We start from the raw sequence: 60,433 nt of genomic DNA on the forward strand, positions 1-60,433 counted from the left end.
ATGGAGCTCTGTGTGGATCCCTGGCATGGGTGCCCTTTGCAGCGCAGAGGGAGCCAGCACTGGGGGTCAGGGACGGAGCAAGGGTGTCCTAATGTATGTCAGCCCACAGAAATTGCAATGCCATCATGCCGCTTTTTCTTCTCACCTCCGCAGACCCTTTCCAAATGTTCAGGTGGCCTTTTCTGGGAAGAAATCCACAGTTTATTCTTGTTTTTCGTTTTCAAAACCAATGCCTGCAGTTATAAACAAGATGTGGAGGGGCTTGTTGTGACCTGGCAGTGGAAAAGCTGTGCAGCTCACAGCCAGCAAGGAGACTAGTAGGCGCTCAATAGTAGTCTAGGTCTAATTATTAGCCAGTGCGAGAAAATAAAGATTGAAGATGACAGAAAAAAGTCCTCAGCTTTACTAAGAATATTAAAGGATTGGATGTTAGTGTTGGTGGTTTCTGCCAAGGAGGTCAGCGGTACAGCCTGAAAAGTACATTTTTATTTGTGATCTGTGATTTCCACCCTCAAATTCTATGATTATTTTCTTTTTCATAATGCTTTTATGCTCTTGCTACTTTCAGAATCTTTCATGCACTGTCATTCTGCCCCCTGAACACCTTATCTCATCATTGCCGTGAAACTGGTAGCCAAATGACTTTGAATCCCATTGATCCTCCATAACCTGAAGATCAGGCTGAGAGAGTTGGTGTTGTTCAGCCTGGAGAAGAGAACGCTCCGGGGAGACCTTAGAGCGGCCTTCCAGTACCTGAAGGGGGCCTACTGGGGAGGGGCTGTTTGCAAGGGCATGTAGCGATAGGACAAGGGGCAATGGTTTTAAACTAGAGCAGGGTAGGTTTAAATTAGACATTAGGGAGAAGTTCTTTACAATGAGGGTGGTGAGACACTGGAACAGGTTGCCCAGAAAGGTGGTGGAGGCCCCATCCCCGGAGACATTCAAGGCCAGGCTTGACGAGGCTCTGAGCAACCTGATCTAGTTAAAGGCATCCCTGCTTACTGCAGGGGGGTTGGACTAGATGACCTTTGAATGTCCCTTCTAACCCAACACATTCTATGATTCTACGATCCTGGCTCTCTCAGATTCCCAGTGTACCAGGGTTGTACTTTAAGGCAACCACTTCAGCCCCCCTAACTTATTTTTCAAGCTTCATGCATGAATCTCCCAGCATCTCTAAGTTTTGCCCTTACCCCATCACTTAATTTTGCATGTGCCAGCCAACTGTTGTTAGCAGTCTAATTTGTTTTCCTTATTTATTGCAATTGTTCTTTTTATTTCCCTTCTGGTATTTCACAAGGCGTACTGAACCCTAGCTATATCTACTTTTTAGATCACATTGGTCTGAACTGGGTGCTCTTCTCTGCCTCTGCTTCATGTATCTAAGTTCTTCCTCTCTGCATCTCATTTGGGCTCTAAGACTCTGGATTTCTGTGTACCCCATGTGGAACTGACAGCGTTCCAAGGAATGAAAGGTCTTGATCCTCAGCCACCTGCCTAACAGTCAAAACTTGGCCTCTTGCACTTACTTGCATCAATAGTATGAAGATGGACCAAAATAACAAGCTCTGACCCTGTGGCCTCACATCGAGGTGTTGCATGGTGCCTGCTGTCTTTGTGCCCAGCAGCAGGTTGTAATTTAGTTTCACAGGCCCAGTTACCCAGGTCTAATAACAGAATCTTCCAACAGCACCAGCTGCTTCTTCTAGTCTTTTGAACTCTCTGCTGCCTCCAAGGTGCACTGTGATCCCAGCTGTAGGTTGGGTTTTATATAGGAAATTCATTCTGAGGAGGGCATAATTTGCAGAGGACTGCCACAAGAGAAAAATGTTTTGCTTACAGACCAAAGGGATTTGGCCTTGCTTTTTTGGAAGGGCTCAGATCAAAATCATTCTCTTTCCCTGGAAATAAGGTGAGCTAGTGGCATGCTACAGCTTCTCAACCTTGTAAAAAAGAAATTCTGAGGTGCAATACAGCCATGCCACCTGGTTGTAACAAGTTGAGCAAGTTGAGCAAGAAAAGAGAAAGATCTCTCTGTAATGAAGTCTGAATGCATTGTGCTAAATGCACTCTCTACTATGTATTCTGAAGGAGAAGATGCTGCCGTACAAGACAGTGGGGGGAAAGGGAGTCTAGATTCAGCCTCTGTTCAGCCACTGTTTCCCTCTGTGCGCTTGGCCTTATGATAACCACAAGACTTCAACAGAAGATGTTGCTGACTTTCCTTAATGAAGACGAAGCCCCTGAATAATTGTGTGGGTTCAGTTCTTAAATGCTGCATTTTTCTTCCTGCCTGCACAGTGGGTACAACTATGCCTTCTCCAAGTCCTTTATTTTACTCCAGTTAGACTGCAGGTTCTTAAGACTGGGTTCCTTTTTCTTTCTCTATGTGTGTGTGTGTATATATATATATGTGTGTGTATGTGTGTGTGTGTGTGTGTGTGTGTATATATAAAAGTGCAAAGCAATAATCTCTCAACAGAAGTCTTACAGCCCAGCCCCAGGGCAGACAAAAGTGAGGGCACGGTAATTTTGAAACACTGAAAACGACTTCAACATATACACCAGTTCTGAGGAGGAAGGGCAAGGAGCACAAGTGGAGCTTGAAGTCAGGTACGTATAAACCATGAGATCCTGTCTTTGCTCAGAGTGCCTGGTAGAGCACAGTAATCGTTATCTATTGGTCTAGAAAGTATAAAGATGTCCCCAGAGTACCTGGCTACTCAGCCTCAGGACTTTGCTATTATGCTGTGTTGTTTCAAAAATCTAGGTGCTTAAGTCATTTAGTAAGAATTTTTGTCTTGCAGGTCTATCTATGTTTGTAGAAATACTAGTAAATCACTCTTTGTATCCCCTTGCTGTACTGTATTAGTAGAGACTGAAGATTTGGCATTTCTTTCATACCTGAAAAGAAGTTTCCTGAAAAACTAAGGAAAATCCTGGCAGCCTTTTACCAGCCAAATCAGGAGATAAAAAAGATACCAAAAAGAAACCTTCCAAATCAATTTCCCAACAAGATCCTCTCCATGATTTTTGCAGAGCTGTAATTAATCAGCAGTCACTTGCTCTGTCCTAGGGCATTCCTGTAGTGCGAGTGTCCTCAAACAGGTTTTTCACTGCCATCTGCTGTCCTTTCGATGGTGTTTTAGCTTCCATGACTACCGCTCCAGGCTTGCGCTGGACACTGTGAAACAGTTTGGAACCATCATGAGTCATCACCGCCTCTGAGTTGGCCCGAGGTTCCACATCCCCGCAGGTGCCAGGCAAAGCACTGGGAAGTGATTTGCTGCATCTCCCCTGGCCTCTTTGAGCCTTCACTCACACTTCCAGATGGCCCAAGTTAACAGGATAGCCTGAATTTCCTGGGTTTTTTTGTTGTAACGTCAGAACTACTTTTAGTCTAAGCTTATTGGGAATTTAGGCTGTATCAGTGTGCACCATAGGTATCACAAGGATGGAGGGTTATATCATTATCATTACAGCTATTTTAGAATGGTGTATGGTGTTTGCATGGCAAAGTTTTGGTAGCAGGCGGTGGGTTGGGTGAGGGGAGGCTACAGGGGTGGCTTCTGTGAGAAGCTGCTAGAAGCTCCCCCTAAGTCAAATAGAGACAATGCCAGCCAGCTCCAAGGCGGACCCGCCGCTGGCCAAGGCTGAGCTCATCAGTGATGGTGGTGGTAGCACCTCTGTGATAACGTATTTAAGAATGGGTGGGAGGCATGGTAAAACTGCCGCACATCAGTAGCCGGAGAAAGTTGTGAGAACGTGTGAGAGCAACAACTCTGCAGACACCAAGGTGAGTGACGAAGGAAGGGGAGGAGGTGTTTCAAGCATTGGAGCAGAGATTCCCCTGCAGCCTGATGGTGAGACAGGCTGTGCCCCTGCAGCCCATGGAGGTCCATGGTAGAGCAGATATCCACCTGCAGCCTGTGGAAGACCCCATGCAGGAGAAGGTGGATGCATGAAGGAGGCCCCCATAGAGAGCCCACGCTGGAGCTGGCTCAAGGCAGGAACTGTGACTCCATGGAGAGATGAGCTGGTGCTGGAGCGGGTTTGCTGGCACGACTTGTGACCCTATGGGGGAGCCACACTGGAGCAGTCTGTTCCTGAAGGACTGCATGCCATGGGAGGGACCCATGCTGGAGCAGTTCATGAACTGCAGCCCATGGGAAAGACTCAGGTTGGTGAAGTTTGCGGAGGAATGTCTCCTGTGGGAGGGACGCCACACTGGAGGAGGGGAGGAGTGTGAGGAGTCCTCCCATGAGGAGGAAGCAGCAGCAGGAACAACATGTAATGAACTGATCATACCCCCATTCCCTGTCCCCCTGGGCTGCCTGGCGGGAGGTAGGGAAATCGAGAGTAAAGTTAAACCGAGGAAGAAGGGAGGGGTCAGGGGAAGGTGTTTTAAGATTTGGTTTTATTTTTCATTACCCTACTCTGATTTTATTGTCAGTAAATTAAACTAATTTTCCCGAGTCAAGTCTGCTTTCGCCTGGGATGGTAATTGCTAAGTGATCTCCCTGTTCTTATGTCAACCCACGAGCCTTTCATTATATTTTCTCTCCCCTGTCCAGTTGAGGAGGGGAAGGGACAGAGTGGCTTTGGCAGGCACCTGGCTGGGTCAACCCACCAACCCACCGCAAAATGTTTTCTGGGCTTTCTCTATAAACATCCTGAGTCAGTGAGAGTGTCAAGTGACAGTTTGTATCCACCAAGCAAGAATCTCCGTACTACAAGTGCGTGTTTGATTTGTCAGTAAATGGAAATTACAAGAAGAAATACAGTTCCTGCTGCGATTTCAGGCTATTGAAATTCTCACGTTGTAGAGTGAATCCAGATTTCAGCATTTCCGAATACCTTCTAAGGGAAAATGTGGCTCCTGCCACACATGGGCACTGGTTTTCATTATGCAGTAGTAAAAATGTGTGCTAACAATGCGTTTATTAGCACTCACTGCTCTGAATCAGTCCTCCTTACCTACATGAAACATTCATTGCCCGTATGACTTTCACAACTTCAATGCTTCTGTTATTTTTTTTTAATTAATTTGATTCTTTTATCATGCACAGGTGTCAGGATTTATAGCAAGAAATTTCAGTTCTATAGAGATGAACTGAAGGTAGGCAGCAGTGCCTCTGTCTTGGCATTCGTGAATTGTATTGATTTACACCTGCCATTCATCCTATTTCTTTAGTTCTGTATGTTCAATATACTTCTTCCTTCACGTTCTTGTGCAAGTGCATCAGTAAAATCAATGCTTACAGCCAAGTGCTTGGAAGCAATCCTATTTTATAGCAGTCCTGTACACTCACAGGGTCATGACAAAATGTTATGGAAAAGAAACAGATATCCCAGGCCCAACTCTACAGAGTGCTACGGACTTCCAGGAGACCAACAAGCACTTTTCTCTTCTGTTGACTGCAGTGCATTGTAGGACTTTTGGTTGCATACAGGCTCAACTTTCAACTACTGGGATTTTACAGCATAGGTAAAGGGAAGTTTGGGTTTTTTTGATTATTCCTATTTTCAAGTACAGTATTCTGTAGGAAGATGTTTTAACAAAGGAAATTCTAGGAAAATAAAACTTCAATATATTGTTTCAGGCATCTTATCATATTTTCTGTTAGAGCGTATTGTAAATAATAAGTTTATAACAGAAACTAAATTGCAGTATTTTGACTGATATACACATACTTTTACTAAAAACATAATTTCCCACTACTTTTCAAATATCATGATTGCATTTTGAAATGCAAGCTGATTTCTTTTTTATGTGGAATTTGCGAGAGGGTGGAAGTTCCCCTTGCTGTACAACCCCACTTGAGATTTGTAAAAGTGAAGAAATACAGCCCCATTTTCTGCCCTGTGAATTTTCAGGTTTTTTTGGCTTTATTCTGAGAAAAGCAAGAGTAGTGTGGTACTAAGTGAGGCTTTTAATGTCTTATGCGTCTTTGCCTGTAAGCGAAAGGGACATGCAGAATCCGATGGGCAGCTGACCGTCTAATAATGTCAGGACGTGGAGTGTCAGTTCACAGGGTGGTTCATGCAGGAATGGCGCTGAAGCCGTTCTCCTGGAGAAACTGGCTGCTCATGGCTTGGACAGATCTACTCTTTGCTGGGTAAAAAACTGGCTGGATAGGCAGGCACAAATACTTGTGGTGAATGGAGTTAAACCCAGCCTGCAGCCAGTCACAAGTGGTGTTCCTCAGGGCTCAGTATTGGGGATGGTTCTGTTTAATCTCTTTGTCAATGATCTGGACGAGGGGATCAAGTGCACCCTCAGCAAGTTTGTAGATGACACCAAGTTGGGCAGGAGCGTTGATCTGCTTGAAGGTAGAAGGCATAGTCCTCAGTTTGCTGGCACGATGGAGGTAACAATACTAAGAAAGCAATGCTCTGGAAAGCACTAGAACTTTGATCTCTACGTTAGTCAAGAAATATGACTTTTTTTCCATGAACAAATTGCAGATTCCTGCCAACTTGCCCACACCCTGTATTGAGGACTGCTGCCGTAACATGTTCATTAACCTGTTTACTTGGTTAAATACCCCCCAAAATTATTTAAGTTGGCATTTACCGCACTTATCTACATGTTTTTATGGACGCAGCCTATGCCAATTGCCCCATGAGCTGGGGGAGTTTGTAAGAGGGGAGCAAGACAAATAGCATCACTTAATCGAGTTACTTGGTATTTTGAGTAAAAAACCTTCCATATTTGTCATCTTAGGCCAAGACCTCAAAGGTTCTCATTTAGGGCTCTGAATCAAATTTTAATAAAGCAGGGATGCTTAAGAATCTAGTGTAGTAGTTACAGCTGCGTATATAGGAAAGTAACTTACTCTTATGAGAGGTCTTCAAATCATTGTCATCAATAGATGAAACTTCATGGTAAATTCATCAGGAAAAGTGACTAACACCCCTCTTCCCCCAACATTCTCCTTCTAGAGCATCTAATGACACATTAGGACCACTTCTCCCATCTCCAGGGGTCACAATAATCCAGTGGGTGTTATTTGCTTGTGTCACTGGGGAGAAGTAACTGGCCTGGTCTCCAAGCTACCCTCACAATACGGCAACAGAGGTGGTGATCTAAACTCATAGGTAAAGTGAAATTAGCACCACTTTATGTGAGCATGCTGTATGGTAGAAACAGCTTGTCCTGCTGTGGAGTCAACAGTCTTACACTAACGAGGTGTAGCTCATTCATGCTACTGGATTTGCCAGTTCACACACACAACCAATGCAAAAAACAGGTACTGTTACTTAAATGCCTTCACAGGAGATAGAACAGTACTAGAAATCTAAATTCCATTTGAGGTAATTTAGGTTAGTTGCCCGATAGTTACGGCTCGCTACGCACTGAACAGCTGTGTTAGGTCTTGTCAACCTTTTGATATGAACCAACACAGATGAAACACTGCTTCATGACAATAAGCAGAATTCCTGTTTACAAGTTCGAGACTGAAAAAAAGCTTTGACCCTCAAGTCCAGCTGACAAGGATCCTTTTTTCAACTCTGGCATGCCATTGCACTTTTAGAGATATATATGCCAAAGCTGATCCATCTTCCACCACCGCAGTCATCTGAACACCTCTCTTCCTTTGAAAAACCTTCATCTGATACACTTTTGTCCAAAAGCAAGACTTGCTACACTGAACAATATGAAATGTAGCAATTTCTGATGTAATTTAGACTGATTAGTAGTAGACTAATTTCTGATGTAATTTAGACATCTAACTGTGCCATATGTATCAGTCTGAAGGATGCAAAAATCAAACATATTAGAGACTGTGTACGGCAACAGTTGCCCAGACTCCTTGGGCAGCTTCTGTCCCACCTACAGCAGATCTCCAAACCTTTTGTCTCTGGCAGTATAAGTGCTCCGGACCTGGGAGTTTCTTTTCGCCCAAGAAGCCATGACCCACTGAACAAGCAATACTTCTGCAGGCCTTTCAGAGCCACAGTGCAGTGAAAAATGGCTAAGGCTGGAAATCCCTCTTTAACTATTGCCTCCCAGAACAGCATGTAGAGACATTATGAAAGTTACTGTCTTTGAGATAAATTCTGACTCTCCATGCTAGGGCACAATGAAACCCAGAGGCAAGTAGGGCAAGTCCACAATGCCAATATTCCATTGCTCTTCCAGGTGAGTTCTTCTGAATAACACACACAAGCCTCTTTTCAAGTTCAGCACAGAGATAACGGTCCTTTTCAAGGCAGAGGTGCTATCAAATGAAAAGTCAAATAAAGTTTTTAATGAATCGCTTCAATGCACACCATCAAGAAACTGTGTGTGTAGATTTTCAGGAATCCTGCATTTCACTAAGTAAAACATGTATAAAAGGTGACAGATTTTCTGCATAAGACCATTTATTTTAACAAACAGATTAGTCTTTATGATGAACTGGAGGCTGCAACAGCTGCTCTCTTGGGCTTCGGTGTAGTTCCCTCACGGAATCCATTCCTACAAGTAGAAATATGGTTACCACTTTTTGAAAGGATTCCTGCTCCAGGTTATTTTCTGACAAGTAATGTTTCAGATCAAGTGCACCAGCTTTTTTCAGCTTATCTCAGTAACGCACTGAGATCACTACATAGTTCATACGTTCAGACATTTTTAATAAGAAACATCTTACTAACAAGCGTCAGGAATAAGCAGCATGGTTTTCGCTCTCTTCTGCTGAAGTAAGTTTGCCTACTTCAAACAGAAGATTTCAGTAACAGAGTGAACACTGCAAGACTACATCAGATAGAGCACACCTGCTCAAGGCACGCCTTACTTTATGCTCCTACTAAGCAATTCGGCAAAAGATTTCATGTTTGAAGTGCAAGTCAATTTCTTACAGGAATCCTCTATGCCTCCAACCAGAAATTAAGACAGGCGTGACAAGAGAAGTCATCCCACACTTGCTTTTGGATATGACATTTCTACTTCAGCAACACCTAGTGGAAAGCAGGCTACAGCAGCACACTGCAATGCATCTTCTGGCTGCTGTTGGGAAAGACTGCGCTCACCAAAAGAGAGATGAACAGATCCCTCAACTACGCCCAGGCCTGGGACTTAAAAGACTCCTACTTTTCCCTATTAAATCCAAACTATATTTTTACAGTAAGACTCTTGAATTACTTGGTATTTTTCATCCAGCTTTCTTGAGTATTAGGCAAGAAGGTACAGAGCTTAATTTTAGAATATGAAGGTCATACAAAAGAAATTCTTAATGAGTTTAACAGTACAACATCACCACCATTACCTCGTAAGTACAACCCAAAGCTTCGTAATAAATTTTAGAAACCTGTAACTCACAACCTGATGTTATAGCTACTTACTGTTAACTGGGCTCCAAGCAAGAAAGTTACTACTGAAGTTATTCCAGTCTTAAACTTTTTTTAACTGATTCACAAGTAGAGGCAATACTACACAAAACATGTATTTTTAAATGTGGGCATTTATTACAATAACCTGTGTTCTGTATTATCTACACATAATAGAAACATCAGAGCTTGTTATACACCCTATGTATAAACAGTGAATGAGTTTTTTTATCCTCAAAGGAATATGCAGCCAATTATATAAGGCATCATTTATTTCCATTATATAAACATACTACATTAAGTGTACTAAGTGTGTGTGCTAGGATGCATGAAAAGAAGTGTGGCCAGCAGGTCGAGGGAGGCGATTCTCCCCCTCTACTCCACTCTGGTGGGACCCCACCTGGAGTACTGTGTCCCACTCTGGAGCCCCCAACATAACAGGACATGGACCTGTTGGAACGGGTCCAGGGTCCAGAGGAGGACCACCAAGATGATCAGAGGGCTGGAGCACCTCCCCTATGAAGACAGGCTGAAAAGAGTTGGGGTTGTTCAGCCTGGAGAAGAGAAGGCTCCAGGGAGCTGCTTATAGTGGCCTTTCAGTACCTAAAGGGGGCCTACAGGAGAGATGGAGAGGGACTCTTGATCAGGGAGCGTAGTGACAGGAGAGGTAACGTTTTCAGACTGAAAAGAGAGTAGACTTAGAGTAGATATCAGTACAAAACTTTTACTGTGAGGGTGGTGAGGCACTGGAACAGGTTGCCCAGAGAAGCTGTGGATGCCCCATCCCTGGAAGTGTTCAAGGCCAGGCTGGATGGGGCTTTGAACAACCTGGTCTAGTGGGAGGTTTTCCTGCCCAGGGCAGTGAATTTGAACTAGATGTTCTTTAAGGATCCTTACAACCCAAACCATTCTACGAAATAAATAAATACTAACTTTGAATGATAATTTTATAATTAAGTGCTATCTATGCAGGATTTCACACCACACTAGTCTGTAATAAAATGTTATATCTGAATAGTTTGTAATAAAACGTTATACCTGAATCGACGGTAGACCTTTTTCAGGTGCCTCATGCGACCAGTACCAGTGGTGTTGCGTCTTTTAGCCTTTGCACTCCAGTTATCTAAAACATACAAGTTATTATTACTCATCTGCACCAAATAATTAAGTTGCACATTACATTTGTACAGCACAGTTATTCAATCTGACAGAAGAAAAAGATAAATTTCTACATAGTAATACTGCACATTAGCTGTTATCTAAAATATAGTTAAACCAACAATAATCTGAAAAAAGCTCCAAACACTGCAAGGCGACACAGTATTCCTCCTTGGTTGGAGAAAGAGTCATACTACTGAAGACAAAGAAACACAGGTTTCTAAATTTATGTCAGTTAGAAATTTGTTACTTACACTTTCTCTTACGCTTAGCAGGGTAACCACATTTCCCACAGGTAGATTTCTGCAGGTGGTATGCCTTGGACCCACATCGACGACACAAGGTGTGCGTCTTATTTCGCCGCTTACCAAATGACGATGTCCCCTTCGTCTGAAAAGCATTTCAAGACACGGCATGTCAAAATATCACTGGCACTTGGAAGTCACGTAACTAAAAGAACAAGCTCCTCTAAAAAGCATTCACAAGTTCTTAAAGGATTTGCTGTCAGAGGCACACTGAAACACCGACTTTCGCCTACAGGTAGCCTCCATTTCTAGAAATCATTTCCTTACGCCGTTCTTCCTGGTCGCCGTTCCTTACGGAATACGCACACAGCCGCGCTGCGCTGGAATAAAGTGAAGCCAGCGCGCGGCTATTTCCAGCTCCCGCCTCCTGTCCCCCGCACCCATCACCGGCAACAGCGAGACACTCCTTCCTGAAAACGATTTCCTTCACGCAGACCAGCCGCGCACTCACCACAGGAGACTCCGGCGACCGAAACCCCTCTTGCTACCCGATCCGCACGGTCGCCTCGGCCACGGGGGGAACACCGGCCCGGCCCGCCGCAGGCTCTGAGGGGACTCCGGAAAAGACCCCGAAGAAGCCCGGGCGGCAGCACGGCCCCGCACCCCGCCGCGACGACGCCGAAATCCGCCGCGACCGCCCCGCCCGGGCCAAGAAGCCCCGCTCCCCGCCTCAGCCCGGCAGCGGCGCCTACCGCCGCCAGACCCTCAAGGCCTCGGGCCCGCGGCAGCAGCCACGCCGCGCCGTCCCGCCGCCGAGCCCGGCCGCAGCGGAGCGCAGCACCGCCCCATGCCCCAAGCGAGGCCCGCGACCCGGCAGGGCCCGGCATGGTGGCGGATGGCGGCGGATTCCCCGCGCCCGCAACCCGGCCCTCACCATCTTCCCCAGTCGCCAGCACCAAAGAGGCCGGGCCCCGCCCCGCTTCCGCTATGCCCCGGCGAGCACTTCCGGCGGCGCAGCGGACGCTTCCGGCCCCGCCCCGCGCGGCTGAGGCCTGGCCGTGGCCGGTAGTCACGCCGTCAGGTGGCCACTTCCAGCCGGGCCCTGCCGGCTGGGACAGACCGGACCCCTCCGGTGAGACCCTCGACGGCCCAGGCCCTGCCCGAAATCCGGGTTGTCGGCGGCGGCACCGGCCCGGCAGCGGTGTGTGTGGTGTCGCGGTGTGCCCTAGGCCGGGTGCGGCTGCCTGCGCCGGGCAGCAGCGACTTGGGGGCGTCTGTGGGTAAATATGCTTCTGCCTGGTAAAGGCAGCGTTGTTACGCCGAAGCTGCCACGCTGTTTCCAACTCCCGTGCTGCTCCTCTGCAGGAGGGCCTGTGCTACTCTCCGGAGGTGCCCGCAGCTCTGCCTCAGGCTGCGGGGTCAATTCCTGGCCCTACTCACACCTTCACTGGACACGATTTTAGCAACTGAAATTCAGGGGCTGGGTACTCTTGGCTGTAATATGTGCTTTCAAAGTGAGCGGCCTTAAAAAACAGGCAGCCCCTCCTGTGTTTTTTGCTTGTCTGGTGTCCCTTGCCATGTGGCAGTCGGCCTGCAGTCACAAGTATGGCAATGGACATTGTTAACACAAAATCTGTTTTTATTCAGATGCGCCATCCCACCTGCCAGCCTACCATACATCTTCTGTAGACTGGCAATCTATACCCAATTTTATCACAGAAGAGATAATTTAGGGGAAATAACTTGTACAGAGACAGACTGAAGAAATTAATGTTTATCTTTTCACCACTTCAACACCTTGTCATCTCAAACAAAGTCAGAAATTGATGATAAAGCGAGTTTATTTACCCCTGACTGTAGAATTATATAACCTTGTCTAACAGCTCTAGATAAAAGTATGTTTTCCTCTGGCAGGTTAGATATCACTCCTTCTGGTTTACTGACTAAAAATACAGTTACTCCAAAATACCGCCATCTGGGCCTGTCACAAGCCAGCAAACTGTGAGGACCCCCCCCATGATGCATGTGTGGACAGTTAAACCCCTGTAACTTGTCCAGAAAGGGGCTGCTTGTCCAGAAAAAGGCATCATCCTTTGGCACAATCCCCAAAGCAGTGAAGATGTGTCCAACTGCTGCATTTTCACTCCTGGGCAAACCAGCCTTGTTTGGTTGTCTCACTGTTAATTTTTTCTCACTTCTTTCATGAGCATGGCCTCTCACTTAATTCCTTTGGTGCTAATTTATGTGCTGGGAGGCTTTTGACTGCTGCCAAGGTTGCGGGATGGGGCAAAAAGCCCTTTTGACTTTAGCTGCATTGTTTCCAGATGCAAAGGTGTGGCCCAGGCTGTTCACTCAGCTCTTTCATTTTGACTGGTGTGGGAAAGAAATGGAAGATCAGCGAGGAGGATTGTAAATAACGCTCAAGTAACTCGCACTGGGGGTACTGGGAAACACATATATCACACTAATTGTTGTTCAGGCTTGGGTGCTTGCAAGTAAAACACTTGCACTTAGATAACATAAGACTGCGATGGACTCTGGGACACCTTATCTAGCTGCTTGAGAATCTGGCCTGTTGCTGAAGAAGATTAAAGCACAGTGGGAAAACTATGCCTGGTTGAACCCTTTAAGTACCAGTGAGAACAGGGAGTCCATCCATGGTCCTGCTGCAGTTAAAGGAGAGACATAAATCATTCCAAAGGGTAAATGATCCCATCTTAAATTAGGTGGCTAAAGTAGGCTGAAAAAATCATCCTTGAGAGGAACCCCTTTCCTTCCACTAATTCTAACAGGACCTTCGACAGCCCCCTTAGGCTAGGCACATAGATGGCTGAAGTTAGGTAAAATAAATTTTGCCCTGACTGACTTTATGAAAATATTTTTGTAGCAATTCTGTCTTCCTTGCCAAAAATCAAAAGAGAAAACTCAATGTCCTATGGATGAAATGCCATACAGAAAAAAAAATCCCAATTAATTCGAACAGTATGAATACATCTTTCAGGCTGGAATGGAGTCACATTTCTCCCAGAAACCTTGCTGTCTGTCTTGTAACTAGTGCCTTCTTTCCTCTTTCTTTCTCATTAGATTTCAGAAATCTGGAAGATGCTGTGAAGACATTGGACAGATGCCATGGCAACAGCCTCCAAAGGAAGTATGTTGGTTTGGCTGCCTGCAAGGATATGCTGCCAGAGGAATTATTCTTGTCCTTTGCTGGATAAAAATAATCTTGTTCATTTACATGTCTTCAAACCTGTTAGGAAAGAAAGGTTTTTGGTAGCATCAAGCGGTTATCTTTAGTATTCAGGAACATTGGCTACTTCTAGGGTAGAGAATTGGCAGAGCTGTGGCTGACCCACTACCATCCCAGAAGCTCTTAGTCCCTGTGCAAATTGCAGATGAGGACAGAGTACACCAGCCATAGTGAACTCCAGCCTGCTCCAAACCCACAGACTGATGGGCTGGCAGCTGCTGAATGGCAGCAGCCTAAATTCAGCACTGGCTAATTCACCCTTCTTCTTTGATGCATAGGAAGTAGTCCAAAACTTAGAAGGTAATGTGCCTGGATTTCAAGGCTGTCTCTTTGCTGTAGGGAACAGCAGTCTGTCACTGCAGCCGGTGTCCCATTGCAGCTTCCGCACAGCACTTTTGGTCCAGCCTGGTCCAGTGATGGGAGAAACTCTGTCATGCCAGCAAACATCTAGATCTGTGGAGGTGGGTGCCTTTCTGTATCCCCTAGCACCATGTTCTCGGGCCTGTCTGGTATAGTTGAGGTTGAAAACCTGAAGTAAAATGCAACACTGGGTATGGTCATCCATTTTTTCTTCCATCCGTCGGGGGTGTAAGCCCCTCTTCCTCAAGCTGATCCCACGCAAGGCCCATAGGGCCTCCTTCCTGTGCCCTGGCATTTTGCTGGGGAAGAGGAGAATCCAGGCCCTTCCACAGCTGAATCAGGGAAGCCTTACAGATAAGTCCAGCTCAGGGACAGGGAAAACAAAACCAGGGCTGGCTGGGAAGTAGACAGGAAGGTGGGTATGAGCACCAAATAACTTCAGTGGCATTTGTTTTGCGCAGGTTTGGTGTCATGTTACTATGTCATACTGTCACCAGAGTGCAGTACAGCCAAACAGTCCCTGATATGACCATGATAGGATTTGCTCAAAAAGGTAAGAGTAGTTGTACTGCTTCTACAGAACTTGAACACTGCTGGAACGACTTGTGTGTGGCAAATGCAAGACTGATAGCCAAGCGATTCTGCCTAGTGTTATCACTTATTTGTGCACATGTGTAGCACCCTTTGCACAAGTGGGGTGACTTCAAGGGACAGGAATAGTGAAGATTCAAGCTTTATATATACTAGAAGGTAGCTGGTGCTTGGAACCAATTATCTCCAAAGGTGCAGACAAGATGAAGTCTTTCTTTCTAAATGTGATCTCTTAGATCAAAGAAATGCCTTTCAGTATCCTCTTGGATATTGATCACTTTGACCTAGCTAACAATGTCTCAGGAAGGCTGCAGGAGAATTGAGGAATTAAAAGGCAATGTTTTCATGAGGGTTGGTTTGGATGCCTTTGTTTCTGGATATCATCTTGATTTGCAGAGGTAGACAGCTCGGTTGGAATTAGCGGGGAAGAAACTACACTGAATATCTCTACCAAGCAGCCCCAAGAAACATAACTTTATTGTATGGGATCCAGATTCTTCAGTTTGAAAACTTTCATGTGTGAATTTGAACCATAAACATTGGTCACCACAAGATGACAGTATAGTTCAACTAAAATTTTTCTTATATACAACTTGGTAAAAACTCTCTAAAGACTAACAGTAAATTAGGTTAATAAATTGAAAACAATATTTTCTCTATAGTTCTTAAATCTCTATGACAATAACAGAAAATATGAGCAAACAGCAATGCTTATGAAAAAGGCTGTTGCATCCTGCTAAGGAACTAATGATTATAATAAAGAAGGCTTTCTATTCATTTAAAATGAAAATGTGTAGAAGAAAATTAAAAAGCTGTCACTAAGTTACAAAATTTATTGTTAAAATATAGTGGAAATGATCAAAAAATTATAAAAACTCTTTGTATAACAAAGCTTATCCAATGTGTATAAAATACATCTGATACTGTTTCTTCATATAGCCAGTCCTGAGCGGGACGGGAAGAGCCCCTTTATCACAACTACTTACTCTTTCCATGCATTCAGACTCTTCCATAAAAAATAGCACAAAATATGACCTCACATGTAGCACACTGAAATCAATGCCAGAGTTTAATAATAAAAATCAATTCTTCAGACTCACTCTAAAGAAAGTCTCCAGGTGTTTTTCTTAATACTGAATTAGAATTTTTCATAGTCAGTCATCCTTTCTATTTATGATGGCATGATTAGGTTCTGTACAGCAGGGGTAGCTACAGACCTGGGACACACCTGTTACACAATGCAACAGCATAATTCAGAATTTTAACATTTCCTTATTTTTTTTAAATGCTTATACTTAGATACATTACAGGGTTGTAGTGCATTGTTGCACCAAAGCAGTAACCATCAGAGGGGATTTCACTGCCTGGCCTCAAGGTTGCAGAGGTGGTTGCGTGGCAATATGGGCTGAACACCAGAAGGGGTGCACAGGAGAAAGCCACAAGTTCCTTTAAAGGGTGATGGCCATTTTCTTCTCTTCTCAGTTGTATAACAACTAAATATTCTTGTCTTTCTGATATTATTTGGTTAAAAAACAGCCTATATTGATCTTGTTTTGTTTGATATTGCAGTCTTAAACCTTTGTTGCATTATCCATGCACAAACGTATACACACAGAAGCCTAGAAAATTTCCACTGGAGATGCACAAAAAGCATTTGAGCCACCACAGTCTGGAATTGTAGTTTGCATCACATTCCAGGTGGAAAGGTGCAGCTTCTAACCATGTTCCCTTTACATTGCATCAGAAAATATTTTTGTTAGTCATTAGAAATATTTTTGTACCAGTCCACTGCAAAGCACTGGACTTAATTTTTCTTCAGATGATTCTGGAGTTTTTGAGAAGACAGTGGGCAAATATTTCTCTGAAATGGCTTAGATGTAACAATAGGCTGGATGATCTTCTGAGATTCCTCCCAGCCATATTTCCGTGATGCTGTGACTGTATAAGAGGCCTCCAAGTATTAAGACATGACTGTACTTCTCATCTCCCTGGCTGTCATGTTCTCAGATGAACACATTTGACCAATTTTATGCTTTGGTAAAAAGGTCAGAACTTCACGAATTCTGCGTTCAAATGTTATCTGCTTTTTCCGTTATAGTAGTTGGCTAAATAAATGGTATGGTCTACATGTTGCAAACTCGCCTTGGGCTGACAGGCCTGCATTTTAAAAATCTGTCCATCCCCAGGATAATGTAAGACTCTGACTTGCATTTTCGGTATTATTCTGAAACACATTAAACCCAAAAGATTGTTACTCAACAAAACATAAGTGGATGTCAGCCAGTCATATGTGCATATATGTATATATATAAAGTCATAAAATCATAGAATCACAGAATGGCCATCTAGTTCCAATCCCCTTTCCAGGGATGGAGCATTCACAACTCTGGGCAACCTGTTCCAGTGTCTCACCACCCTCGCAGTAAAGAATTTCTTCCTAATGTCTAATCTAAGTCTACCCTCTTTCAGTTCAAAACCTTTACCCCTTGTCCTGTCACTACATTCCCTGATAAAGTCCCTCCCCATCTCTCCTGTAGGCCCCCTTTAGGTACTGGAAGGCAGCTATAAGCAGCTCCCTGGAGCCTTCTCTTCTCCAGGTTGAACAGCCCCAACTCTTTCAGCTTGTCTTCATAGGGGAGGTGCTCCAGCCCTCTGATCATCTTGGTGGCCCTCCTCTGGACCCACTCCAACAGGTCCACGCCCTTCTTATGTTGGGGGCTCCAGAGCTGGACGCAGTACTCCAACTGGGGTCTCACCAGAGTGGAGTAGAGGGGCAGAATCACCTCCCTCGACCTGGTGGCCACGCTTCTTTTGATGCAGCCCAGGATGTGGTTGGCTTTCTGGGCTGCAAGTGCACATTGCCTGCTCATGTTGAGCTTCTCATCCATCAACACCCCCAAGTCCTTCTCAGGGCTGTTCTCAGTCCATTTTCTGCCCAACCTGTATTTGTGCTTGTTTTGCCCCAACCCACGTGCAGGACCTTGCACTTGGCCTTGTTCAACTTCATGAGGTTTGCACGTGCCCACCTCTCAGGCCTGTCCAGGTCCCTCTGGGTGGCAGCCCTTCCCTCCAGCATGTTGACCACAACACATAGCTTGGTGTCATCGGCAGACTTGCTGAGGGTGCACTCAGTCCCACTGTCCATGTTGCCAACAAAGATGTTAAACAGCACTGGTGCCAGTACTGACCCCTGAGGAATGCCACTCATCACTGGTTTCCATATGGACATCAAGTTGTTGACCACAACTCCTTGAGTGCAGCCATCCAGTCAATTCCTTATCCACCGAGTGGTCCATCAGTCAAATTCATGTCTCCTCAAAGTAGTGACAAGGATGTTGTGCAGTACAGTGTCAAATGCTTTACACAAATTCACGTAGATGACATCAGTGATATCTCTGTGCAGGTGCATACACACGGATGGTAAACACTTAGCAGTACTAGCAATGTTTTATTTCCTTTTTTTTACTAAAAAGAATATAAAAAACTTGCCTGATTCATAGCTAGATACAGCCTAGATCTAAGCCCAGACGTTATGGCTGAAATTTGCTAACTTGTAAGCTGAGTGTCTAAACTTAACTAACAAGGTCAATTCTTTTATACCTCAAAGTGTCCTGGCATGAATGATACAGAATCACAGAATCACAGAATCACAGGGGTTGGAAGGGACGTCGGGAGATCATCTAGTCCAACCCCCCTGCCAGAGCAGGTTCACCTGGAGCAGGTTGCACAGGAACATGTACAGGCAGGGCATACTCTTTGGAAAAGAAATATAATTTCAGCTGGTTGGAAAAAAAACACCTTTCCTGCAGAAATATTGAAGTAAAAGTTTTTGCCAGAAGCTTGGGAAAGGAAGCTGTCTTAAATTTAAAGATAGCGTCAAACAGTTGGCTATCGTACTCTCAATTTTCTCACGTTTTACGTGGAATTACATGCATACCTGGGTATATCTCTGCCATCACATTCCCTCCATGTGTTACTCAGCTATGCTTCACGTGCATATGTGAATGATTTTGTCTTTAGTAAATGTATGTGAATGACTTAACTTCTCAGCAACCCTTCCGTAGAACATGACTTGATGTTATTCTCCACCCAGAAGACTTCTGGGTAGCTGGAGAAATGCACAAACATGCCTTAGAGTGCCTTCTGTCTCCAAAGGTAAGCAGGTAATTCAGACCCATCCAGGTTTGGCGCCTGCTAGTGTGAAAAGCACTGGTAGACCATGTACATGGTACAGCACATTTTCAAATTTTTAATGTATGTTGCGATTAGAAGTGTCCAAGTGCACAAAATGTGCATTAGGTAAATATAAGGTGTCTGATTTTGTTTTAGCAATACATATTTACTTCTCACAAATATTTATTGTTCATACCTTCCAAGTTTTACTTTAGATCTAACATTCAGGGGAAAAAATACATGTGTGCAGCAAAGTGGAAGGTCAGAGAAGAAAACATTGGAGAAAACTGCGGCACTCATGTTTAATCTGAAAACAGCAAAATAAGCCTAATACATTATTTTTTATTTATCTACTTTATCTCATATCTCACTTCAGGCATCCTAAAGAATTTACATCTATCTTGCTCCGGGCCTACTGCAAATGAGCGCTTTCCCTGGTCACTCTGTCAATTCTCTAGAAATAAAAATATATGCTCACTTTGAAGTAGAAAAACCCATCACTTGTACATCACTCTTTACCCTGTATGGAATTGTGGGCTTTGCCTTTACGATTCAGATGTGAGACACAGACTGTAAGAAAAAAATGCTTTACAGTGAAATGAAGAGGACAAATGCAAGTTCTATATTTATTGAAGATAAAACCTGTTTCCCCAGGTAAAATAAGTTTGCCTTCCTTCATCAAAATCACTGTTGTATTTTATTATTTTCACCGGTTGAAAACCTTCCCTAAGAACAAATGCTTTGCTAACAAAGGTCAGCTCAACTCTGCAGTAACAAATGTTATCTTTTGTTTATTCTGGAATATGTTTTTCCTGCATCAGGCATTTTCAGTTTTCCATTTACTGGAACTGAGGCATACTGTCTCCATCAGGGAATTCCCCTAACATCCATGCACAATTTCCCTCTGACTAATTCACTTTAATAAAAAGGCAAAGAGGACACAGAAAAGAAATAGACATTTTTTAACTTTTTCTGATCTGATCACAATGTGGAGCTCACGATCCTGTGGCCACAAGACCTAGGTTGGACCAGCACGTGCAGCACAGCCAGTCTTCTGGAGGGGAAGGCTGTGCACCATCTGGCAGGACATAGGGAGATGCTGTTATTGGTCTGCCTGCTGAGGTTTTCCAAAAGGTTTTCCAAAATATCCTGTTAATTAGCTCCCATTATTATGATTGGAGCTACACCTTAGCACCTTTCTGTCTCTGAACGGCTGTCTTTGGATGAAGCAGGGCAGACGCAGCTTTGCTAGCACTTGCGCTCATGGTGGAAAACATGCCAGTCTTATGATTTTAGATTTGGTTTATCATGTTAGTTACTAGTGGTTAACTAATTGCTGTTAATTAGAAATGTTTTTCAGTCATGTTTGAACATATGTTAGAGAGAGATGTAGCCTAAAAAGTGGCTGCTTGAGAAGGGAAGAATGCCTGAGGGAATGTTGCATGTAAAAAGGGCACAAAACTGTGACAAGTCCAAGCCTACTCGTTCTGTCTTTTAACTGTATTTTAACAGCAGAATAAAATGCAGTAACCCTTGAAGCAACAATATTGGTAATTGACTTTTTCTGCTGAGTCTCTCAACTGTTTTACAAGTTTCTTACTGACTTCAGTCAAAACGGAACACCCACCCTTCTCAAGGTACAAAATGATGATGCATTTTGTATGTGGCAGTATTTTCCTGCCCTGGCTTCATTACTGCGTCGGAAGACACAAGGTAGAGTCACCAACGAGTGGGCAGAGATGTGTACCTCTCTTGCCAGGAGCCCACAGAAAGAAGGAAACAGGAGGCTTCCTCGTCTGTTGCTATCACAGGCCTCATATTCTCTTCTTGGAATGGTCAACATTTATCTCTTCTTTTGATCATTTATAAACATTTCAAAGCCATTTGCTAGCTCTGAAAAGTTTGGACATTGCTGTTTGCTGAATACTTTTTCCTAGCTATTAATCGTTCTACAGAACTTCTGTCTGTATTAGAAACACCATTCTTTAACTCACTCTCATGATGGTATGTCATACAAATAAGTACAGAATGGGATGTGTTTACAGGTTAATTAAGAACAAGTGCCATCTCCAGAAATGCAGATTCTTTCAAAGATATTTAGTGATATGGTCTCCACTACCAGATAAAAACATTTCCAATTTAGACATCTCCAAATCAGCTTTTCCCATACTAATCAAAATTGGTACATACCAGTAATTGCATGGTTTGATAGGCAGAAATTCTCAGAGAGTTTTATATCTGGAAATAACAAAGTACATCATTAACATGGGCATAGAGGGAGATATGTATTCATCCACACCAAATATATATATATATATTTTTTTTTTTTTTTTAATATATATAAAGGAAGAACTTTGACCCTGTGCTTCGGTGCTGCTGTTTGAACTGAACTGCAGGTACAGATGGAAGCCAGAATAACTCACAAAACAACATGACGCCAATTTTAAGGGCTTATAAGCTTGTTGTAGAAGTAACAAATGTTGAGCGCACCTAAATTTCTCTGCAGCTCAGGTGAATCTCTGCAGCTGTTTGAGCCCTTTTTTATTACTGGTATGTGTTTTCATTTATCGCAGTCTGATGGTGGTTGTATGTGTAGCCAGCCCAGAATCAGGGAGGGCAAAAGTCAAAGCTGTGTCATTTCTGTTTTCTGCACAATGCTCTGCATCCACATTGCCTCTATGAACGTGTGCAAAAGCATGCTTTATTTGTTGAACTTTGGTTCCAGCTGGAAGATATCTACAAAAGCTCATTCCAGAAAGATTCACAGTAGCAGTTAGGGTTAATTACTGGCTTCTTGAGTAAACTGACAACATTTTAATGAATTTCAGATGGTCCTAAAATTGTTGTAGTTCAAAAATACATCCTAATAAAATCTGTTTCTTTGAAGTCCTGCCTTCATTTTCTTCCCCAACTCTCCTTTATAGGAGAGGAATCTTTGTTACGCTTATTGAAAAACATATTTTAGTTTTCAGTTTCAAGATACTTGGAAATTTTCAGAGGGAAACAGATGGATTTTGATGAAAGTTTTTTGTTCAAAGTTTGTGGCTTGAAGTGTTTTAGCTTTCCAACTACCTTTTAGCTTTTCCAGCCTCCCTTGACCTGCTGGCCATGCTTCTTTTGGTGCAGCCCAGCATGTGGTTGGCTTCCTGGGCTGCAAGTGCGCATTGCCTGCTCATGTTGAGCTTCTTATCCACCAACACCTCGAAGTCCTTCTCCTTGGGGCTGCTCTCAATCCATTCTCCGCCCAGCCTGTGTTTGTGCTTGGGATTGCCTTGACCCAGGTGCAGGACCTTGCACTTGGCCTGGCTGAACTTCATAAGGTTGGCACAGGCCCACCTCTCAAGCTTGTCTAGGTCCCTCTGGATGGCATCCCTTCCCTCCAGTGTGTCAACCACACCACACACCTTGGTGTCATTGGCAAACTTGCTGAGGGTGCACGGCCTTCTGTGATGAAGGCCATTGAAAATCTCACTCACAATTACTATCTGTAATTTGGTTGCAGTCATCTCCAAAGGCAGATGGTCTGAACCTTAACAGTTTTTTCAGCCTCAAAATGAGATGTCTCAGGGAGGCAAGTATGAGTAATGGTAGAAATGAAAAATAAATATTCAACTTCAATGAACACCTAAATCAGGCCTGTCTGGGGAACTGATCACTAGGTAGGATGGTGAATTTGAATGCCACCATCCTGTCCAGGAGAGTCCTGTGAAGTAGTGAGCAGTGAGGTGGTCTATATATGCTAGGGTGACCAGCAACCAGAAAAGTTTGTGCAGGGTGGTGGTTCACTGGCATCTGAGCAGATGCAGCACTGGCTGCAGAAGGTTCTCCTGCTGCCCTCACTCCTTTCACACTTCTCACCTCTTTTCTGCCCTCTCTCTCCTCCATGGCTGTACATTTTTACCCCCTCCCTGGGTCTGTTGCCCACCAGACCTTCTCATTCATTAAAACCGCACAAAACCACCCAGATTGTTTTGCTGGATTTATTTTCTGTCATTGTTATAAATTAAGCTGGCTCACAGAGAGGAATGAAGTGTGCCAAAGCCAGCACCAGATGTGCAGAAGGAACACATGGTGGGGTCTGGAAGTGAAAGCAGGGAAAGATGTGGAAAAAATGGAATAGTAACTTGCCATTTTGGGCAGTTTCAAGCTGCTAACTTTGTTCACTGTGTTTTGTGTCCTAAGTTCAGACTCTAACTCTAAAGAACAGTAATTATTTTTTTGCCCAGTGATGACCTTTGTGTACACATAGGCTGAAATTTTGATGCTCTAGACAAGTCAGATTTATCACCTATATGCTACTAAAACTATCTGAATTTTGAATTATAATATGAGCTCTTGTCTTCCAAACCAGTTGATTCAAACCAGAACTCTCACACCCTTGTTTGTTTGGTGTAGTTTCTGGAGTGTACAGATTCTGGTATCTAAGGCAATATCCTTGTATGGAGTCCCCTGAGAGAGAATCATTTGCATTACAGCTAGCACAGCATTAATGCTATTTGACATATTTCATAAAGACACATCCCAAGTCATTGTCATTAATCCTTGAAATGTGACAAATACATTAAAAGCAAAGCAGGCAATTAAAATGGTTTTAAAAAAAAAAAAAGTGAGACGGCATTAGCAAACAGAAACAAATCCAAAAACTCTCCAGGTCAATTTCACAATTTAAAACCATAATGACAAAATGTTCTTTCTCCACTCAGTTGTCACTGGATCCTCGGCATCTGCAGCAGTCACAGAGCACAGACTGTCTTTAGGGCCGTAATACATAATGAACTTGGACAATGAAGACACAAGACTATTTAAAGCTTGGTAAACTATTGAGTAACCTTAGCATCAATCCTATAAAAGGCTGGAAGTCTACAGGGAAATATCTCTGATATAATTATATTCTGGCTGACCTTAGTGTGAAGTAGAATACAGACGATACCATTTCATGCTGTCTCCAGACCAAGCAGGATATCATTAGCCCAGCAAGTGAAGCATTGCATTAATCATTCTTGTGCTAGAATTATCATTTGATGCAAGACAAGAAATGCCTTGCCTTATGGCTAACCCTTTGTGTGTCTCAAACTACTCTTTTGCTCCCCTAAAACATAATTTTTAAGCCTAAAGACAGTTTATTTCTGAATAGACAGTAGAAATGTCTAGGAAAAACTTAAAGTTGCTATGATAAAACACATTTTTAACCACAAAATCATTAGTAGAGTGTTGCCATTTTCACTAACAGTAAGGGAAAATCAGCCCCATCTTCTCTGTTAGTTACACTCTGTCCCTCATTACTGTGCTGTCAGAGGAAGTAATTGGGGAGCTCCCTCAATCAGGGCTTTTATTATAATTTATGTTATCATAGAAGTGCCTATCAGCCAGACTGGGACTGTGCTAGGTGCTGCATAGTCCCTCGTCACAAAGTTGCGGTGTAAGTAGATTATCATGCAACTGCACATAGCCTTGAGTATCAATAACACACAAAAGTAGAAACTAACTAAATGGTCCAGAGCCTAAATGCTATGTAGAAAAAAGTTACTATAAGTACCCTATGAAATGAAAGAAGAATCAACCATTCACAGTCCCACTGTTGTAGAGGAGACTTAACATCCAGCCACTGCAAACCAGTAAAGGGCCACGGGACCAGTGGACTTGCAGTCCTAGGAAGGACACAAGTCCAATTCTAACCTCCCTCTGTTTTGCACCTTGTTGCTTCAGTCTCTTTGCCTTTGTTACTGCTGAAGCTAGGATCAATAAAAAAGAAGGATCCTGTTTCCAAATGGAAGAAGATAAAGTCTGTAGACTGAGGTACCTGAAAATGTGTGCTAAAAGGACTATTATTCAGCATCTGCCAAAGCAACATTTTTGTCTTGCTGAAATGCTTCTTGCAAGAAGACATTCCATCAATATAAACTCATTTGAATATGATACCCGTTGTTATCAATGATTATTTCATGAGCCATTAATTAAGAGCAGACTTCCACCATGACATATACTTTCTTTACTTGCTGTATTTGTTTTCATTTATGCTTATTTGCATGTTTTGTTTGTGAGCAAATTACAGTATATCTTTATCTTGAGGGTTATTATAGCTAATGATGCTCTTACAGAAAGTGAAATTGTTATCTCAGTCATTAAAACAGCTAACTGCAAGATCAAGACATATGTCTGGAGAGATAAAATATTCTTCAGAGTTCTCGTAGTCTGAGACAGCTATTAAAGGCCTTAACTTTGTTTTAATCGTATCTTTCATAGCCAGATGACCACTGACAATGTTGCACAAATCGGTCATAAAACTTAATAGGAGCATGAGGATTTCAATCAAAAGCAATAAAATATGTACTGAAGTGATGAAAGAGTATGAATTACATTATCAGAGAGCTTCATCTGAAAATAAGCTAAAATCTGAAAGGACTGAATCTGAAAAGTCCCAAGGACAGGCTCTGGCTTAGCTAAATTGGCTCTCAGGTTGCTGACTTCTGAGGAGTGGACACAGGTGTCCCTCACATGGGTGGAATAATGTGACCCAACGTCTAGGCATCTTCTTAAGGAAAGCAGACCATGCCAACAGAGTGCAGGGTTTAAAAGTCACCATATAGTGATGCTGTGACATCATGCATTTGGTTTTCTGAGGACTGTGTTAAACTGTTCAAAATAGAGATCGTATCTGAGATGTAGTATACGAAGAGTTTTCAGGTAGAGGAGCTGCTTTTCCATGAGGGCTTCATCTAGGCTCCACTAGGATAAATTAATGGAAATTTCCCCAGCACTGGCATTTTTGTACTGTTACTGTAATGGACCAGCTCTGGAAAGTGAAAAAAGTAAAAAGAAAAAATAAGAGGGCATGGCAGGGTGCAGAAAGGGAAAGTGAAGTCCTCTTACTTCTGTAAGACCATTCCCACAAAAGGCCAGCTGTTGATGCGCCATTGAAATATTGTGTATGATCTTAGGAAGTCTTTCACAGCCATGACCATGCCAGAATTGGCTAAAACTTGCATTCAGAACCATAAGCTGATTTTCAGCGTGAGAACTGATACACAAAATTCGGCATAACTGCGGAAGTAGAAATTGAAGATTTGTGATCAGAATTAAATCTTGGCAACCTCAGCCTAAGTCTAGATCAGCTTTTCCTATTGAAGATGGGAGTCAGCTCTGGTGTAGTGTATGTGACACCAGGACTGGCCTGGGATCTCTGAAAAGTCTTGTTCAGAGGAAAGAAACTATGAGAGAGAAGATAAGGAAAAGATTATTTTCTTCCAGTAAGCACTCTTCATAACTTAGTGCCAGCTACAGACAGTAAATCCAACCCTTGATTTATATGTCTTAAAAACACTGAGCAGCTCCCAAAGCAGGCTGTGTCCCTGGAGAGGACTAGATGGGTTAAGATTAAAATTCCTCAGCAATATTCAGCCTTTTTAGGGAAAGAAAAGCACAATAGCAAGACAGAATGAGAGGAGACGTACAGTAGCAGTCAGACTGACTGACTCCTTTGGCTGCTGAATTGGGTGGAAGTGCATTTTCCCTGGTAATTGCTGGATATCTGAGTATTTCATCTAACATGAAGGTAAGACAATTGCTTACTTAATTTGTACTGATGAAGTGAATATGGCAAGTGCAATGAAATATTAATTTATATGGAGAAATACTTAGCTGAGAACGTAATATTGCAAGAAAGAAGAAAACTAAAAAACAACAGCTTGCACAACAAAGCTGAGGGATATCAATGTGGTGCTCTCCTATATTTCTTAAGCTGACCTGTGTAAAGATTGCAGAAAGGTAGAACAGCTGCACAAGCTAGCAGAAAGAGCAGAAAAGCAAAGTAAGTTTGCTTTTGCTCCTCTTTTTTCAGGTGCTGGGGATTTTTCTGTTGCTGGAAGTTTCAGGCTTCTTTCCCATTTTTTCCAGGTGAATATTTCTTTAGTAAATTACATGCTGAAGACCAAGCACATGTCAGTTAACAGACAACTTCTGGTGCATGACACAAGGCAGGGCTTAAAGGGGTTGCCAGATATGTTTCCTGTGAGAGGAGACCCTGTTTGGTGTCAGCGCTGCCACTGCCATCAGTGGTGACGAGAGAGGTGTCGTGGTGTCCCTTACCACTGCCCACAGGAGTCAGCCGCCCTTGGGGAAGCAAGCGGTGGTGTGAGCCACAGCAACGCACATCTGCAAAACACAGCGCAGATTGCCCCAACCCAGCCCCGCTCCTGGGGGCAGGTTGCACCCTTAGTGTCCCCCATGTGCAAACTGGCTGTTGGAGAGCCGCCATGGGAAGGTCTGTCTGCTGCACGCTGTGGCACATGCAGCCCCTGGCAGCTCCTGGCCCCTCTTGGGACCTGATCTGACCTCTCTCCGCTTTGCAGTGCGGAGCTGGTCTTTGAAGCTGGCAGACGATTGCACAGTGTCCTTGCCGATATTCAGGCTGGGTGAATGTGCCTAGTTTCTTCTGTTGTTCGGTGGCCAGAAAGCCCAAGCAGGAACTGACATATTCTTGCATATGACAGGCAATTTCCAATGGCTGTAGAGGGAGCCTGATCATGCCCCTGATTTTTATTGAAGGCCTGCTTTGCTGTTTAGGAAAGTTTTGCACTAATGCTTATAGATGGATATCTCTGATGATTTTCTTCTTCTTTTTTTTTTTTTCCAATGCCAAAAAATACTACTGTAGCAGCCCTTCTCCTCCAGTTCATTGCCGCTGGAATTCTTTTGGCCCTTGGTCCGAGTGCGATGGCTGTACTCAAAAACAGGTATAGATAGACACATTTTTTCTGTACCATGACTTCACAAACATATGCTTTTTTTCCCCAGAATTAAGCAGTTGCTATACCGTTAAAACCCCAAATCAGCTGTCAGACAAAAGCCCCAGCAGAACCGGAAGGATGGATGACAAAGAACTCGGAATGCAAATCCTCCAGCCTGTCCCTCTGTGTTCCCTTTCAAAACGATAATATTCATATTGTAAAATAATTTGTGCACTTTTTATGTTGGTGATAGTTCCAAAAAGCTCAACTGAACTGTTCAGTGAACTGAGGCATTCTTCCCCTGATGCTGGTTTGTACCAATTCTGTTCATTTTTCATTAGTGGAGTCACATCTCAAGGAAAGAAAACCTGGTTGCAAAGTATTATCCTCAATGAAAACATGTTGATGGTTTTTACAGTGCAACTCTATTGATGTGCAAAACACTTGCTTTTGATTTTCCTTCTCATTTACTTTGATGTCTCACCAATTAGGGAGGGATTAGTCAAAATTAAAGATGCGCCATGAGACTACTTAGCCTTTTTAGAAGTAAAAAGTAGCCCACTTGATGTTAGATTTTATCATCTTCCTTAATTACATAGTTTACTTTGAAGAACTTCAGCAAATTTGTATCAGGCGTGATTAGTCCTATGAAAAATGTAAACCAAAACTGAAATGTGTCAGCAGCTTTCTCTTGGTTCCAGTTACGCATTAGATTTTTGAACAAACTAGCCAAGCTTATGCATCAGTCTAAAGACCTTATAGATAAAATAGTTGTCATGCTATTAAATTGAGAGTTCATCACCATGTTGTGGTAGTACCAAGTGTGGTTGTTTTCAGAAAAACTAGTGAATGTCTCATTTCCTTATAGCACTAGAGTGGTGGCATTGTCTTAACACTAGTAAACTATTCCTGCTTTGCATCTGTATTTTCTAAGATCTCCCTTGATTTGCATTCAGATTCGGAGGCGGACAGTAGCAGTTTACGGCCAGTATGGGGGAAACCCCTGCTCTGGGGATGCCTTTGAAACAAGACCATGCACCCCAACAAGGGGATGCCCAACAGAGGATGGCTGTGGTGACCGGTTCAGGTGTTTCTCAGGTACCATCCCCATCCAAGATCTTTTCCACGGTTTTCTGGTCATAAAGTTAAGAAGATAACCTTGTTATCTTTGAAATTTAGTGAACGGGCAATGGCTTTACAGACCCTCTGACTACAGATAAATTTGATTTAGCAGGATGTTTCCTTTTTTTCCAGCCTACTATGCATTTTTATAATTTCACCTGGAGCATTGCAAAGCCATGCAGATAATATGCTGTAGCCCTGGTAGCCTCTCTAAGTCATTCTGCTTTACTAATTAGCCCCAGAGCACAGGTTTTTTTTTCGTTTTGAGAAGGTAACTAAGGAGTGCAACCTTACATGTGATTGTTTAAAGCTGTTCTAGGCCGTGTCCAAACATCTTGGAAGTCACTTGGGCCATGGAAGCTAATGCTCCCTAAAACAGTGCTAGTATCCAAGCAGCTTCCATTACCTTCATAAAAAGAAGCACATTACCTCAGCAGGTAGACGTTTATCACAGAGCAATATGATAAACCTTTGTTTTGGTGCTACCAGTGAGATAATCGCAGTTAATCACAAGTGATAGAGTCAAAGGATGAAAGCTCGGGAAATAAATCTAAAAGTCAACTGTTTTATTAATGTATCATAAACCTCGAATGGCTGTGGTTCCCTCAAGTGTACTACATGCTATGTCTTTATGTCTACATTCACTGTTGTTTCACAACCCCTCCTGGGCACAGACTGTTCATTGTGGGAGCGAACAAGCTAATTAATGTAGTAGATAAATGGGGCTTTTGCTTTGAATTTAGGTGATTTATTTTCTAATGAACAAACAATTTGTTCCCTATGCATCTTTGTTCTGATTAGGTCAGTGCATCAGCAGATCTCTTGTGTGCAATGGAGACCAGGATTGTGAGGAAGATGGTGCAGATGAAGATCGATGTGAAGAGAAGACGACTCTATGTGATATTGATAAAACACCTCCGAATTCAGAACTTACAGGAACAGGGTAATATTCTGTGCCAGGCTCAGTAGTACTGGTGCCAAATGCATTTACATTTTGGTTGTGTTTACAAGCTCTGTCTCTGCAGAGAGACTTCCTGGGCCTATGGTAAAACATCCCAGAGGCAAAAGTGTTCAGCACAACTTGCCTTCCATCGGGCCAGTGGCTCAGTGCAGCCAGATTTACAGGCCCTTTGGTCTGAAGCACAGAATAAAGCTCTTTGTCTTTCATTCCTGCTATTTAAAAACATCTTTTAAGATGTGAAAAGAAATGTCAACCAATAACACATAATCACCAAGACAGAAAAAATGAGCCAGCAATGCTCATTCTTTTTGTTCATTGCTGTTGCATTTAGTACTGTGGATCCATATGGATTTCTGTTTATATATCCCATCTGAAACATAGCAAAATCATTATCTTAAGTTTCTTTAGCATAGTTGTATCGCTTGATACGTGATATAATTCATATATAATACAAAAGCATTTTGGAATGGAGGCTCTTTTGTTTCTGTGTTGCATTAATTGCTGGAACAATAAAACTTAAATCATCTATGATAGATATGAATGTCTTAATGTTAAGAGATACATCTTAATTTTTGTTGACAAGTCAAGCAACATTTTGCTTTCCATATTGTAAAATGCTGTGCATATTGCAGTTCTGCAGGTATAGAAGTCTATCAGTCGATATCCCCTTTTCTTGGCTAAATCAGTTCATGATCTTAACCTGCAGATACAGCGTTCAGTTATAATGGCTCTGTAATTTTCACCTCCTGTAAAATAATTTGCTACCTTTCTGTCTTAATGATCTTACATGTTTTTCTTCTCATAGCTTTGATGCCATTACTGGTGAGACTAGGGGAAGAGTCATTCATACAAAAAGCTTTGGAGGACAATGCAGAAAGGTCTTTAGCGGCGATGGGAGAGAATACTACAGGCTGAGTGAAAGTGTTCTTGCTTATACTTTCCAGGTACGTTTTCATTAAGCACAGCTTTATATTTAGAGTCATGATTAAAAGCAGGAGAATGATGCAAAGCTTGTAGGGTCTGTCGGCAGGTAGGTTTCCCTAGACACAGCTGAATGTCACCTGTTCCCTCTGCAGTCACTTATTATTTCGAAATACAAGCTGGTGTAATCTTTAGCAATCTTGCTAAAATGGAAGGGGGAAAAATGTGATTCCTTGGATGTGATTTCTAATTGTCTCACGGTTAGACCGAATGTAAAGCCACCTCCTTAGCATAAGTAGTGGCCTGAATCACCCTAAGAAATCTTACGTGCACAAGGCTTTGGAGTGCTTTGTGGAGATCTTCCAGAGCTATGCTTTGTTTCAAGTCACTGTCTCAAGAGATTTGGTTTGTCTCACATTTATCAAAAGCATGCCAACCAATCCTTAATGTACTTTATAGTGTAAATACTTCATACACAAATATATTAAAAATTACATACATTTAATGCTTTTCGAATCGTGTTCAGTAGTTTTTATGAAACCTTCGATTCAGCCTGAAAAACACATTGGATTTTTTTTTTGCATCAGGACAGACTTGCTCTACTCTGTAAGTTACAATTTTTAATATCCTTCATGAAGCTCTTTATACAGAATTCTATGTTTATCTTCTAGGTTAAAATTCAGAATGATTTCAGTTATGAATTTTTCAACAGCAGCTGGTCTTATATGAAACACACAGAGAGGTATCAAAAATCAAACAGTGGACACAGTAATTCACAGACTAAAATTCTGAAACACAGTCAAAAGGTATGTATAAGTTGTCACTATGGCTTAGTATTTTGCATAAACATTTTCACCATTTTTTTCATGCTTTTATAGTGAGATGCAAATGTTTATTTTATCCAGATATTTTTAGCACAAAGCATATGACAGAAAAAATCCCATAAAACCTTTACAAAGAGATCACTGGTTTGGTTATCGATTAAGAAGCGTTGGCTGCTGTTTTTACTTTCTCCATTTTACCTCTTTATTAGTAGTTTATTTATTTACTAGCTGTTTCCCTCCCTATTTGAGGAAGAAAAACATCTTCTTCTCATAATTAATCTTTTCTAATTTCTTCTAATGATTTACTGCACCTTTTTTTTTTTCTATTACCTCTGCCAGTATCTTGGAGCAAAAAAAATGAAACACTTCTGTGCTTAAAGAGAGTTTATTTTATAATACATATTATACTAGTAGAACTCCTTTAAGAGAGAGATCTGGTGTCTTAAATGGCCAGGAGGTCACAGTGCTTATGCCTTTGTCTTGTTTAAAAAAGAGCGTTAGATAAATAATTTGAGAGTAACTCTCAATTATGAAGTATAGCAAATGAAATCAAGTAACAAATTTATACATTTTGTGGCCCTGAAGCTGACAGAGGACAAGCTCATTTTACTACACTAACAATGACGTATTTTGAGACTTAGCATAACAAAGTTCAAAAGCAACTTTGAGAGGCTGAGGCGACCATTATTGTATAGGCATATAGGATTTCATAATTCATCATCGCCATCAAAATGGCTAGAGCCCCTTACAAAGAAAGGCTCCTCTTGACAAAACAGGGTGTGAAAAAGACCTCTCTAGTGCCTGATTTGCTTTCAGACAAGGTTTGTTAACCTGCTACTGCCAGGCTGCTGGTGTTGGAAACCACCATTAGCTTTGAAGAGTGATATTTTCCTCCTAATTTGTCTTTATGCTAGCTTTCAGGTACACAGGAGGAAAAGAAAGATGATACAGCATTTAAAAATGAAGGTCCGAAAGATATTTCCTAACTTCAGGATATTCTTTTTGTATTCACTGAATTGCTTAGAAACATCTAACAGCTCTGTAAGCCTGTTGATTAGTAGCTAACATAATGTGCATGTCATCTGGCTAGGAGGAACCACACTGATAGTGACATGGAGCATGACCGACAGCTTTTCTTTCCCCCAGAGTAAGCAGCTGATGGTTGTTGAGAACAGTGTGGAAGTTGCTCAGTTTATTAACAACCGCCCAGACTTTCTCACTCTTGCGGAGCCCTTCTGGAAGGAACTGGCCAACCTTCCAGTCACCTATGAGTACAACGTCTACCGAAGACTTATTGAACATTTTGGGACTCATTTCTTACACTCTGGATCTCTAGGAGGACATTACAAAGTTATTTTTTATATGGATACTGACAAAATGAAAGCAGAAGGTAGAGTATGAGAGTATTTGCTACAGAAATAAAGTGAATAAGCAAGAATAAAAATTTATTTGCATGTTCTCACAGCTAATATCTAAAATCAAATAAGAGAATTCTACTAGTCACCACATTCTCTTCACAGGGAAAATAAAAAAGATTTTAAAAGTGCTCAAACCACAACATTTAGTTCTGATCCACATCTGTGATCTGCAGTGCTCAGACTACCAAAGATTTGATAGTTGGTTCAGGACCTCATCAGGCTAAACTTGAATTCTGCTGCCAATCTATTTCTTGAATAATGTTAAATCTTAAGTTACTTGGAGGTGAAGGTTAGGTAAAACTATGTGAGGCAGAATAAATTGCAAACACTAGAGTTACAGGTATAACGCTACTCAGTGGGGATCAGTGCTGTAGGATTAGGGATTGCTGAGAAAAGAGATGAAAGAAACAATAAACTTCTTCCAGATACACCTCCCATCTCTCAGCCTCCATCCATAGGTTTTAGCAATGCATGGGCTTTTCCACAGGACGTGCTAGTTGGTGGCCTTTTAATTTAGGCATAATGCTTCATGGTTATTTTCTTTCTAAAACACATCTCAAGTCAATGGGAAACTTGGAAATTAATCCAACACACTTTCTGTGTACAGTATCGTTAATGGATCGATTATCTGCAGGTATGAGCATAACAGACATGCACGAATGCACCACATCAGGCTGGAATGCATTCATTGTGAAAAAGAAGAAAGTAGAGTGCTCCAAACTGGATGAACTGCTACAGACTTCTTCAGGTAACTGTTCAACAGTGACTCGTACAGTTGACTTGCCTCCAGCTTTCATCTCTTCCTAAAGAGCTGTCAAAATGAGGAGCAAGTGTTGATAGCTTTGTCGAACTCTTAACACACTGAACCCAGACACCAAGTGCCTGGTTTAAAAGGCTCTCCAACACCCATCTATCATTGCTAAAGCTTTCCCAGTAACTAGTACTTTACTCAACAGTCTAAGTCAGGGCTGCCAAGACACCTGCAAAACCAGGTACTTCTCATACATTATCCATGTAGTAATGAACTCTTGATCCAGGCACAGGTGGTTGATCTGCACTGATGAGTCCTTTCACTGCTTGCTAGTATAGTTTTTGCATGTATTGTTTCCATATCCATTTGTAAATATAGCAATGCTGGTATTTTCTGTGTTTCCCATCCTGAATCTACAGGAAGCAGTGGTAATAAGATTAAAGGAGACCCCTACATTGAAGGAGGAAGCCCAGGTGCGGTTGCTGGACTTAGTTATCTAGAGCTGAATAATCCTGCTGGGAACAGTCAGAGATACTCCTTTTGGGCCAGATCAGTGACGGACTATCCCAGAGTAATTAAACAAAAGGTAAGGCTACTTTCCTTAAGAAGACATGAGCAGATGGGATCACCTCCAGGGGAGAAATGATTAAGCTATAGCTCATGATTAATCAGGGTGTAGTCTGCAATCATTTTGTTTTCAGCTCACTTTAAAAAAAGAAAAGAAAAATTCACAGGAAGAAAATTCCATGAAGATAATGTGATCAGCTGCATCACGAATCTAGGTCCTTTGGCTACAATCTTACAAGCCTTTAGTGACTTTATTGATGTTCTGCTTAAGAAGAGAGGGTCACCCTAGTATTGGAGAAAGCCTGGATTTCAGATAGCCCCTTTCCTGAAATGCATTGACAGGTCTGTGGGGCTTCAACTCAGCTTGCCAACTAATGGGTATCCCTTTTATCCCTTCTCCTTTGCTCTGCATCCGTAAGTTTGGCATAACTGGAGATTCTGAAAGCCAGACACTTCTAAATTGGGCATTTCCATATTCACTGTTACCTTGCCTAAGTCCCTTTTGGGAACTGCCCACATACTGAGGAATGGTGTAAACCCAAAAGATTTCTGTCAGGAAGTTTTCAATTAAATGTAAAAGCACAGAATACATCAAGTAGGCAATAGGAATGCAAAATGTTTTTGCTTATTGTTACCTTCAATCTCTGTTCAATAAAATGCCATAATGGGTTGTTTAAATGTCCAGCTTTTTAGGCTGGGAACAGTTAGGACAGAATTCAGATTACTGTACATTTGTGGTCTGTGTTACACTTTTATCTCAACCATAAGCTCATAGCTCAAATATATTTAAACATGACTAATCTACTGCTAGCTTTAAGGGATCCTCTTAAGCACAGCTGACTTTTCAGAAAAAGGCTATTTTTAAACACTAACATAAGACTTTTAGCTAGCTAGCTAGCAAATTAGAGCACCTGTCAACTCCCATGTGCTAGAGCATCGCAGGACCATACTTGAGAAATTATTTTACATGACAAAATGTGCTCATAAACTCTTATATCCCAACTATAACTATTTAATACAAACGTTTCTCTACTGTGCGTAGCTAACACCATTATATGAGCTGGTAAAGGAAGTGCCCTGCTCCTTGGTCAAAAAGCATTACCTAAAACAAGCCATTGAAGAATACATGGCTGAAAATGATCCCTGCAAATGTCAGCCTTGCCAGAATGGTGGTGAGGCGGCCGTGGAGGGAACTCAGTGTGTGTGTTACTGCAAGCCTTACACCTTTGGAGCAGCTTGTGAGCTGGGAACTCTCGTGCAAGATCAACCAGGTCAGCGCTCTTTAAACTTGTGAGAGTTTAGAAATGGCAAAGTGTGCTTTCCTGCTTCCAGAGTCTGTTTGTCCCACTGCACAACTTCCATGAGCGGCTGATGTGCAGTGGCTGCTTGGCTCAGATATTGCTGCAGACATACAGCATGGGGAGGGTCATGCTGAGCCTGAGTCTTTGCTTAACATGTCCAAACAATACTTAACAAAGAACTGGTTTTAGTATTATTTTGAAATGCAGTGGACAATACTAACCACTCAAAATGTAACCTTCCAAAAATAAGTATATATACTAAATTAATATAAATAAGTTAAAAAACTTTTGCTCTTTAACTTTTAATTATTTATATCAGCTATCAGAGCCTAAGAGAATATAAAAATAGCTAATTTACAGACTCCACGGAATTATACTTATGTAAAAGATGAGTTTGAGTAAGATTACATCATTGCAATCTGGAATTCTTTATAAAGACACAGTTTGGATCATCAATAGATTTGAACAGCACATGCTTTTTTTCTTCTTGAAGACAACAAACCTGAAAAGCGGTTTAATGTGAAATATTCCCAAATGTTACATAGGTGTTGTTGATGGACACTGGAGCTGCTGGTCTTCCTGGAGTCCTTGTTCAGGGGGAAGGAAATCAAGGAGCAGAGCCTGCAACAACCCCTCCCCGCGTGGTGGTGGGAAGGCCTGCATAGGAGAGCAGCGTGAAAGCAGGCCATGTGAAGATGAAGAGCTGCAGCATTTTCAGTAAGCAGAAAAAAACCCAACATTTGGAGCATGACTGCAGGAAGATTTAGAAATTCATTTCAGAAGGATGCATAAACTATGGAATTCAGTTGAATTCAGGGAGAAGATCACTTACTGAGCTTTCATATTTAAGGTGAAACAAAATTAAATTCAGAAGCTGTGAATCTGATACAAGGCAAGACCAGAAAATGTGCTAAAAGTCAGTAAACTTAACACCATTCTATTTAGCATTCTCTCAGATAGCCTGGCAGTGCCTGACTTAAGTATAATTGTGATGTAAATGGGATGCATAATAGTCTTGAAAATGGGCTTCACTGAGAAGTATAGAATTTTGAAAGGAACAGGGACTAAATTCAAACTAAATCGTACTTTCGTTTGCTTCACAGCTTGATTGAGCCACACTGTTTTGATTTATCCATAACTCCTACAGAATTCTGTTCACCTCCTCCTCTCTTGGAAAATGGATTTGTTCAAGTAAGTTATTTCTGTTATTCTGTTATCTGTCCTATCCCTACCTGCAGTGTCTCTATTACAGTTAATACAAATATTCACTTGCAAATTTGTATTTATCTTGGTAAGATTAGTATCAGAGCTACTGTATAGCGGCTCTCTCAGCATTTCTTCCTGGCTGAAGTTTACATGACATTACATGACAAGAATTCTTACTAAAATAATAGAAAACCAAAAAAACCCTACCCACAAAACCAGAACAAAATCTTTACTTTTCTGGACCATGGTACCTACAGAGAAAAGTAATCTACTTGTCCTTTACCCTATAAACATATTAAAAATTTTCTGTCCCACATGAGTTATATATCAAAGCATAGGAAACTAGAGAAAAAACAGCACAGAAAGTAAACTGTCCAAGGTCATCCAGCAAGTCCATAGCAAAATTATAAACAAATTTTAGGAATCTTCACTCTATACCCTGTAACTCACCACTGTACTTTTTTTTCCCCTAGTGAAACTATGATCTGTCAAGGTATTTGGCTGACTGTAACTTGGGCCCATTTAACAAGGGAGACTAAATTCCTCCCTTGGAAGAATGAATTATGCCGTCTCCATGTTATGAGGCTGTCTAGAGTCTTTTTGCTCAATAAACAGATAAAAGGATTAGTTCAAAATCCATTAGTTGTCTCTGCACAACGGTAACCTGAGGCAAGAACCAAAATTTTTTGCTCCCTCTTTTACCAGTGATCTTTTTTTTGGTAATCAATAGTTGTCTCCCGTATTGATTTTTTGGTTCACAAACTAAAGCTAAAACCCTGCAATTTGTGGAGTAGTCTCAATTTTTTAAAGAAACTCTCCTTAGAACAGAACGGAATAGAAGATGAGAAAAGACCTGTGTCGTCAAGTCCAGCTCTTCTGAGTGACCATATCACATTAACCTTTAGCTAGCCGATAACATGCCATCCTAAGAATTAGCATATAATAAATTAGCATATTATCCTTATACTCTCCACTGGAAGGCTGCTCAAGAGCTTATGTTCCCCCTCTAATGCTTGGTAACAGCCACATTTGCAGTCAGTTAATACACTGTCAGGAGAGCACTGTTCCTTCACTGACACACCACTGCCAAGCCCTATCACAGGGTAACTTCAACTCTAACACTCCCTTTGCTAAATGAATATAGCCTGAATATTCTGTATTCTACCAGCTTATTTGCAGCATCGACTCCATTTTGATCACATTTACTGACTATTGATAACCAGAATTGTCCCTGATATTCCAGACACTTTCATTAGTGCATTGTAGAATGACATTAATACTTCCCACTGTCCTCAGCTACTGCATCCCAGAATTAAAAGGGAGTTCAACCCTGCTGGTGGTTCTTAGATTGCATATCCAAACATATTTCACCTGTTCCTTTTCTTTCAGAATGCTGAAAACGCATATCCTGTTGGGAGAAGCATTGTTTATGCTTGCAGACATGGATATTCTCTTGTTGGTGATCCTGTTGCTAAATGTGGCAGTAATTTACAGTGGCAAGTTGGAGACAGATATTGCCAGGGTATGTCTAATTGATTCTTGTTTAGAAATAATTCCAGTAAAACACCTCTCAATGTCTGCTTTCTAACATCAACAGCAGAAAAATAAACACCTGAATTTCCCAGATCCCTAGATATTATCAGGTCTAAACTGACTTTTATTTTGAATCCAGGTATTGCAATACTGAAATAGAAACATACCCATAAATTCTGGTTTTAAGGAAGGCTGGAAGTGAGGGAGACTAAATTCCAATCCAGGAATTGCTTCCTGTGCAAGCAAACTTTGTTGCTTAATTCAGTCCTGTGGCTATATCCAAGAACCACGGGGATGAGTCTGTGTCTAAGGCAAACTGAGGAAAAGGTCCAGTGGGCAGCACTGGCAACCACAAAGTTCTCAAATAGCCGCCTTGTCATAAGAACATAACTCCAAGGATCTCTTTACATCTTGGATGATCTCCCCACACCACTGTTTTCCTCTAACCCAGTCTGTAACCATTACGGTTTCTTTTTTTCCCCTGCACATTTTATTTGTGAGTCAGCTTTGAGTGTGATCAGACAGACTTGAGAATTTTCAGACCTGTAACTTAAAAGCATCCTCTCCTCATTCCAACCTGGACTGACTGCCCACCAATGCTAGTCCACGCTGTTTAAATGCCGTCTCTTTGTGTACCAGTACATGGTCTCCCAGGGATGTGGGACCTCTTTCTACTACGATGTTACTCTTTAGTATGAACTCTCAACAGAAGCATGGGTCCTAACAACAGAAAAGCCCTCTTCAAGCTAGGACTGGATCTGCAGGCAGTAGGAGAAGATATTATCACTCTGTCCTTGGCACCATACGTTTGAGTGGTGTGATGAGTCAATATCCTGTGCTACCATAATTGATATGTTTCTACAGGAAAATCAGCTAATCGTACCATTCAATTTTTTAAGGAATTTTAGAGACAATAAAATATGTGACTGCTTTTTGCAATCCACTGGTTCACTGTGGCTATCTCAAATGCTTCAATCCTTAGAAACAGCTTGTCTCCTGCCCGTCCTGGAGGGGGGTTTGCAAGGAGAGCCATGGAAGCCTGTGTATGAGATTGGTGAGAGAATAAATCTGTCTTGCCCACGTGGCATGCACTTAGAAGGGGCACGCTCCATTTTGTGTGAGCCGAGTCTCAAGTGGTCTCCTGACATGAAGACTATCCAGTGCAAGAGACCAGGTAAGCCACTGCAGTCCTCCAGGTGCAATGCAGGGGTTTCTTTCCTGGACAGACTATGGCTGATGTAGATAAGATATAGACAGACCTATAGCTGATATAGTGATAGAGAAGCCATACTTACATCACCAGCAGAAAGTACAGAAAATGTGAGTATGTGTTTTCTGTGGGCTGTTCAAACAAGATGTTTTCAGACATTTCTTGTGAGGTTTCCTTACAGCTTTTTGCTTCCCACTCCCCTATTGCTATCAAGTATTGTCACTGACAATATTTTAAGATATTTCCTGGGATGTATGCTGCCTGTTCTGCTACCCAACCATACTTCACTTTCCACCTGTGTTGTGCAACACCGCCACAATGTGAGCTGCACTTTAGAGATATGGCTTTTCTATCTGGAAGCTGTTCAGTGCGCCACAGCCTCTGATAGCAGAGAAGAACACAGCTGGATGACTCCTTTTCCTCATCTGACGATATGTATGCACAGACACAGTGGGACACATACGTTTGGATGTGAGTATTTAGTCAGCAATAGTGTCAGTAACCAACAGCCCCAAGGATGGAGACAATGCACTGATTTTTGGTGGAAATTTCCCCTCTACAGGAAGACAGGGTTATGACTGCTGTCTGTATTGTAATGCACTGCAACTCTTTTTTTTTCTTCCCTGGCAATTTGTGCCAGTCTATTTTGCTTGCCAAGTCTTAATCCATACGGGAGATTTTTTTTTTAAAGGACACAATGTTCAAGGGTACTAAATTTTCATGTTAAAGTAGAAAACTACAGACACCTAATCTAAAACACAAATCTTTCTCAGAAAGCGTGTCCCTTTAGATTTAGCAAAGTTTTGCCATTACTTGCTACAGAAATCTCCAGAGGAAAGTTTAGCAAAGGCCTATTTCATTTTCAAGCTTGGAATACAACTCAGCACTCAAAGAACAGCACTTGTGCAATCATGAAAATTCCTCAAGAATCACTATTGCTTTTGTTTTTAGAGTTAGTGCAGATTGAGGACTAAGGGTGGAATTTACAGTTTTGATTACCATCAATGCATAAAGATATTCAGGTTCACATTTCTACATAGGACTTTGGAGCCTTAGCTTTTCTAGTGACAATAGTGAAGCCAGTAACTCTGAAACCTAATGATAAAACTGTTGCCAGCTATGATTCAGCACTGCTAAGTTTATCAGAAACAAACAGCTGCTGCAGAAATGAGATGAATGTTTAAGCTTGAACATAGTACTTGTCTCCTTCCATCTGACTCATGACCCATGGATAAATTACTGAACTGTAACTGTGCAAAGTGTATCATATCTTTTTAACAGTGTTGATTCCTTCCTGCTGTAGATATTTTTAATGAACATGCAGGATGTGACTTTATGTCACAGTTGTATAATTCAGTGCCTTTTAAGCTCAATTGATAGGATAATTTCAGAGTAGACCTTTAACAGCCCTTGTTTTTCTGACCCTTAATAACACTGTCTGTGTTCTTCTACTTCAGTGCCCAGTGTAAAACCAGAAGTGACAGAGCCAAAATGTCAGCCATGGGAGAAAGTGCATCAGTCACAATGTGTGTGCAAAATGCCCTATGAGTGTGGGTAAGTTCAGGCTGAATTTGGCAATGACTTTCTCACTTTATTCAAGACCAATTAAATTTCTTAAGTCTTCATTCCATGACAGATGAGAAAGCTTTACTCATATGAGAAGGAGGCATTGTACTTTGTTTGCTTTACAGCTCAATCAATGTCCTGTTCATTACTTACCTGCCTTGTCAGAGCTGTCAGTGGGTTTTAGCAGTGATGGAATTTGGTTGGATGACAGAAGGTGAAGGGATAATTTCAGCTCCACTTGATCTGTGAAATAGATGGAAAAAGATAAAATGATATTTTGAAGATTTATAAGATTGAGGAAAAGTTAGAACAGAGGCCCTTGGGACATAAACCATCAAAGCAGTAAGCTAGTGAAATAAAGCAGATTTCTTTTCCCTGCTGAGAGACTGGAGAGTTATGAAAGGCACAATAATCTAATCTCCCATTTACACAGTAGTTTGCACAGACCGGTTACATCACCTTCCCTGACCTCATAACTTGCAGACCAGAGTTTACTGATTCCTGTTTGACCTAAGCCTATATTCTGCAATAAGCAATGCAGGAGAAATGTAGGGAGATGAGTAAATCTCAGTTCTTTGCTAAACATGGAGGTAACAGAACCAAAACAGAGGAGTAACAAGAAGATACCTGGAGACCACCTGGTGCTGATGGCCAGATGTGTCAAAGAGCTCAGCACTCCAACATCTGGCTGGTTTTCATAGGCTGGATGAAGTTTCCTATAAAGTCATCAAGTTGATGTGAGCTCTGGATATGAAATCTGGCCAGGTTTATGTCACAACAGGAGCTAAGCAGTTTGGAAGCTCTATGATCACGTATCAAATTTGTCTTATCCTGGTGTAGCAGGAGGAAGGAATTTTGAAGTTGTCTTAACCAATTTCAAGGTAGCAGAACTTCTCAGTGTACTTTCAATCAGCCACATAGTTCAAGAGTGCCCTGCATGGTGACTCTGGTTCTAAGCCAAAATTAGCACACTTTGGACATCTCAAAATTAAAATTGGTGAGCTTAGTTCAGGTTTTGTAGATCCAGTGGGCACTTCCCTAGGATCTGAGACCATTGTCTTACATGCAGAGATAAGTGTCGGGTTTGTAATAACTCTGCTGAGACTCTATTCGTATCCTTAATCACCTAAATATTTTAACTAATTTGTTCCTACTCTTTTTGCCTCAATACTCATTAAAGTGAGGCAACAACTCCTCCTCTGGTTCATGGGTGTGTTGAGGCTTAGTTACATAGAAGATGAGGGGAGTCTACAAAGCAAGGGAAGGCCTTGGGCAGAGTCAAAATAACCTTGGAAGTTAAATGAATGACATTCAGTTATGCATTCAGACTCCGGTTATAATTAATGTACTACTTGCCTGTTTCTATTTTTTACAATTATGTTCAAAATGGCAGGAAGACAGATAGCAGTCGTTTCTGTTACCTGATGCCATCTTTTCACTCTGTCTTGAAATAACACATCCAGTAATAGAAGGATAAATCATCAGCTGTCAAAGCAGACTAATCTGCCAGTCTGTTAAGGCTGTAGGACTAAGGCATGTAAGCAGATCTTGGTCCTCCCTCAGAGATCAGAAGTGTCTTGGTTTGTTTTGCTGTGGCAGTGACTTTCAGCAGCAGACTCTGCTCAGAACAGAGATGGGAATAAGAGTTCACGTGGGAATTCAGGAACCCCATGGTTTCATACCCATCCTATATCCTTTCAGTTTCCAAGAAACTAGCAACAGAGACTTCCAGGGAGAGCACGAGAACCCCACAACTGGCTGGTGCGGGGTAATGTTTCCTTCTTGACACGGTGTCTTATCTTCATCAATTACAGCTGGGGAATGATCCTGGGCACCAGACGTGCTAAATTCCTGGTAGAACTTTGGCAAGGGCCAGCTCCTGGATAATTTCCAGGCACAGCGCAGGAGTTACTAGGGTCAGGGACCATTCCTAACAGCCAGTCTGATGCAGTCCCCACCTTTTGGGGTCAAAGAGAGTTTAACAGTATGGACACTAGCTATTCCGTGTGAATTGGCCCTAGTGCAAGGAAGAGGTCAGAGCACAGTTAGTGTATTATATACAGATGAAATCTCAGTCTCCGGTAGCTAAAGACTATCTCCACAGTGAAACATGGGATTTGATAATTTTTAAGTACTGTCCCTTCTTTTTTCCCCTACATTTTTTGCGTAGCATCTATGTCTCTCCTAAGAGTTCTTGGCCTGTGTTATATTAAAACTTATGGTCTTGAATATAATTTTAAGACGTTAAAATCATTTCCAGCATGCTGAATTTTTCACTTTTTAGTTTCACTAAAAGTTGCCTGCCTGTCATTGTAGGTGAAAGGGAGTGAAGGCATTTGCTGACTTACATCTGCTATTTCATTTCTCATAATGAAGTATTTCTCATAATCTCATGGTGTCTCTGCCCAGGGCAGGGGGGTTGGAACTAGATGATTTTTAAGGTCCCTTCCAACCTAAACCATTCTATGATTCTATAATGTGTTTTTTAGTAAACTCTTGTTCTTACACAAGTCTTCTTTCAGGTAGAAGGTATCTAATTTTTCACATTCATTTTACAGAAGGATTCTTCCTTGCCTCTAATAACTTTTATTGCACTGCTGTGATGCTCCCAGCCCTGTAATATCCCTTCTCAGCAATGAGTGCAAATCATTAATTTCTCTTATGAGTACAGATTCTCCATCCTTTTTCTTATGCATCTGAACATGTTGATTTCCACTGGCTTTCTCCCAGCTGACCCAGCCATAGTAAATACATGAAGCACCCTCAAGACAGTTTGAGGGATTATACTGTAGCGAGAGATTGTCAACATGGACCATGAACTGCCTGGGTTCAACCTTCAGCAGCTGGTTAAATCAGCCTCCCTCCCCTCTTTTGGGTGGTACTGAAGTGGTGCAAAGCAGACAGATTAGTACACTTGTGTCTGGCCTTAATCTTTTCAGATAAATTAAGCTGCCTTGTATACAAGTTTTTAACCTTAAGACTCAGATATTAAGATTTATCACTCAGGCAAATAAAGAAGGCCTCTGAACAATTTTAAACAAAATAAATGACTTAATTAGATATTAGATGCCTTCCCTGGATCACACTTTGTTCTTCCAAATTTAAGATGATATTTAAAGATAAAGTTTCTCTTATACCTGTGTCTGTAAAGATAACTTTCACATTTTAAATCAGTGCACCACTAACTCATAGCTTGTGCAGCCAGACAAGCAAACAATGTAATGCAGACAAATGCATGGGCCTCCTTTATCAGCTGCTTGGGGCTGCGTATCCTTTGCACCATCTTCTTGTTGTGCCTCAGAATAAGAGCGTTAACCCCATCCTTTATGTTAACAAAAGAGCATTAAGGAAAATTCAGGCAACAAACTTTACTAGGGATTTAGTGGTCGGTATTTTGACGAAGCACAGCAGGGACACACTGAAGTTGAGGATGCTAACTTAAGTAGGAGATGCAATACAGTAAGCAATCTTTGAAGACTTATTTGGTTGCAGGTAGATGCGGCAAAGTTTTCAGGCTCAGCTGATTAACTCTTTGCCAAATTTTAAATATCTTAAAAGTGCACTGTGTTACAGGTATTTTAAACTTTCTGTAAAGCCAGCTCTTTTAAGAGGCTTCAAAACTATCTCTTAAAGAACTATTCCAAAGCTTGGAGCAGGCACTTACCCTCAGTGTCTTATTTATAGATCTACCAAGAACCACTTCCTAATTCCCAGGGGCAAAAAAGGAAGATTACCTTAACACTAAGCCAGCAAGTGAGCAAGGTCTGAGTCAGAACTTTGTTACCACACCTTCCCTTTTCCAGATTCCTCTTCTCTACTCTGACAAGCCCCTTTCACAGGGACTGTTACCGTCCCCTTCAGGCAGCCTCATGAAGCTCATTAGGGACATTTCATCATACCTTATCAGTCTCTCCTCCCCACCAAACACCTGTTTAGCTGGGTTGACCCTCGGAACTGACCCATGAGACACTAAAGGCTCTATGGGAGAGTTTCTGAGCCTAAAAGGAGGAGCTGTGCTGAAAATAAGCCTCTAGAGCTGTATTTCAAAGCTGTTCATCCCCTGGGACCATGTCTCTGCTCTTGTACCCTGGGCAGCACCTTACCTGTGGCTGTAAAGCTCAGCCAGGACAGCACAGGCATGCCCTGCTCCAGAGAGACACTTTTTCGGTTCACTCCACACGGATCTCACAGGTTGCACTGAGAACAAGTGGAGAAGTTTGAGGGTTGAGATTAAAATCCAGAAATACTGGAAAGGCTTTTTCCTCCCCTCCTACACTTACAGCAAGAAATACAAATGGCAGCAACTTCCTGGAATTGTCCCTAAACCAAAGGTTGTCCAAGAATTGTTATTACCACTTCTATGAGCTAATTTTTGTGGGTGTTAGAACAATATCCTAATTTCAAGAAATAAACAAGTAAATTCCCTGGATAAATAGAGCAGGTTTTTCATAGCATTTCTGTGGAGATATGTGCCTATTTCAGAAATATCTTTGGTTTCTGCTGTTGGATCATAATATTTTATTTGGTAAAAGCTGAGGCTTCTAAGGACAGCGGAGAAAAGGCCTTTAAGTATATCTTCATCTCTTATAAATAAGAAATACTTGTAAAATATTTGAATGTATGTGTATATGAAATGTTTTCTGTGTACATAGTTTTGTGCATGCGTTATATATTACAGGATAACTGAGGTCTGAACTCTTTTTAACTAAAGTCTCACTCTCACTGCTACTGAGGTCAATGGCAAATACCCAGTAATATCCCTGTCCTTCAGAGGGAACAGATTCTGGCTCTGCTGAGGTGCAGCATCCTGTGGAAAAGGAAGGAGTCTGAATTATTGACATGTCTACGTCTTGAGTTCCCTTGCAACACTCATGGGGTGCACCTTAATGAATGGAGAAAATGGAAACCAACCCTGAGCGTTTTCCATTCCCTCAGCTCTTTTTAAGAGGTACCAAGATAAAGCACATTTAAATACCAAGATCCCTCCTTTTGTTTTTCAGTCCTTCCCTGGACACCTGTGCTACAGATCAAAGAACCAAGAGAAACACAGCTTTAACTGTTTGCAAGATGCATGCCTTGGAGTGCATGGGCAGAAAATATTCTCTTACTAATGCAGAAAACTGCAAAATTCTTCAGGCAGCTGAAATATCATGTGGATCATGCCGTTCGTGGGAAAAATGTGATGGTAAAAGATTCTTTGCAATTTAAGTAAAATTGTTTATATGACGAAATGAAATCTTTATCCCCAGTTACGCATTAGCTGGAAGTCTGTTCTGGTATGGTATTTCCAGTCCATCCCAGAAGCACCAGGCACTGCTAAGCTGGTTCGAACCATGAACCCAGTGTTTGGTGTCCAAACATGGCAGGAAGCTCCAATCATGGAAAAGAACCCCCAGGATATTGTAACAAAATGCACTATTTGCAGGAAAAGCTCATTTCTAGACCCTGTTAAGTGGTTTACCATGTTGGTCCTCTGGAAGTTTTGGGTCACACCCTTGCCCTACTCTTTTTTCACTGTTTCTACCTGTTTTAAATTTCTTAACACGGTAATTGTGGTAGTCCTTACTGCCCACAGGAATAGCTAACCCTTTCCTGAAATTTGCTGAGCAGTCTCCCCAGCAGTATCTTATTGCAAGGAATTTAATGTCTTATTCTATACTATCTAGGAAAGCCACTTACTTTTGTTTGTACTTCGCTGCCTATCCCCAGTTTCTCATATTATGATTAAAGATGAGTGTCTTTCCCCTCAGAGGAAATAGTCCCAGTCTTTTGCAATCTGTCTGCAGTGGAAGTTTTCAAATTCCCTGATCTAATTTCCCTGAGTGTCCTACACTACATTGCATTTAATGGAAGGTTGCCAGAAATGGGAAGATAAAGGACTAAATTAGGTTTTTAGAAGTGCCACAGATAGAGGCACAGTTATTGTCATATTTTGAAAATAAAAAAGATTACTTGATAGGAGTTCATCTGTTTTGTCTAACAGGATTGAACAGACAAAAATAATAAGAAAAAAAAAGATAATCAAAACTGACTGGATCTTCAGCAGAGACAAACACAGGCAAAAAAACCCAAAACGGACAACACCAAAACAAAGACAGTTAAGAAAAATATATCTCAGATGGGATCATCTTAGTATCTGGTTATTTAACTGTTGTCACTGGTACAACTATGTATATTTATTCATAGGAGTAGATCCTTTGATTTTAGTGAAACTGCTTGTATGCAAAGGTACCAGCTGTAAGTGTCTGCCTGATCAGTTTCTTACTGTCCAAGGGCAGATCTCTCATCTGTTTTCTGGACTGTGGAGCAATAGATACATGAACAGGTCCAAGCAGTAACATCAGAGAAGTCTTTCAAAACAGTATCTCAGGCACCTTGACCAAGCTGTTTCCCACAACCACAACCGCCTCTCCAAGCAGAGGAAGCACCAGCAGTTCCACTGGTTTCCAGTTTCCACTTCTAGTTTTTCCACTGAACCTGAACATCAGCTAATGTTACTTCTGGTGAGGAAAAGACCCAGTCATAGAATCATAGAATCATAGAACAGTTTGAGTTGGAAGGGACCATTAAAGGTCATCTAGTCCAACCCTCATTGCAATGAGCAGGGACATCTACAACCAGATCAGGTTGCTTAGAGGCCCGTCCGTGTCTTCAGGGATGGGCCACCTGCCACCTCTCTGGTGAACCTGCCCCAGTGTTTCACCACCCTTATCATAAAAAATGTCTTCCTTATATCTAGTCTAGTCTACCTTCTTTCAGTTTAAATCCATTACCCCTTGTCCTATTGCAACAGCTCCTGCTAAAAAGTCTGTCCCCATCTTTCTTATAAGCCCCCTTCAGGTGCTGGAAGGCTGCAGTAAGGTGTCCCTGGCGCCTTCTCTTCTCCAGGCTGAACAACCCCAACTCTCTCAGGCTGTCTTCATAGCAGAGGTGTTCCCTCCCTGATCATTTTTCTGTCCCTCCTCTGGACTGACTCCAACGTGTCCGTGTCTTTCCTGTGCTGAGCACCCTCCAGAAAATTGCTGTCAATCCTACGGTTTTGCTAGAAACATTTTTGTCTGGTTTTCACTGAGTTAGATGCCATCCTGAGTGTTTTTCCTCTGTGGTTTTGCCTAGCGCAATCCAACAGCTGTGTTTGTGACGAAGACAGCCCATGCGAGGAGGGAGGGGTCCAGATCTGCGCTGAAGTGAGCGGCTCTGCTGCCCGTCGGACCATGACCGAGTGCGAGGCCGGGCGTCTCAAATGCCAGGGGGAGACTGTCACCCTTGTCAGCATAAGGCCCTGTGACATATAAAGCAAATAAGATACGTTACGGTTCATTTTGCTTATTGCCATGGTATATGTCAAAATGTGTCAACTCTTGGGCAGGACGTACTTTAAACCTTGCTCTCCTAAAAGTAAGCTCTGCTGTGAAGTCCGCCGCAGATGATGAGACTGTGCGCGTCGGCTCTGAATCAGGACCCGAGGCTCTTCATTAGGCAGAGCTGCACTTACTGCTACTGCTCATGACAGGGCTCTTGCTTAGGCCCTGGACTTAGCACTGGCAAGTTTACTTCACATTTTCATCAGAATTAAAAAAATATTGCTGAAATGCAATTGCCAAAGTAGTGGATTACAATGTCTGACATTGTAAATATTTTTCTTAAAGCCACACAAACATATGCATGCACTGAGTAGATTTTGATTTTAAAAGATTACGCTTTACAGAGTAAGAGGTACGATTCTTCTCTTTTAATAAAGTAACTTCTTCCTACTCTGCCTTATTCAGTTGAGCAAACAGTATACACAGCATTGAACCTGTCTTGGAGTCTGAAGCTCTTAAAGGTCAAAACAATAGAACAATGTGCATTAATAGTAAAGCCAGCTTAAGGTAATGAGAAGACTTTTATGCTTGCAGCTTCTCGTACACAGAACCACTTCATGAAAAATAGCCATTTTACATTGTTGTAACTATCATCATGAGCTACGTTTGTAGGCGCAGGTAACTCAGTTGCGTTTGTCGCATGCATTTATATTTGTGCCAAGACCAGTTTGCTTACAGACCATTGCACATAGAGGTCTTCCACCACAGCAAAACTCTCTCAAAGGCAGCTATAGAGATAGCGTATCTTCACAGAAATGGAGACACTCCACATGCAGTCCCCCTGGGGATACCTTTGGACAACCTCCTAAGACTGTTCCTGAATAAAAGTCTCTTACACTCTTACTTTACACAGCTAAGCACGCTGTCTAGCATAGTCAGACAGTGACATCTTTGCTTAGATGTACCTTGTAAGTCTGTTCAGGTACCCATCCTGGCAATCTGATCCCTTCTACCATTCTCAGATGGGACAAAGGGCTGGGTAGCAAGTTGGCAATCAAGCAAGTGCAGTACTATCAGCAGGAAGCCTGTATGCTTTTTAAGCAACATATTTTATCTCTTACTATCAATAAATACCTACCAGATAAAACATCTCTCTTGGTTGTCATGTTTGTACCTGTAGCTTCCTCACATAAACCCTACCCTCAGCTGGAAAAACTTTGCTTTCCGTGGTGCCGGCAATGAGGATTAAGCCAGAGCAGGAGTGGCATGGTTTCCCTCGGAGACACCCTCTTCTGGGGCAGCTATGTTGGAGGGGAAGGTTGCCACTGCACTAACAGCACTAACCTCCTGACCTTTATGCTCTCTGGAACTTAATGTCACTTTTTTGTTTTTTGAGCAAATCATAAATTTTTGTGAATAGCTCATAGATGAAAACAAGTACAATGAAAGCCAAAATAATTAATCAGTTATTTGCTCTGTATTATTTGCTCAGCAGTAGCATGTTTGGACAGAGAACTGATGTTTGCCACATGGTTACTCCCAACTCTCTTAGTCCACAATTTCTAACCTTTTTCTTGGGGCAACGGGCACAACAGCAAGTTTGCTGATGAAACAAAACTGGAGGAATGGCTGACACACCAGAAGGCTGTGCTGCCATTCAGCAACACCTGGGCAGGCTGGAGAGTTGGGAGGAGAGGAACCTAATGAAGTTCAGCAAGGGGAAGTGTAGGGTGCTGCACCTGGGGAGGAATAACCCCATGCGCCAGTACAGGTTGGGGGTTGACTTGCTGGAAAGCAGCTCTGCAGAGAGGGACATGGGACCAAGTTGACCATGAGCCAGCAATATGGCCAAGAAGACCAATGGTCTTCTGGGGTGCATTAAAAAGAGGTCATCCTCCCCCTCTACTCTGCCCTGTTGAGGCCACATCTGGAGTACTGTGTTCAGTTCTGGGCTCACCAGTTCAAGAAGGACAGGGAACTACTGGAGACAGCCCAGCAGAGGGCTACAAAGGTGTTCAGGGGACAGGAGCATCTGTCTTATGAGGAAAGGCTGAGAGACCTGGGTCTGTTTAGCCTGTAGAAGAGAAGAGTTAGAGGAGGGTGTCAAGAGGATGGGGCCAGACGCTTTTTAGTGGTGCCCAGAGACAGGACAAGGGGCAATGGGCACACACTGGAACACAGGAAGTTGCATCTGAACATAAGGAAAAAATTCTTCACTTTGAGGGTGGCAGAGTGCTGGAACAGGCTGCCCAGAGAGGGCATGGCTGCTCCAGAGAAGTGTCCTTCTCTGTAGATATTCAAAACCCACCTGGATGCGTTCCTGTGCAACTTGCTGTAGGTGAACCTGCTTTGACAGAGGGGTTGGACTAGATGATCTCTGAAGGTCCCTTCCAACCCCTACCATTCTGTGATTCTGTGATAGCTGCTGGAGGCAAGAGAAAATCACCTGGAAATTTCCTGATAGATAGCACAGAAATAATAGTGACTTGGTGATTCATGTCTTCAAATATAGGGAAATGTAGAAAACCAGCACAGGGCCTCAAGAAATGTTGAGAGTCATGTCGATACATCAGCACGAACAGATCTCCACATCCATAAAATAAATTAGTCTGAGATAAGACAGACAAAATATTAATGAAGCCTGCATTTGAAATGCTTCATCTACTCCCTGACATCTCACTGTTTATCTGACCCATCTAAATCTTCGCAGGGATCCTTTTCTCTCCTTTTTCTTTCTAATTATCTACTTCATCTTTCCCTCTCCTACTTCTCAGACCAGCCAGCTCCTTCCCTGTAGACAGCTCATAGACTCCTTCTCTCCTAGCCGCCTGCCTGCAGGTGTCCAGCAAGGGTCTGCTCCCCTTCGTGCTGTAACACTGCAGTCCTTTCCTTGCCTGACTTCTGCCACATACTGTTTTCAGTCTTGTATTTGGCCAGGTCAGAAAGCAGTTCAGTTCCATCTTCCCTCCTGAAAATCTGAGGACATCTTACAGCATTTTAGGATAGACATGATCCCTTTTGGTTTGTTTGGGAGTTTTTTTTGTGTGGTTTTCTTTTTTTTTTTTTCTTAAACAACCGGCTGAGTGTATAATGCTGCGTAGGGGGAGAGGAAGAAGCAAGGTGAGTAGGTAGAAGTTTTCTTCAAAGCAATATGACTATTTAATCAACAAAAACCAGATTCATGTAGGACCAGTGGCTGGAATGACAATCTGTCTAATTGTTCATTCATCCCTGTGGTATGCATATCTTCTGGGCACACTTTGGTCCTTTCAGTACAGTGTGACTGGTACAGTCCAGTCACTGTGACCCACCTCGTCACCATGTTGTTAAACAAACAAGGAAGTGCGGGACATTTTCCTTGGTGAGAAGGCAAAGTCAGATCAATTAGCATCAGATGAGAAGAACAAAGAGGGGATCGTGGTTCCATGGAGTCAATAAGCTTAGCAAAATTATGTGACAGGGAGCAGCAAACCCGTTTGTTTTACCTGAACTAAAGGAGCACAAGCTTCTTTTGGGGGAGCATTTGCCCCGTCACCATGTGTTAGGATACTTGGGAGGAATTTGATATTAGATGACCTGAGCCTTGGACAGTTGAACTGTGAAGGGCAGAAATAGAGAGCTGCAGAACAATTCCATGGCGCACAACAGGCTTTTATGGCAACTGGTCTCTTTTAAGCTACTTAGAAACATCACTCTGCCTTGCTTTCACATTTCCCAGTCTATGGGGCCAGATCCAATGAGACCTGTAATGCATGCATGTCCCCAGAGGGAGCATCTTAATGTTCATGCAGTATCGGAAATATCTGCCCCTATTATCAATGAGATGAGATCCTCCCAAGGATGTGTAGAGGGACCAACAGTTTCATATATTATGTGAAGAGAGAAGGAGAAAGAATGAAGGAGAAAACTCACAGCAAGCTGGTAAATTTTTGCAAATGACATTCAACAAAAAAAAAAAATATTGCCCTGCTGAGAGACAGAAACCAACTGGGAAATTGAGTGATACTGTGGCAGATTAAATTTAACTCATATAGAGGTAAGGTAAACTTGTTATCCGTACCGATGAGCCAGACTCATGGGATCATCTGAGGCCAGTGACTTGGAAGATATCATCACAAACTGCTCAGTAAAAATGCTTACCTGATGCAGAGCAGCAGGTACAAGGACAGTGGGACCTTTATAGAACAGTAACGCTGAAGAAGTTCCTCCTAGTTAACACTATTTGATAAACATACCAGCATGTGGTCTTCCCTGCAAAAAAGTGTTCCCCTGAGCAGCGCACTATCAAGATCTAGTTTTCTAGGAATTTATTTTGTTTTATAGATTCTCTGATTAGCAAGAACAAGTCTGCACTGTGTCCTTTCCCTTGGGGAAAGCACCGGAGAGATCTTCCTCTACCCAGCTGCCTATTTTCATGAAAGATACTAAAGAATCAATACCTTTGGGACGTCTAACCTTCAGTTACATGTTGCTAAAAGGTAGATAATAGGTTGAAATATTATTGAAGGGACAACACAAGTAGATAGTTAGATAGACTGCTGCTTAAATGGCCCTGTCACAGTCTCCTTTTCTGAAAAATGGCAAGCTGGGAAAGGAAGAAGGAGATGTCCCAGAAGAAAAGGTGGGAAGGCTACAGCAGGACTGGCACAGAGCAGTAGTGGTCCTACGTTAAGCATAAGACATACAATATTCCCAAGCAGAACAGACATGTAGCTAGAAAAAACATAGGAAAGAATAAGGATCTTCTGATGTACCTTTTCCTAATCTGGGAGCAGCAAATTAGCATGTGAAGAATGACAGACACTTTATCTACCTATACAGTGGCATGGGAGAAGCTTCCCAACTTCCTCCCACTTGTGAGCCTGCCTGCATGGAAAAGATTTGTGACCAATGTGCATCTGGAGACTAACGAAGAAGTAATGTCCACCAACCTGCTGTTGTTAAACTAATAATGGTAGCACTAATCGTCTGAGCTAACGTTTGAAAACCTCTTTTTCACTGGTGACTGTATATCCCCACTGTGCTTCTCATGGCTTCTTGAGCTCATGCCCGGGCACCCATAGGTATCCAGCACCTCTCACCCCAACAGACACATGGATCAGGAGGCTGTGGTTCCTGAAACACCCCCTGACCTGCAGCCCTGGCCAGGAACCTCCCAGGTGAGAGCGGATCAGCAGCTTTGTGCCCTGCCTAAAGCAAAACATCACTAACTGAACCAAAAATGTTTTGAAGAACATACCTTGAAAACATTAAAAAACAGGTGTAAATAACATTTACAATGTATATTATTCCCCGCCACTGAGAAGTCCCTTTTCTCTCCTGTTCTCTTAAAGTCTTCTTTCGTTTTGGTCAAGCACGCTTCCACTATTCCACCCCACTTCTTGTAGGGCTTAACTTGCCGTTGTCTCTCGCTTGCCAGTTCATAACCTGATGAAACACACTCGTAATTTCCCTGGGGACAGATCTTTACACCTGATGATTTTGCTTATTGCTTCCCAACCTGGGAGCTGTTGTATCGCTTCTTTGTTTGTTCTCTCTCCAGCCCCAATAGAAGCTTAATCAATAACCTCCTGCCCTGGTCTTGTTGCCACCTAAAGCCATTGCATCACCATAGTAATAACGTTATTACAGATCAGCTGCCTTTCCACCACACTGTGGCTCTGACACATTGCTCACTGTGATGAGCCACCATGTAAGAGCAGAGCCATTGCTGCATATGACAGGAGGCGCGGGAATATAAACTGCGATTGTTTTCTTTCTCTCCCTACTGCAAAACACAGAAGAGTTGTCTCTGGCCAGCGGAAGGATGGTGCCAGCCACAGCTGCGTCCAGCAAGGACTGACTGCTCATGCTGTTTTGCTGCTGCACTCAAGATGTATTGACAAGTCTTGTTGATTTTAGAAGGAGAGGACATATATCACAAGGCTAAACAGTAAGCCAAGGTCCTGACACTGAGGTTGTACCTACAGGGGCAAGAACGATAAACAGAAGTCTCTCTGTCATGCGTGCTCACACATGCAAGCTACCTGCAGCCTAAATGGGGACTGCAACATCCATGGCTATACCAGCAATGGGAGCATGTGGTGGTGTTGGCCAGTGCTAAAGCATTTTCAGTCCCTCCCGCAAATGGGTGTTTTTGCACACGTGTGCAGACACATACCTGCACACACACCCAAGTGCTACACACACATCAAGCCGCTACCCAGCAGGGTACGCAGCTGCTACCCAGCTTTTTCTTGGCAGGCCTCTGCATGTGGTGTCAGCCAAGAAAAACTTCACATTTACAGGAAAACCCACTGCTGTTCTCACCCTGTTACACAGCAAATAAAAGTGTTGCACAACAAATATTGACAGAGTGCTCTCAGAGGAATTTCACAGAAAAAACAACCATGTATTCACAGATGCTAACAAAATAACCTGGCGTTTCACATGTACTTAGTCAGAAATTATTCCCTAGCAAACTAAACCAAGGAACCATTCTGTGTGATTCTGTGTGTGTATGATATGAGGTTATTATCATAAATCATCTGATACCATCATGTATTGCTGTACTGTGCAGTTTTAGCTTCAGAGAGCTTGAAGAAACATATAGAGTACTGCTTGAGGTTTCGACAATACTGAAAAAAGATCTTAATTTTTTAAAATTTCCTAGCCCAATTTAGAGATCCCAGATGTGAAACACTACTGTCAAGCTTCCTTTATTCTTCAAAAACTGGAATGTTTCTCTGGCCCTTCACACTGACCCTTTGGACTGTTGTCTGTCCCTAGAGCATGCTGGAGAGTTTCAAAACAGATACGAGCATGTGAATAAAGTAAATCAAGTCTAGGAATTCATGGGAAAGAGAAAATAACCAGTGCTTATAACAGTGAATAAAACTGGACAGGCCTCATTTTAAGTCCCAGAGGCAAAGGGGTATAGGTCACCCAGACAGCTAACCCCCTGCCACAAAACCAGTTGTCTTCCTGGAAACAGTCGTCGACCCATGTGCGTGCTTGAACTGGGCCCAAATGGTCTTTGGGGGAGGACTAGCTAGCACCAACCAAAACCACATTAAATAATTCAATGGGAAGGATAACCATGTGCCCTTTCCTGAAGCACGTGGCCTGGTCATCTTTCGTTTAAGCAGCACAGGCACAACCAGGCTGCTCGACAGAGGACGGAAACAGCTGCAGTGTTATGGTGACCCCACTCTGCTGCTTCTGGGGACACAGGACTAAAAACGCTCCACTCACAAAATATCCTGAACTTACATGAGCCATGAAATTTTAGGTGCAACTGGTTTATAAAGTAACAGTTCTGAAATACGTCCAGAAAATTAGCCCATTGCTAAGGTCCAACTGTAAAGCATTATTTATTTGCTAGATCATTTTTATTTCTTGGATGATCACTGTTAATAACAGTAGCTCCTAAAATGGTTTCATAAGAGAAGTACTTACTTGCCAGACTCATCTCTGGCCTTCAAACCTCTGCAAATAAAATCAGCAAGTCATTACATGCAATACAAAGGTTTGTAACCGGCAGTCACAGAACTTCTGTGAATCCAAGGACTGACCATCAAATTTAGCTTCAAAAATGTGAGACCTAAATCAAGACATTTGAAAGTTATACCTAACGCATTTCCCGGCGGTAGCAGGTGTCATACCTGCAGGGCTGTTTCCTTCCAGTCCTCACTGAAGACTTTATCGTTTCAATAGCCCAGTTCACGTCAATGTCACAATTACAGGGACCACTACACAAAAAGAAGGGTTTCTGCTCTTGTAGACATTTTCAACTAAATACTGGCAATGTGGCTTCCTTTTCTAACTCTGACAAGGATACAGACATCTCCAGAGCTGTCACTATCAAAAGAGAGAAACTTAAAATAAACCAGAAAAAAATCCTTAGTCCCCAAACTTGATAAAAGGCCAGTTCACTTCTGCCTCCTGAAATCCAAAGCATGCTTGTTGAATCTGGCAACCTGACCAGTGTGTGTCATGGTTTTTTGTCCCTGCTCCTGTTGCAGTCCTTGGATACTTTTATTTTGCATCAGTATTTTTCCTGGTGCATGGCCGTGGTGAACCAAGACCACCATTTTGCTGTAATGCAATCTAGCACTACCTGGAACATGTTCAGGTTTGAAATCATGTCAACCTGGCTGTAAGCATGGTTCACTTTTAATGGGTCACTTTGGAATAGTGGTTTCAGGGCTTCTGATTATTTTTAGCTCATGCGGTAATCATCTCAGGGAAAGGAAACACCAAACTTTCCTATATATTCTTACCCACAGTCTTCAGTTGTACTTATGCAGATGTGTTGGGATCCAATCTGCCTTGTCCAAAATTACAATTATCCCTTGAGCTCCCCTGAAAGGTGGCAGAAGGTGTCTGGCAGCAAAAATGCTCCTGGGGGAGCATCAACGGGCTCTTCCTCAGATTTGCACCCCCCCAGGGTGGCTGGCGACATATTCAGTGACTCGATTGTGGAACGAGACTGTGGCAATGGCACCTATGCACCTGCTTATTGTAACCTGCATCACCCTGATTACATGTGCATTGTAAACATCAGTTGTGGAAATTAGGAAAAAAAAGTAATCAAGTGTTTTCAACCAGTTATGGTTTATTCTGCTATAAGGTTCAGTTGTCTCTAAAATGAGATGATTTCCAGGAACAAATCTTCTAATTTCTGCTCTGCTGTTAATTGCAGCTCTCTCTCCGGACTGTTAATCTGAAGCTACGGATCAGCTGCTTTACAGTGTGGTGTCAGAATGCCTTCCTGAGGTACAAGTAAACAGCCAGTGAGCTGAGGAACCAGCAGATAATCAGCTTTATTTTCTCCCTGAGTGGTTTTTAACACACAGGTCACATTGACCAGGTCCGAAGCCTCCGAGACAGCATTTGACAAGACCTACTTGTTCATCAGGGGCCTGAAATTTCCAGTTGGGGCCCATTACCCACAATCTCTCATGTGTGATAGCTTTTGTAGTTGATTTATCTGAAAAGCAAGATATCACCACAGGAAAACTAAGGCTAAGCTATTTACACTATGTTCGCAGAAAGATCTAATAGAAAAGGAAGACTGGTTTTATTATTGTAGCAGGATCTCAGCAGCAGAGAGCAGTAAAGGGAGAAAGTCCCCGGTAACCAGGTTTAATGCCCAATAAAGAAAATATCATTAGAGGTTTTCACTTGCTGACATCTTTGTGACTTCCAGCTAAATGTGGACTCCTTTACCTTCCTGTCAGGGTGCTGCAGGGCCTGGGGGCTCCATGGCTCCCCAGGCAGCCAGCAGCACTGGACAGCCCAGGCTGGTCCCACCCCACAGATGGGCAGCCCCAGCCCTGGGCACCCTTTTGGGGATGGGGACAGGCCAAGGCCAGGCTGGGTCATTGGCCCATGGGCAGGGATCCCGATCAATGAGGTCCATGGCCAGGCAGGGCAGGATCTGATGGCCCTGGGGACTGTGGCAGGGTGGGGGAGACCTGTGGGAAGCTGGTCTGGGCCATAAGTGTGGCTGGTGCCTTCAGGTCCTAACGCTTGAATCACAGAATCATAGCATTGCCTAGGTTGGAAGGGGCCTTTCAGATCATCTAGTCCAACCATGAACTTAACTCTGACAAAAACCATCACTAAACTATATCTCTAAGTACTATATCTGCTAAAAAAATACCTCCAGAGATGGTGCCTCAACCACTTCCCTGGGCAGCCTGTTCCAATGCTTAATAACCCTTGCGGTGTAAAAATTTTTCCTAATATCCAGTCTAAAGCTCCCCTGGTGCAACTTGAGGCAGTTGCCTCCTGCCCTATCGCCTGTTACTTGGGAGAAGAGACCGACCCCACCTCACCACACCCTCCTTTCAGGTAGCTGCAGAGAGCGATGAGGTCTCCCCTCAGCCCCCTTTTCTCCAGGCTGAACAACCCCAGCTCCCTCAGCCGCTCCTCATAAGGTTTGTGCTCCAGACCCCTCACCAGCTTTGTTGCCCTTCTCTGGACACGCTCCAGCACCTCAGTGTCTTTCTTGTGGTGTGGGGCACAAAACTGGACCCAGTGTTCAAGGTGGGGCCTCACCAGTGCTGAGCACAGGGGGACAATCACTTCCTCAGTCCTACTCACCACACTATTCCTGATACAAGCCAGGATGCTGTTGGCCACCGTGGCCACCTGGGCACACTGCTGGCTCATATTCAGCCGGCTGTCGACCAACACCCCCAGGTCCTTTTCTGCCAGGCAGCTCTCCAGCCACTCTTCCCTAAGCCTGTAGCGATGCATGGGGTTGTTGTGATCCAAGTGCAGGACCCGGCACTTGAGATGGCTTGTGTGCTCTAGGTAAATAATTTAGTCACCTAAGGATGATGCTGGGTGAAAGGCTCTGCTGCTGTGCAACTGAAGTGAACAATGGCTTCCAAAAAGCTTGTTTGTGTCAGGTTGAAGACCCCCGACTCTCAACTTAGGACATAATGGGACTCTAGGGGGGGAGTCGGGGAGGAAGAAAAGCAACAAGGCTTCATCTAAAAAGCAACATGTTAGAATCAATTCCCTTCTGCTTGGGGTTTGGTTATTGCAGGTCCTGGAACAACTGGGCCCCAAGCTCCATTGTGTAATGAGCAGGGCACAAGGCACTAAAACCATCCTGTCCCTGTTTTGCCAGTAGCTGGCTGTGTCTCGAACAGACACGCTTGTCCCTTCCACCCAGACGTGAATAATGCTTTCTGGTTCACTGAGCATCTGATGGGAAGGAAGCACAGGCACCTCCTGTGGTGCTCAGCACCGCTTTGGGAGCCAGTCTCTAGCCATGGGCTACCACAGTGCCGAGCCCCACAACAGCTTCAGTCCTTTGTGGATGAAGCCAGTTATTCCTGAAAAGTGGCAATATAAATGGCACTGATCTAGAAGACAAACAGGTCAGTGCTGGAAATTAAATGTTAGGAGTATATATATATGTATTCATATATTTTAAATACATATATAAACACATACAACTTTAAAAATAGAAATGGTAGGATTAATTTAATCCAATTTTAGACATCTATAGCATAAATATTTGTATCTGACCTAGTCACCCTCCAGCTCCCTTCACAGTCAACAGAGGAAGACAGGCACCTTTAGGGCATGACTCATCTGGCCTGTTTTCAGATGTCTACCTAATAAGACAGAAATCCTGTCGTCTAAGGACTGTTTCTCCCCTCCACTGACTAAGAGGACAGCCAAAGTTGATTAGCTTGGATGCAGGCATACACTTTTAGGGGCATCTCGCTCCCAGTAACCAAGGAAGGAAGATCAGCTTACCCAAACCCCTCTGTGTTGGAAATCTTCACACCCACCCACACACAAACACACAGAGCCTTGGGAGCCAGTTGAAAGACCCCTTATAGTAAAATTGACACCTCTGAGCAGAGGGCTTATTAAATCTAGTTAATTTTTAATTTATAAACAATATTAGTTTTAGCATCTTTATCCCATAACATTCCACCTGCAAGTTGAGTCAGTTCTGTTACAGATATAGCTGAAGCCTCCATTTTCTGAAGGAACTAGCCAAAACCTATTGCTCAGGGATCTCTGGGTGAGGAGAAACATGATGGACCTCTTCCTCTAAATGCTTAAACTGAATACGTCGAGTTGGAGCTATCATGAATGCCACAAATCATGCTGCTGCTGGAGATGCATCCCTGCACACACTGGAGTAAAAGCCCAGGAGTGCGTTGGAAACCAGTGAGCTGTGCAGGAACCCAGTGGGACAAGCTGGCTGAGATCGCGCCTGGTTTACCACTCTCTGTGAAAGTGGCACTAGCAAAAGCTCTGGTTCCCATCTTCTACTGTGCTCACTGCGTGTAGCAACTTTGCATTTAGTAGCCACAGTCATATTTTGCACCAAATTCTTAACAGAAGTTTATCTCGCACATAACAGCTGAAATAAAGACATCAGGACTCAAACATTTAATACAAGATGTTTTCTCTCAT

General features: G+C 42.6%; 2 protein-coding genes, 1 long non-coding RNA gene and 1 other non-coding gene across 5 annotated transcripts; 2 read left to right on the plus strand and 2 right to left on the minus strand.

Annotated features, from left to right (window-relative positions):
• Positions 1 to 8,352: 8,352 nt before the first annotated feature.
• On the minus strand, positions 8,353 to 11,784 carry RPL37 (ribosomal protein L37). Its single transcript, XM_074570342.1, has 4 exons — positions 11,650 to 11,784; positions 10,725 to 10,860; positions 10,351 to 10,435; positions 8,353 to 8,464 (listed from the first exon to the last, which is right to left on the minus strand). The coding sequence occupies exons 1-4, from the start codon at positions 11,650 to 11,652 to the stop codon at positions 8,395 to 8,397; spliced, it is 294 nt and encodes a 97-aa protein (XP_074426443.1). The 5' UTR covers positions 11,653 to 11,784; the 3' UTR covers positions 8,353 to 8,394.
• Positions 8,563 to 8,645, minus strand: LOC141736620 (small nucleolar RNA SNORD72). The gene has a single exon (XR_012585031.1). It is a non-coding gene; the product is annotated as a small nucleolar RNA SNORD72 (small nucleolar RNA).
• Positions 11,700 to 16,019, plus strand: LOC141736317 (uncharacterized). Of its 2 annotated transcripts, none has more exons than XR_012584937.1 (5): positions 11,700 to 11,847; positions 13,800 to 13,866; positions 14,305 to 14,426; positions 14,787 to 14,878; positions 15,313 to 16,019. It is a non-coding gene; the product is annotated as an uncharacterized LOC141736317 (long non-coding RNA). The 2 variants fall into 2 exon arrangements; XR_012584938.1 differs by having other exon boundaries at positions 11,785 to 11,995; positions 15,313 to 15,979.
• A 10,466-nt stretch (positions 16,020 to 26,485) lies between these two features.
• Positions 26,486 to 49,650, plus strand: C7 (complement C7). The gene is made up of 18 exons (XM_074570372.1): positions 26,486 to 26,641; positions 26,927 to 26,982; positions 27,743 to 27,821; positions 28,772 to 28,913; positions 29,739 to 29,880; positions 30,704 to 30,842; positions 31,491 to 31,625; positions 32,790 to 33,033; positions 33,696 to 33,809; positions 34,232 to 34,398; positions 35,422 to 35,650; positions 36,226 to 36,397; positions 36,784 to 36,871; positions 38,276 to 38,408; positions 39,402 to 39,593; positions 41,087 to 41,183; positions 46,196 to 46,380; positions 48,312 to 49,650. Exons 1-18 carry the CDS (start codon positions 26,636 to 26,638, stop codon positions 48,488 to 48,490), a joined length of 2,499 nt encoding a protein of 832 aa, XP_074426473.1. The 5' UTR covers positions 26,486 to 26,635; the 3' UTR covers positions 48,491 to 49,650.
• Positions 49,651 to 60,433: the final 10,783 nt, after the last annotated feature.

The sequence above is a fragment of the Larus michahellis genome, chromosome Z, assembly GCF_964199755.1.
Source record: "Larus michahellis chromosome Z, bLarMic1.1, whole genome shotgun sequence".
Lineage (NCBI taxonomy): Eukaryota > Metazoa > Chordata > Aves > Charadriiformes > Laridae > Larus > Larus michahellis.

What these genes read in the sequence shown, in the direction of transcription:
- RPL37 (XM_074570342.1), bottom strand. An exon ending in TGCTAAGCGTAAGAGAAAGT is followed by an intron (nt 10,436 to 10,724) that starts GTAAGTAACAAA and finishes TGTATGTTTTAG; the next exon opens with ATAACTGGAGTGCAAAGGCT. An exon ending in AAGGTCTACCGTCGATTCAG is followed by an intron (nt 8,465 to 10,350) that starts GTATAACGTTTT and finishes TTCTACTTGTAG; the next exon opens with GAATGGATTCCGTGAGGGAA.
- C7 (XM_074570372.1), top strand. An exon ending in TCAGAACTTACAGGAACAGG is followed by an intron (nt 29,881 to 30,703) that starts GTAATATTCTGT and finishes TTCTTCTCATAG; the next exon opens with CTTTGATGCCATTACTGGTG. An exon ending in TTCGTGGGAAAAATGTGATG is followed by an intron (nt 46,381 to 48,311) that starts GTAAAAGATTCT and finishes GGTTTTGCCTAG; the next exon opens with CGCAATCCAACAGCTGTGTT.